General features: G+C 38.3%; 1 protein-coding gene across 6 annotated transcripts; it reads right to left on the bottom strand.

Annotated features, from left to right (window-relative positions):
• Nucleotides 1–1,139: 1,139 nt before the first annotated feature.
• On the bottom strand, nt 1,140–54,284 carry LOC106088371 (growth factor receptor-bound protein 2). Of its 6 annotated transcripts, none has more exons than XM_013253859.2 (6): nt 54,228–54,284; nt 49,921–50,565; nt 4,942–5,039; nt 4,613–4,732; nt 4,355–4,520; nt 1,140–2,525 (listed from the first exon to the last, which is right to left on the bottom strand). In XM_013253859.2, exons 2-6 carry the CDS (start codon nt 49,996–49,998, stop codon nt 2,352–2,354), a joined length of 636 nt encoding a protein of 211 aa, XP_013109313.1. In that variant the 5' UTR covers nt 49,999–50,565; nt 54,228–54,284; the 3' UTR covers nt 1,140–2,351. The 6 variants fall into 6 exon arrangements, with proteins under 6 accessions (XP_013109313.1, XP_013109318.1, XP_013109315.1 ...); XM_013253864.2 differs by having other exon boundaries at nt 49,921–50,225; nt 54,228–54,271; XM_013253861.2 differs by lacking the exon at nt 54,228–54,284 and adding an exon at nt 54,079–54,214 and having other exon boundaries at nt 49,921–50,589.
• Between the last annotated feature and the right edge of the window lie 6,664 nt (nt 54,285–60,948).

Raw genomic sequence — 60,948 nt, 5'->3', positions numbered from 1 at the left:
CCCAACAAAATTTGTACTTGTTTTTGATGAAAAAGTTAAAACTAATTTCCATATATTTTAAATTGTTCATAAGTAATAAGAAGTGGTACCATTTTTTTTTATAAAACATAAAATTCACAATTTTTTATCCTAACTCCCTTTCGTTTGTTTGGGGGAATTTTTCCAAGATTTGTCGCCTCACTCTCCCTTTTATATCGATTCAGAATAGCTACTTTTTCCCCTGGGAGAGATTTTCCTTTTCGAAGTTTTTTTAGACACTTCCATTCCTAGGATGCCAAAAACAAAGTCCGCATAGCCCAAAAACTAGAAAATGGTAAAAGTTATATGCCAAATTCCATTTGGGACAACAAAAGCGTTTCTATCCGCCACCAACTAGAGAAAAAACTCCCAGAAAATTGTTTTTCAGAATAGGGGAAAAGGGAGTAGGGAATAAACTCCCAGGGAATTGTTATTCAGAATAGGGCTGTATATGTGCAGTGATGACATGCAAAGTAGTTGTGTTGCTATGCAAATATACGTAATCTGTGATGGTGCTCAGCAAATGGTGAGTTTCTTATTTTTGTTCTTTGCGTTACTTTCTTTTTTTTTGTTGATTTTTGCTGTCTTGTACCATGCAGTCGTGAATCTTTATCAGTTTCTCTTCTACCTTTTTCAAGAGCGAACACAATAGATCTGAAAGGTCGAGCGAAGCGGCTAGAAACCTAACCTAATTTATGCGGGCTACCCACCTCAAATAATAACAGCTCTTCGCGACAGAATATGAGTCCAATGACAGGGATTGGTAGTAAGGGCAAATGTTGCCCTCAAAGTCGAAAGTACAAATGTTGTCGAAAGTCGATAACAATTACATTTAGGATTTTATTTCTGTAAACGCAAAACTACACTTAGTTTCTTATCAATTTAAATTGAATTTAGTTTTTTTTTCACCACCCTCATTCTGGGGCCTCACTTAAGTGCCATTGTATTCAATTAAATTGAATTGAATTTGAAAACTAAAAAAGGAATAGGGCCTAAAAATATCTTGTTTTTTAAAATACCAAAAGAAAAAAAAAAACAATATTAGGAAAATCATGTTTGTTTTATATTTAAAGCTGTTTTAAAACTTATACGAGGAGGACTCTTGGTAAAATAAATTTTGTTATAGTTTTATTTTTTGTTTTTGTTTTATCATTTAAACAATTCTTTATAAATTATTTTTAATAACATAAAAGACTTTGTTTTTGTTTTTGTAATATTTTTAAAGTATGCACGCATTTAGTAGTTCTTTTCTTTTTCTAAAAAATATGGCAATTTGTTGATGTTGTATAAAGAACAGCAGTTCGTTCTTAGTTGAGTTAATTTACTTTAAAATACAGTAGAAAGAAAATGGAAGCAAACGAAAATAAAATAAATTTAGAAATTTCCATTTTTCTGTTGATGTTCATTTGTTTTTTTGAAACACATTTTTGTTTTGAAATATCTTTCGGTTTTAGCAGCAAATGATGATTTGAAATCGTTATAAAATAATGTTTACGATTTATTTGTATAGTTTTTAGTTATTTATTTATATATATATATATATATGTATGTATATAAATTATTACGTTTTTGTATATCTCGGTTTTATACGTTTTCGCTTTTTTTTAAACTTTAGGTAAAAAATTTGTTTTGTTTTACTAAAAAATAGTTTTTATTACTTTTTTCGGGTTTACATTACATTTTTGTTTTTTAAGTAAAAAAAATTGTTTATGTTGCTGTTGTTGTCCTCGGTTTTTTTTCGTTTTATTTTCTCTATTTTTTCATAAAAAACAAATGCAGTTTTACGGAGTTTTCAGTTGGCTTTCTTGTCAGTGTGTGTGTGTGTGTGTTTATGAGAGTGGTAATTATTTATTTATTTATATTATAATATAATAATATTAATATGCTTTCAATCTTTTTTTATTTAAACATAAGATTATGTGGTATGTGTGTATATGTATGTGGCGTTTAATTTTTTTCTTTTCTTTTAATTAAAATAAATTGCTGTTGTTGTTTTGTTTTTAAATTACGGTGTTTACAATGTGTTTTTTTTGGGGGGGGGGGTTTGTTTTCATTTTATGGAGTTCATGAAATTCGGGAGCAGGATGGTATTTTTTCACTTTTAATATTTTTGCATTGGTTTTATTCGATAAATGTACGTATGAATGTATGCTTGTTTTGTGTGTGTATGTATAATTTATTTTCTGTTTTGTTGTTGTTGTTGTTTATAATTTAATAGGATTTAGTTTTGTATAAATTTGTTTTTGTTGTTGTGTTTTTAAGTTATTGCTGTTACTGTTGTGGGAGTTGTTGTTGTTGTTGCTGTTGTTGATGATATTATGTTTAAGCAATAATTATGAATGATATGGCGTTACATAGGTAGCTGGGAAAATGCCTTTACGATTGCCAATTTCACCATTCCACCAATTGTCATCGGAGCGATCTGTTACGGTGATAACATCACCACGTCTGAAGTCTAATTCACCGGATTCCTGTGGCACAAAATCGTACAAAGCTTGTACAAGTAACTGGAAATAGAAAAAAGAGAACATATTTTAAGAAAATCGTTCGTAATGTTTACAACCACTAACAAGAAACTTATCAAATCTTATATATCCTCCACCAGAGACCCTGATTGTCTCTCTTTCTGTGGAAGATTTACTTTTAGGTTATGTGTTTGACAAAAGGTTCTGGATTTTAAACAGCCTCATCCATACCGCTATGGGCATACATCCATGGCAGCCGGTTGTACGCACCGCATTGATCCGATGGAATCGTTCATCGGCAAGGGATGCCGCCTCAATGTACGCGTTCGTTCGTTTTACGTCGTGAGAGAGATGGGCGATAGGTAAATAATAAAAAGGTATTTACCCAGTAAATTGGGTAAACACCCGGGTATTTACCAACCCTGGGTATTTATAAGTAGATATCTTGGGTATAAAAAAATTTTCCAAACAATTTTTGATGATTTTGTATTCTTTGTATATTAAGCTGAACTTCTGATCTCATAAAATCGGATTTTAGTTATAGCCGCTATAAAGACCGATCTCTAGACTTAAAGTCTTGAGGCAATAAATTGGTTCTGGTAGATCCCTATACATTTCTGTGAAGTGCGGTTCAGATCGGACTATATTTGGATATAGCTGTCCTATATACCGACCACCCGATCTCGCGATATAGGGTATTGAGGCCATAAAAGATCCATTTATTACCCGAATTCGATGAAATTTGGTACAGTGTATTCTGGTAATAAATGGATCTTTTATGTCCTCAATACCCTATATCGGGATATCGGGTGATTATTTTATAGGGCAGCAGCACTTCACACAATAGGGAATCTGGAAATCGGTCTATATAGCGGCTATATATAACTAAAATCCGATTTTAGGAGTTTAGAAGGTCAGCTTTATATACAAAGAATACGAAATCATCAAAAATTGTTTGGAAAATGTCTTTATACCCAAGATATCTGCAAAATTATAAATACCAAAAAAATACCCAAAAAGGTATTTATTGGGTTCAATGATTCATGGAGAGCCTCCAATCCTGAACTTCATCGATTAGATTACCGAACATATTGTCACATCTAAAATCTCCTCCCTAATCCTATTAACAAAGGTAGCGGTGTTACCAATATTAAGTGTTATTAGGTCGTTAGTATTCAAGAACTTGGCCAGGGCTTGGCCCCGCTTATTAGTGTTGGTACTACCCCACGAAATGTGGTGAGAGTTCGCATCGCACCATATTAGTACCTTATTTCCTGGCTGTTATGCTTTCCTCACCAAACGTTGCAACTCCTACGTAAGTGGCAGAGTCGGAGAGTCAAAAGGCAGATAAAGTGATTGCTCCACCGTCTCTCTGTCTTGTCACTGTTGCATCCGATGTTAACAACTCTGGGGAAAATACATAATTTAAATTTTTATGACAAATAACACAGGTCCTCGGCCGAATACCAGTGTTAGCATAGAACAATTGGTAGTTGATATGGGTCAGTACAGAAACTTTGTTCCTGGTCGCCCATGACTCCTGAATTAAGGCAATATAAATCTTGCCCTTGATGATTATCTCCATCAGAGCGTAAGTAGCTGTGTCGCTCTGGTGGAGGTTTATCGGGATGACCTCCATAGGGAGTGGGTGATGGTCTCATCGTCTACTCCCTGTTCTATCTCAATGCATCCTCAAGAACAGGACGAATGATGTTGGTTCTTAAAGTTTTGGCTTTAAACATGAAAACATATCCATTTTTCTCGATATAAAACCAAGTTACAGAACTTCGGATGGTTTTTTTTTTACAAATATATGAATAATAATTCTTTCCCTTCTCTTTTACCATCTACTTCATATCATGGTTACTCACCTCTTCAGGTATCATATCTCTTAGTTTGACATCTTGTGATCTCGATACACTTGCCGTTCGATGATAATCGACCAATTCATTTAGAGAATTAAATTTAACCACCCAAAGGAAGAATTTACCTTGTGCGTCACGTAATACCTTAAAATGTTGAACACCATCGGGACACCTACAAAACAAAAAGAAATTGAATGCATATAAATAAAGATGTACCATACATTAAAATGTCACGCCAATTGGACCATCTCACAACACACTTACTTAACCGATAATGAAAAATCGCCCGGGCTGGATTCACTGATACGTATTAAGAAAGCGCCTTCATGTTTATTTGATAATAATTTCTCAGCATCGGCGCGGGTTATGCGACCATAGTACCAGCTGTCCACCACCATGAAGGCAATAAAGAAAGTAATTAATAATCATTTAATGAAAAGAAATAAAAAAAATTGATGTATGTCTGAGCAATAAAAATAAAAATTAGATAATGATGTTGCCTGTTTAAAATTAAAATGATTTTTAAAAAAGAATTCTTTTTGATCTCGAATAAAAAAATTAAAAAAATATTGTTATACGTTAAGGAAACTTACTCGTGATTTTTCATTTCTATATAATTGCTGGGAATTAAACCTTCTTTGCCATCGAGTTCTGCACGATACCAATTTGAATCATCTTCCATATTTAAAATCTGTAATAGGAAAAATTCAAATATTATAATTTTTTAATGGAAAGTATGTTAAGCTGAAACTTGGTTCATATTAATATTCCAGTTTTATATTAAAAATGATTCATAGATGTTACTACATAAAGAGAAGACTGAATTGTTAAATCGACACATGGATGCAGAAAGTGCCAGAACCCAATGAACTTTTATAAAGGGTGTTTAATAAACCGTCTTTTTCCATACCGGTTTAAGTTTATGAGGTTTTTAAAAAAACCGGCTATTTTTCTATAAAAGTAAATCCTCTTAAACCCTTAGGTGAAGTCAATACCGACAAGCATATTGTTATTTTAGTTTCTGAGACAAAATTTTCAAGAACTTAACCAGCGTGCATCAAAAATTCGTATCTGTGCCAAAGAAGGAAGGCGCAGCAGAGCGAACGGGGTCGTGTCAAATCGGACCATATTTCGATATAGCTGCAATATAGACCAATTTTCCGATTAAGGGTCTAATGCCCATAAATGCTTTATTTTTTATCCGATTTCACTGAAATTTGAAACAGTGAGTAGTTTAAGGCTTCCCGATATCTGACCCAATATGGATCAGATCGGACTATATTTAGATATAGCTGCAATATAGACCGATCTGCCGAAAAGGGTCTGATGCCCATGGAAGCTTTATTTTTTAACCGATTTCGCTGAAATTTGAAACAGTGAGTTATTTCAAGCCTCCTGACATCTGATATAAATATGGTTCAGATCGGAGTATACTTAGATATAGCTGCTATATAGACCGATCTCCCGATAATGGGTCTAATGCCCATAAATGCTTTAATTTTTATCCGATTTCACTGAAATTTGAAACAGTGAGTAGTTGAAGGCTTTCCGATATCTGACCCAATATGGTTCAAATGGGACTATATTTAGATATAGCTGCCATATAGACCGATCTGCCGAAAAAGGGTCTGATGCCCATACAAGCTTTATGTTTTTCCAATTTCGCTGAAATTTGAAACAGCGAGTAGTTTTAGGCCTCCCAACATTCGACCCAATTTATGGCCGATTTGGCTGAAATTTTGAATGAATGAATGAATTTAAAGGCCAAGTACGGTGCAAATCGTTCTATAACCTGATATAGCTCCCATATAAACCGATCTCCCGAATTGACTTCTTGAGTCCTCAATATTTGTCCGATTTGGCGTGCAGTGTTCTGTTACGACTTCCAACAACTGTACCAAATACGGTGCAAATCAGTCTATAACGTGATATAGCTCCCATGTAAACCGGTCTCTCGATCATCCCTGTCTGTTCGGATCCTAGAAGCTGTTGTTTGCAGAAGTTTGGTATGTAGAATAAAATTATGCCTTTCAACTAAATTTATTTTGAATATATTTTTAGCAGAATCCACAGTGGTGGGTTCCCAAGAATCGGCCCGGCCGAACTTAGCACGCTTTTACTTGTTTTTATTTATATTCATTCCCTAGACATTTGGCTATAAGCAATAAATAAATAATGTAATATAAATAAATGATAATATAAAACTTGTACTCTACTGTTAAAGACATAATATTTGAGTCCAATATGGTCACGATTGTTCTACATGTCGTCTTTGAGGGGGTTTTGAGTGTGAGGCTGACACCCAGATAATGGATTCCTCATATAAATATCAGATTCGAACTCTACTGTTAAAAACATTTCATTTAGTCCTATATTGTCTCAATCGGCCTACGTGTCTCATGCAGCGTAAGTGTGATCACGTCAACTATGTGGCACGCAGTGGAATAATAGATCTGTCACTTCGAACTGTCTTCGGCTGTCTCCTCAGTTCTCACGTGAACCACCTCCATCAGGAGACTAAGATCCTACCCGTGCTATATGCTGTCTAATCACCATCTTGTGGATAGGCATCTAAAGCTCACAAACCTTAAGATGGATATACATGATCTAGAGCAAAAGTTCAGCGACACAAGAGAGAACCTCTAGATCCTGCTGCATATTAAGCGGGTGTAGACAACATGCATTCAGATATGGTAGCAGATACAGTGAATAGCTACCGGGTGAATGGGCTCTTGGAGAACGACCACCAACCATTGCACCAAAAAATAGGCTTCCCCCGGCAAACCAGAGTACTTTTGGTTCAACAACGTTCCGGCAGATGCAGCTGCCTCAACACCGACAGAGCTAGGATTTATATCAACCCATTCGACTCAGACCCAGATCGCTCTGGACGCACCCCATCATTTTCGCAGAGTTCCTGGGCCTCAAAAGCAGAATTATTGCTGAAATAGCATCAAAATCAAAAACGAACAGTCAGCAGACAGTGTTTGTTACTACCAGCAGTCTTGTATGAGTGTACATGCCTATTTTAGTTTTTTATACCAACCACCATAGGATAGGATGGGGGTATACTAATCTAGTCATTCCGTTTGTAACACTTCGAAATATTGATCCAGGACCTCATAAAGTATATATACATATTCTTGATCGTCTCGAAATTCTGATTCCAACTGTCCGTCCGTCCGTCTGTCGAAATAATGATAGCGGTCGAACGCATAGAGCCAGCTGCTTGAAATTTTGCACAGATACTTTATATTGACGTAGGTCCTTGGGGATTGCAAATGGGCCATGTCGGCTCAGATTTGGATATAACTCCCATATAAACCTATATCCTGATTTGACTTCTTGAACCCATGGAAGCCACAATTTTTATCCGATTTGGCTGAAATTTTGCAAGTGGTGTTCTAACTTCCAACAACTGAGTTAAGTTCGGTTAAAATCAGCCAAGAACCTGGTATAGCTCCCATATAAACCGATCTTCCGATTTGATTTCTTGAGCTCAAAGAAGCCACAATTTTTGTCCGATTTGGCTGCAATTTTGCACATAGTGTTCTGTTATGACTTGCAACAACTGTGCCGAGTACAGTCCAAATCGGTGAAGAACATGATATAGCTCCCATATAATCCGATATCCCGATTTGACTTCTGTAGACCCTAGAAGCCTCAATTTTCATCCGATCTGGCTGAAATTGTGCACATAGTATTCTATTAAGACTCCTAACGACGGAGACAAGTACGGTCCAAATCGGTCTATAACCTGATATAGCTCCCATATAAACCGATCTCCCGATTTGACTTCTTGAGCCCCTGGAAGCCGCAATTTTGTCCGATTTGGCTGAAATTTTGCACATAGTGTTCTTTTTTGACTTGCAATAACTGTGACAAATACGGTTTAAATCTGTGTATAACCTGATATAGATCGCATATAAACCGATCTTCCGATTTGACTTCTTGAGCCCCTGGAAGCTGCAATTTTCATCCGATTTGGCTGAAATTTTGTACATAGTGTTCTGTTATAACTCCCAACAATTGTGCCAAGGACGGTTTAAATCGGTCAAGAACATGATATAGCTCCCATATAAACCGATCTCCCGGTTTGACTTCTTGAGCCCATACAACCCGCGATTTTTATCCGATTTGAAATTTTGCATATAGTGCTCTGTTATGACTCTCAACAACTGCACCAAGTACGGTCCAATTAGGTCTGTAACTAGATATAGTTACCATATTTTAGCAGAATGGTGGGTACCCAAGATTCGGCCCAGCCGAACTTAGTACTTTTTTAGTTGTTGTTTTTCTTTTTGGTTAGAGCGGCCCAGACATCATGGCCCCTTTTTTATATCAGATCTTTACTCTATTTAAAATACCTTTCATTTAATACCCATATTGCCCCAGTCGGTTGTTGTTGTTGTAGCCACATTTTCATGTTGATGTGGTGCTCCTTCCGGTCCAAAGGTCCGATCGCCGCGAGAAAAGGTTGGCCATTGGTTATTTAAAGGCGAGCATCACAGCCACTCAATATTTGTCCAAGAGCCGGAGCCGCCCGACCTTTCACTAAGACTCTCCTCTCGATAGCGCTGATTGTCCGCGATTGCCTAATGTAGCATTTCACTATCCGCAACCTGTGGACGCGCCCGGTAGCTCGCAGCTAAGCTTCTCTTGACAGCAATGAATACCACACAGATTGGATCCAATGTTGCGCGTGATGCTCACAGCTATCCCGTGTCGGGTATCGGTATACATGTTCTGTCTGCGGGTTTTGGAGGAATGGTGGCCTCCAAATGGACCAATTTTTATACCCTCCACCATAGTATGGGCGTATACTTATTTCATCATTCCGTTTGTAACACCTCGAAATATTCGTCGAAGATTCCATAAAGTACATATATTCTTGATCGTCATGACATTTTAAGGCGATCTAGCCGTGTCCGTCCGCCCGTCCGTCTGTCTGCCGAAAGTACGCTAACTTTCGAAGGAGTAAAGCTAGACGCTTAAAATTTTGCACAAATACTTCTTATAAGTGTGGGTCGGTTGGGATTGTAAATGGTACATGTTTTGATATAGCTGCCATATAAAAAGATCTTGAATCTTGACTTCTTGAGCCACTAGAGAGCGTAATTCTTATCCGATTTGGCAGAAATTTTGCATGAGGTGTTGTGATGTCGTATGTGCTAAATATGGCTCAAATCGGTCCATAACCTGATATAGCTGCCATATAAACCGATCTGGGATCTTAACTTCTTGAGCCTCTTGGGAGCACAATTTGGCTGTAATTGTGCGTTAAGTGTTTTGTTTTGTTTCATAATAACTATGCCAAGTATGGTCTAAATCGGTCCATAAACTTATATAGTTCCCATATAAACGATCTCCCGATTTTACTTCCGAAGCCTCTAAAGGGCGCAATTCTTATCCAAATTTTGTTAAACGGCTACTCCCATGACCTTCAACATGCAAGTCAAATATGGTCTCAATCGGTCTATAGCCTGATACAGCTCCAATATAAAGTGATCTCCAGATTTTACTTCTTGAGCCCCTAAAGGGCGCAATTCTTTTCCGAATTTTATACAATGACTTCTACTATGGTCTACAACATTCAATTCAATTAATTTTTCAATTATTCAACTTGTTATAGTTCCAATGGCATAGCAATTGTTTTTCCATTATCCTTTGTTTGACTAAAAGAGATACGGGGTAAAGAACTCGACAAATGCGATGGTGGAGGTTATATGAAATTTGGCACGGCTGAACTTAGCACGCTCTTACTTGTTCTTTTCTTATCAGCTTCATATACCCAGAGAGATTAGATTAGCAAACACTGTCTGTTGATTTTTTTGAGGTACAATGTCATGTAAAAACTTCTTCCCAAAAGGCGTGGCACTTTGCAATGCCGTTCGGATAGAAAGAGCTTAACCTTGAATTGGACAACACTCATTGATATGTGAAAAGTTTGCCCCTGTTTCTTAATAGAATGTTCATGGACAAAGTTACAAAACGACAGTTTAATCACTTCCTACATATTAAATCTTTCTTTTTGGAAACTTTATGCGTAAATTTTAGCAGAATATTTGTTTGGTGTCACTTGAAATCACTAAAAAATTATAAAATTTTAGAAAATTGGGTAAAATTGTAGTCCAGAACCTTAATAATTAAAAGATAAGATTTAGTAAACAATATTTGGAAGCACTACTATTAGCATTTTAACCTCTGAAAACACCAGAAAACATTTGCTGTTAGCAAAAAATTATTGCAGTCCCATTTCAGTAACCGTGTTACATGTCAATTTGGGGGTTATGTGGGTGGGGACACTCCCCAGGTTATTCGACCCCAAAGTTTTATACTATTGTAGTTTCGTGTTTTTGGATTCCTTTTCTCCAAGATAGTGTTTTTGAAAATTTGGCTATGGGGGGCACTGAAGTATTACATGTTGCTCATATGCTGAATTTCTTTTTTCATTTGATTTTATAGATACAGATAAAAGACTAAAATTATTACGGTAAACATAACCCAAATCCATATATTGTAATGTAAATACTTATATGTATCTTTTTGTTTTGCATAAAACATGCCGTCTCTATGACCACTATATTTGTTGATACGAATGTATCTATGTAATATATGAATGTATTAAGGTTGACTTTTCGTCTATTCCTCAATTGTTTCGCATTATTTATACGCTTTCCGTTTAATTAATTTATGCAAATATTTAGATTCATCCATATTCTGTCTGGCTTTTGTTTGATTCTTCCATTCATTCATAAACAAAAGGAATAAATGGAAAAGCAAATAATACTTCAATACATTTCGCAAATGTATGTGGGATTTTGATCTACATTTCGATGTAGGCCTGCTTATAAATGCCGATACAAACAATATCGTTCATGAATGAATATATATATTTAGGTTTTGAGGGTCGAAAATCATGAACAAATTTAATTACAGAAAATGTATTCTTCAAGAAACAATAATTTTAATAACAGGACTTTGAATATTTCATTTTATGCAAAAATGCAAATTTGCCCATGAATATTCCACTAAGGAACTGGGGCAAACTTCTCACATATCACTGAGTGCTGTCCGATTTAAATTTAAAGCTCAATGATAAGGAGTCTCCTTTTTATAGCCGAGTCCGAACGGCGTACCCCAGTGCGACACCTCTTTGGGGAGAAGTTTTAATATGACCTCATAAATTTCGCCAGCATTAGGAGGGGATAACCATCGCTGAACAAATTTTCTAATGTTCTCCCCCACGATTCGAGCCCAGGCGTTTAATATCATACGCGGAAATGCTAACTTCTGCGCTACGGTAGCCTCCATTCATTTCACAAATAACAGAAATAAACTTGCGATTTTTTTTAACGTATCAAAGATAGATTTTTATAGAAAGTTTGTCCAAAAATTTTCATTATTGTTTTTCATAGACATAATTAAAAAAATTATTGTAAAATGTACATTTTATAGAAGTTAGCTAGCTGAACATGACCGCTCCGCTGTTCTTCGAGTTCTTTAGAATGTTCTTCGAGTTCTTTTAGAATATGCGGAACAAAAAATGTCTTTGAATACGTATTTGTAATCTAGAATTTTCAAAAACTTATGATGAATTTTAGGATAATTTTGTTGAAGTTGCAAGGAGAATGCAAATGGTGCTCCTATTGGTCTAAATGACCTAAATGTGCTTCGGATAATGAATAAGAATTTTTATGCTATTGGAGCTACATACATCAGGTTATGGACTGATTGAGGCCAATTCAGTTTCCTTGACCTTGTCAGATATCTAAATCGTTCTATTGAGGTAACGTGGTGGCCCAAATTGGCCTGCCTTCGTCTTGCTCGTGAACAAAATGATATACAATGGTGGAAAAAATAATAGTGATAGCATTAACTAAGAAAAATATTGAACGAAAAGAGTAAGTAAATATGGTTACTTCTGTAAAAGGCTGAATCTAATTATTCGTTGACGTGTTGAATTTTGAACATAATATAATAATAAATAATAAAAATAAAAAATAAATAATAATAAATTTGATATTAATGTGTCGATTATGAATGGCAACCCAACTTCGGCTGCGTTGCCAACGGCCAAATTTGTTACAGAAATTTTTATTTTCATATTGAAATACGTACTTTTTTACAATCTTTACTGAACTTTAAAAATAATGATGTTGAATAAGATTGACAAAAATTTCCAACTTAATATGAATTTTTACTTTGTGGTTTTGTCTTCTGGCAACCCAACTGTAGTCAAGTTGCAATCCATAATGATCCATAAATCTCATTTAAATCACGGGTTCTGGTTTTGGTGATTTTCGCGGTGAATTCACTTTGAAAATATAATAGGGAAATTTATCAAAACGCTGGAATTACTTATGAATTGTCTTCTTTCTGTAACTTAACAGCTTATATAAGCGAAAAACAAATGGTTACTACTTATTCAAATGCTTTATTGCACTATTCGTTTCGTAAATTAAAGCATTAGAACCTAGACTATGTAGAAATCCGGAAGATAAAATGGACTTGGTTGGGTCACATATTACGCCGACCGCGCGATGATATGGCGAGAAATGACATGGACTGCAACCAGCAAGGACAGCGAAGGAGGGGACGCCCGAGAAATACATGGATTCGCTGTACAAAAAGAAAGCAACCCATATATCGTGGAATCAAGCCAAGGCTTTGGCAATTGTTTTAGGTTCTAATGCTTTAATTTACGAAACGAATAATGCAATAAAGCATTTGAATGAGTAGAAACCGTATGTTTTTTGCTTTTAAGTTACAGAAAGAAGACAATTCATAAGTAATTCCAGCGTTTTGATAAATGTCCCTATTGTATTTTCAAAGTGAACTCGCTGAAAAAAACGGGATTTCATACCAAATTTAAGTTCACCGTTCAAAATTCATCACTTTTAAATTCAGCCTTTTACAGAAGTAGCCATTTTTACTTACTCTTTTCGTTCAATATTATTCTTAGTAAATGCTGTCCCTATTATTTTTCCACCATTGTATATCATTGTTCACGAGCAAGACAAAGGTAGGACAATTTGACGCACCACGTTTCCTCAATAAAACGATTTCAATATCTTACGAGTCCAAATATTTAGGAGTGATCTTGGACAGGAAACTGAATTGGAAGTGTCACATTCAAGAGCGAACTTAGAAGGCTCACAGATGTTGGACACTATATACCCGGCCGTGGGCTCTACAGGAGCGTGATTAGACCAATACTTACTAACGCCTCTGTTGTTTGGTGGACTGCTATGGAGAAAAAGTGCAACATAAGGACCATACAACAGGTTCAGAGAACATGTTGTCTGGGCATAGGCGGAACGATAAGGACCACGCCTACTAGAGCACTGGAGTCTATTCTAGATGTGCGACTCATTGAAATACAGATTAAGTGTGAGGCAGCCATTGCTGCTATGAGACTTTAGGTGATGGGAGAATAGATAAAGTATGGGAGCATGTCATACCATCGCGGTATAATGGAGGCGACGATAGGAAACATGGATGAATTAGAAGTGTTTTCTGATCGGATACCTTAGATGACACTTGATGTCCAGTGCGAGATACTGCTGCCAGAGGCACAGTCTTAGATTGACGGAACTCTGGTATTGGCATCTGGGAGATCATGATATTCAGATGAATCAAAACTAGAGAACAGGGTAAGCCTGGGGGACTACATTGAGAACCCAGGGACTGAGATCTGTTTTAGACTGCTTGACCATAATATGATCATGCAGGCAGAGATCCGGGCTATCACGGAATGCGTGAAGTGGTGTGATGTTCACGCGAGGACGTCGAGTATGAACTTCTTTGCCGACAGTAAACTGGCCATCTGGGCAATAACAACCAGGATGGTAAGGTCACGAACAGTCTCCCAGTGTAAGGAGGAGTTTAACGCCTACTCTGAGAAAAGCACAATCCGCATCGTTTTGGTGCCAGGTCATAGCGAAGTAAGAGGGAATGAATTAACAGACAATTTGACAGTGAAGGCCAGAGGACTGCCATCAATAAACTTGGTTAACTTAACTCAACGGGTCGACGCTGCCCGAGTTAAGGGCGTGGACGGTAGGACGGCGAAAAATCTATGGAAAGATCCGTATCGTAAGTGGACGAGGCTATTACAGAAAGGAAGTAAGAAGAAGGTCAGTATAGTTTTTGGTGTCATAACGGGACACATAGGACTACGAGCTCACTTATGCAAAATCGGTGCGGCAAGTGATGGCATGTGTAGGTCATGTGGGGAAGATGATGAGACGTTGAAGGATACCCTAAGTCATTGCCCGACTTTCGCGGCTAACAGACACCGGTACTTAGGTGGGGACATGATAACAGACATGAACCAGACATGGTATGAAAAACAATTAAGGATTTTGTAAGTAGCACGGAATTCCTAACTTAAAATTTTCCTTTTCGAGGTTACTTTTTATCAAAGCGCACAACAAGCTGCTTACTATCCGATTAATATCTGCCCTTTTCAACCTTACCTAGCCTAAATAGCTTTAAACTTCTTTTTTCAATTTCTTAGACAATATTGAAAAAATCTTACAAAAAAACATTTGGCTTAAATTTTGCTGAGGTAAAAGTTTTTATGAATTTTTCTGAGACGAAATTTTGAACGAAATGTTCTCTCAAGAGAAACTTTCATAGAAATTGTTTATATATTCATAATTTCAATAAAATGTTCTCTTTAGAAAAAATTGTATTAGTTGAACTATTACTACTTTTTTTCAACTCTCCAAGACAAATGAAAGGCAAGGTTCAAGTATTACCCCCCACTCCCCCACTCAGACACATGGTAGCTCGGCAACACAAAATAGGAGAAGGTGAAAAACTAAATAAAACTCAATACTTCTTCATCATAAATGAAAACGAAAGTTCAAGGATTACCCCACTCAGACACATTGTTCTGAAACAGCATTAAATTCACTATTTCTTTCTTTTGGTTACTCAATATTAATTTATTAAAATTAAATTCTGAACATGAGCAGCGATCCCAAAGTGTTCTGATAAGAGCTCTTAAAAAATAGGAGATAGGGTGGCGGCGTCTGGCTCACAAATAATAACAGGAGTTTCACAAAAACTTAACAATGAATCCGAGATTGTTTAACAAACGTTGGAGCTCAAAGCTCCAAAGGAAACAAAGCGCTCAAAAAGACAAAAAGAAGAAAAAAACCTAGCATAAGCACTTTTGCCTGGCAACTGTTGAAAGTGTAGGGCAAAAAGGCTGTAAAAGAAAAAAAGGAGAATAATAAAAAAAAAAAAATAAACAATATTCTATAGATCCCCCAGACCCCTAGAAAACAAGCCAGAAAAGAAAATCCAAATCCAGACAAAATGTATTTGTTGCAACCACAATCAGGTTTTAGGTTTACATGCCACCATGCCACACGACTATGGTAGTAGTCGCGGATGGCGGTGACAAGCTAGCCGGCCGCTGGGAGCATGTGCATTTTTTTAGGCTTTTGCATTGCCAGAATGGTGTTGAGTTTTATGAGGGACACATGCTAGTCAAACTAGATTTTAATTAAAAAAAAAAAAAAACAAAAAAAAAACCAAAACACAAAAAAGTTTCAAAAGAAACCAACCAGTTTAGTTTTATTAAATCATACAATTTTGTGTATCTTCACAGAAAATGTTATTCCTACCTATCCTATATTGGGTTAATATTTTTTTCAATACAGGGGAAAAATTAAAAGGAACTTTCTCATTTTATAAAAATGTATATGATGAGCCAGCAAGATGCTTTAAACACTCTCAGTCGGGTTCTCAATCTCTAGCAAAAGCTCTTCATTTGCATGGCAATAAAGTGAAGATAGTCGCAGTTATTGTTATACCGCATAACTGCAATACGCTTTTGTTCAAAATCCCGCTTAAGTGAAACTTAATGGAAACAACCACTAATTTTTGGTGTCATTCAATGCAAATGATATCATTTAAGAGAAATATCGCTTACTTGAAAATACCCTTATATGATAAAGTTCTTACATCTCAAATTTCGTTTTTATATGGAACTTAAGTCGTATAAGTGGTAGTCATTTCTAAGGAAAACTATCTGGAATTGAAGAAACTAAATTTACGTCAAGTAAAATTTTGGGCAGCAAATACATGATGGCAAAAAAACTATGCATTCGTTCTGCCACGCATTTTTCAAAATTAAGTGTAATTTTGTAGCAATAAATCTAAAAACAAAAATATATCCATTGTCTTCAATGTCACCCTGTAACACAAAGCAAACCAAAAATTTCAATGTCAATGCTTTTCTTATGGCAAGTGCATACCGCCCTTAACGTGAAAATTTGCTTTCCTAATACCTTATCGCTTAACTGCAAACGAAATACGCTTATCCGAACTACGCTTAATTGAAAATTACGGATAAGTGAAACAAAATAGACAAATTTTTGGCGCTTCACTTACGCGGTTTTGATTGCAATAGTTACTTTATCACCTTCAACAACTTTGCTCCAAGTTTTATGCTGTTGTGCGAACATAGCATGGATCGTTTTATATCCTCCACCAAAAGTGGGGCTACCCGTCTGTCCTCCCTCCGTCCATCTATCTATTGAAAGCGCCCTCATTTTTAAACAAGTAAAGCTAGACGCTTCACATTTTCCATAAATACTTCTTGGCCAACAACAGTCAGTTGGGGTTGTAAATTCGCTAAATCAGCATATGTTTAGACATAACTCCCATATAAAGAAACTGTTGGTTTTTGAGCCAAAAATTTTTATTCCACCCTCCTTACAATATTTAATATTACAAACGTCCAACCATTGCAATCAAAAAGTGTTTTAAATTTTTCTTTCTTGTTGTTGTCCATTGCAAGGGCTGCTTTTATTACAACGATAACCACTGACTGGGCATCTGCACAGCAGCAGCAACATTGCAGTCTAGCCCCCAAGATGATGCTGTGTGTCGTATGTCGTTATGGTTAATGTTGCTATGAGAAGAACATACAAAACCTCCTCATAGCCGCTTCGCTTAACTGTAAGCCATTTAGCATTGTTAACATGATAATGATGAAGTTTTGGTTAATGATCAAAATAATGACCCTGTCAGGCACAAGGCTAAGCTGCCCGAATCTGGATGCCAATGCACTTTTGTGATGTTGCAGTTTCACAGCTGTTGCCATTGCCATTGTCGTTGTTGTTGTTGTTGTGTGGGGTTTAATTTTTGAACTAGTTGTCTGACTGGCTGGCTGAAAGACAGATTGAATGTTGGGGTTGTCTGATTTGATCACACGCTTATAATATCTAAAAGAGCAATTGGAGGAATAATCTTACGAAATATTCGAGAAAACTTTGGCGGGGTATTAGGAACCCAAATATGCCTGGTGAAGTTTTTCATTTAATGTTAATATTTATTCAGTAAGTGAAACCGTTGGGAAGTTTTGCAAAAATACGAGAGCAAATTTTCCATAGAAAAAAAATTGACAAAATTGTCTAAAGAAACAAAGTTTTAACAAAATTTTCTTTATAAATAAAATTTTGTTAAAATTTTCTATTGAAATAAAAATTTCAATAGCAATAAAATTTTGAGGAAATTTTCTGTATAAAAAAAATTGCCACAAAATTTTCTGTATAAATAAAATTACTTTATTTGGGTATTGTTGACCAGTGTTGCCAGTTAAGAAAATTATTACCTACCAAAATTTGAGAAAAATCCTACCAAATTCGATCAAAACCTACCAAATGTTCTAGAATCCAAGAATGCGGTATATGTTTTTATACCCACCACCAAAGAGTTGGCCATTTTGCGATTCCATTAGCAACACATCAATTTATACATTTGTAACCAAAGAAAGTATATATACTAGCCCGTCCTTATATTCATAGACGATCTAGACATGTCCGTCCATCTGTTTGTTGTAATTACTTATATCGATATCCTGATCCTTTATACCGATATCGCGATAAGTAACCTTAAGTTTATAAAAGTCGTTTTTTTGTCACGATTGCAATAAACAGCCGTGCCGAGTTTGGATTAAGTGATCTCCAGGTTTAAGGGGTTGAGACCAAAAAAGCACTTTTGCTACCAATTTTCGCCATTACAGTGAGATGCATGGACTCCAGAACAACTGAGTATGGACCAGATCTGACCATATTTGTATGCAGCTGCCATATAGCCCTGTTTTTCTATTGAACGCACAAAAGCCGCATTTATTACCCAGAATTTTAGTTTTTAGAGCGCACAACAAGCCGATTACTGGCATAAGTGTTTGTCCATAGTGGCATTGGGCGGATTAATATCTGCACCCTCCTTTCAACCTAACCTAACCTACCCAGAATTTGAAAGAGATCCCTTGACACTCGTACCAGTCACAGTCAATATCAGAACTTTCGTCTTTTTGATGCAATGAGAACCCTTAAAACAGTATTTTGCCCCTCGACCAGCCACGGTTTTATTCTGCACTTTTAACGAATACACGACGACTTAACGAAGAAACGGCAAGAAGTTAAATAAATGTAGGTTATCCCCGGCGAATTTTGAGGTCAACCTACCAAGAGAATAAAAACCTACCAATTTTGGTAGGAACCTACCCCTCTCCTTACCCTAATTTTGAGAAACGCCAGATCTCGGTGAGGGGTGATGCGCTTAAAGTGAAATTTTGTGTGCTCTCTTATAGTAACCTAAAAATAAAAATTTGGTATCCAAATTTCGGATGAGGTACCTAGGGGGGCCGCCTTACCCCCAAAACCTACCAAATATATATTTAGACCAATCACGACAATATGGGACTCAAATAAAAGATATTTAGGATAAGAAAACGTATCTGATATCTGTCGGACCAAGGGTTAGGGGGACCATTTCAACCCCTAAATAGGACATATTTACCGACCATGGCAATATGGGACTCAAATGAAAGGCATTTGCGAGTAGAATACGAATCTGATATCCAAATGTGGGACCAAGTCTACTCCTTCCCAAAAATATCCCCAAACAGGACTTATTTACTGACCATGCCAATATGGGGCTTAGATAAAAGGTATTTGAGTGTAGAATACGAATCTGATATCCAAATGTAGGGCCAAGTGTTTGGGGACCAACCCTCTCAAAAACACCCCCCAAAAGAGGACAAATTTTTGACCATGGCAATATGTGGCTCAAATGAAAAGTCTTTGGGAGTAAAGTACGAATTTGATATCAATATTTGGGAAAAAGTGTCTATGGGGCCATCCCACCACCATGACACCACCCATACCCCCAATCAGAATACGTATTCTGGTTTGGCCCATACCCCAAACCAGAATACAAAACTTTTGTAAAAATTTGGGATCAAGTCCCAAGGGGGTCAACCCACCCCAAAAATCACGCCCAAACGGACATGTAGAACGATCGGGAAATATGGGATTTAAACGAAAGATATTTGAGAGTAGAATATGAAAATTATATAAAAATTACGGTGAATTTCTGGGAGTCGCCCCAAATACCAAACAGGATAATATGAGATTCTAATGAAAGTTATTTGAGAGGTAAACACGATTATAAATCAATTTCAAATTTGAAACATGCCAAAAGGGAGCCGCAAACACTTATGGGTGTAGTGAAGCACACCGGGCCAGCTAGTTTTCATCAAAAATAAAATTTTACATTATTTAAACAGAAATAAATACAAGAACACCAGCACTAAACAATCAGATATTTGAAATTGCGGCAACCTGAATTTTACACAAACACCATCAAATCTTCTCAAATACATGCATATTAAAATATATACTATTTTTCAGTTACTATTTGTAAATAAATTTATTTTGACCACAAATTCGTGTCAAAATTTGCATTTTCCATAATACTTTTAAGCATTTTTTGTTTATAATGCAATTACAAACTTGCAAATATGATCATATCGTGTAATGAGACGAAAAAAAAAATAAAACAATGTAAACTTTAAAACAAGCACGTAATAGTTGTTATCCAAAGCCGAGGGTGAAATTTTTATTTCAATAACAGCAATTATTGAAATGACACGCAGTCTGCCATGGCATGGCATTCGAAGTTCTTTCAAGTTTCGAATGAAGGGTCTGAAAAATGGGCCAAATTTTAACAAAAATGGCCAATATATTGGTTTCTTTAATACTTAGGGCTCCAAATTAAATAGATTCGGAAAGAGCGAAATCCCTTTTATATTTCCTGCAAACGGTTTTAGCCCACTATTTCCCAGTTGGCCACAGTGGGCCATGGCTCATCTTATGGAAAAATTACCAAATTTTGCCAAAAATGGCCCTTAGTTTCCTTAATACATAGGCCCCCAAATTGAATAGATTCAGAAAGAGCGTAGTCCCTGTTATATTTCCTGTAAACGGTTTTAGCCCGCTATTTTCCGATTGGCCACAGTGGGCCATTTACTCTGAAAAATAGGCATCGTTAAGAAAAATTACCAAATTTTGCCACAAATGGTATCTTGGTTTCTTTAATACTTGGGGCTCCAAATTGAATCGATTTGGATGGACCGTAGTCCCTTTTATATTTCCTGTAAACGGTTTTAGCCCACTATTTCTCAGTTGACCACAGTGGGCCCATTACTCTGAAAAATGGGGCATCATAAGGAAATTTGACCAAATATTGGCCAAATATGGCAATTCCATAATGATATCTGATTATACCAATGACGATCCATCAACTATCACACTCCACATGCCCCTTCTTCCCCCTTTTTCAATAACCGCCATCGTTAAACTGTCCTTAGGAACATTAACTAAGATTATTGGAATTATAATACTATTGTTGGCCTTATTTCTCTTGGAGATGGTTTAAATCAGTGTTGCATTAGCCTCATCATATGTGTCAGAACTTTTGCTAAAAAGATTCGTTCGATCTTGTTGAAGATTCAAGACAATTGAAGTTTAGTCAACTTGTTCCTTCCCTTTTCTTTCAGTCTCATCCTATTTACCAATCGGTAGTTGAGCGATTGTGATTAGAAGGATTCCTTGGTATCCAAATGACCTTGATCAAGAAGGAATATATTTTATCTTGATTAAATGCAGTGCTTCTCCCGACTGTACATGACCAATTTATTTTTAAGAGTGCAGTAGAACTTGACTTCGAGGCCAGCCGGCACCGTTACAATCTGAATAAGTAAAAAGGCGTTAAGTTCGGCCGGGCCGAACTTTGGATACCTACCACCTTGGGTATATATGTAAACCACCTTTCGTCAAAATCCGGTGAAAAATGCATACCTTGGACCAAATTGAAGTCGGATGTCGAAGGGCCTAATACAACGCACTGTCCCAAATTTCAGCAAAATCGGAAAATAAATGTGGCTTGTGTGGGTCTAAGACCCTAAATCGGCCGATCCGTCTATATGGGGGCTATATGAAGATAAGTCCGATATAGCCCATCTTCGAACTTAACCTGCTTATGAACAAAAAAAGGATCTGTGCAAACAGACGGCCGGACAAGTCTAGATCGTCCTTGATTTTTACGCTGATCAAGAATATATATACTTTAAAGGGTCGGAAATGGATATTTCGATGTATTGCAAACGGAATGACAAAATGAACACAACCCCATCCTTCGGTGGTGGGTATAAAAAGGAAATTTCGATTCCGTAACGACTTCAGAATACACCCATGATAATCCTTCTTTTTTTTAATCTGTTCATCACTAAAATAAACGAATGACTACTGGAGCCACCGTAGCGCAGAGGTTAGCATGTCCGCCTATGACGCTAAACGCCTGGGTTCAAATCCTGGCGAGACCATCAGGAAAAAATTTTCAGCGGTGCTTTTCCCCTCCTAATGCTGGCAACATTTGTGAGGTACTATGCCATGTAAAACTTCTCTCCAAAGAGGAGTCGCACTGCGGCACGCCCCTCGGACTCGGCTTTAAAAAGGTGGCCCCTTATCATTGAGCTTAAACTTGAATCGGACGGCACTCATTGATATGTGAGAAGTTTGCCCCTGTTCCTTAGTGGAATGTTCAAGGACAAAATTTGCATTTTGCTGTGCCGTTGTCGGATTAAGAATCTGGTCATAACCTGGGCAGATACTTTAATACAAGCTCATTTAATACAGTCACTTCATTTTTGATGAAACACTACCAAACTCTCTGTAAACTAAAGAGAGAGGCACCTTTTAATGTTCCTAATCTTTGGGGACCAGGAATTTTTACCAGCAAAAGTGATATCATTGTCAAATCGGCGGCATACCAATATGAGAGGGGATCGGTCCAATCCACAAGACCGTAAAGATAAATCGTCAGAAGCCTCATCAAACCTCCGCCAATCGTTATCCGAAAAGTTTAAGATTTTTGTTGCTGCTTAAAATAAAAAAAGGTCAAAAAACTTTGGAAATACCATTCATGGTGGAAGAGATACAATATTCGAACCTAGTGAGCTTTTACTACTAAACTAGCTGCCTATGAACATACCATTTAGCGACACAGGGTACTTCTCTCAGTGCGATTAAAGTTTAAGTTTAATGATATGGGCCTCCTTTTTTATGCCTAGTTCGAAGGGAGTGCCGCATAGCGACATCACTTGTTAGAGAAGTTTTAACCTGACAGGCTATCTCACATATGTAGTCAGCATGAGTAAGAGGATAACATTATAAATTCAAGCCACCTACATTTATAAAAACTTCCCCAGAGCAATTCTAAGATATTAGGAAAATATTTCACACAATTGCCATCTGTTTATATGAAAATTTGTAAACCAAAGACTAGCTAAAATTTGAAATTGTAGGTGATTTTTAAATAGCATTATTACATCATTAACAATATTTAGTGGCAGAAGCCAATGTATTTCGTCAAGAAGGAAAATACACACATGCACAAAATTAAATATGATGGCACAATGTTTATTTCAATCGCCCATATTCTCTCTAAACAAATGGACATCAGCGCCAAATATTCGTAAAACAAAATCAAAAACAACGAGAACGAAAACTAAAACTTTTAAATGGAAAACCAAAAAAAAAAAAACGTAAAAATATCAAACATTCAATTTTGTCTATTAATATGAAATATGCGTGTGTATGATGGCATTTTAGAAAAAATAAACAGATTTTTTTGAGGGGAAAGCATTTTAAAAACGCCAACAATAATAGTTTCTAAAATCTGTACAAATCATACGATGCCAAAATCAATTTGAGTAAGGAAAATACAGAAAATATGTCCAAAATGCGTTTACGAAATTTTAAGAAATACCTTCAATTGGCTGTTGGCTTAGATTTAACAAGAACTTGCACTCACACATATGCATGTCAATACAAATTTGTATATTTATTGCATATTGCAAAAAAACGGAACGATTTCCACGTTTTTCAATTTTTTGTTTATGACAACACACATGGAAAAAGGAAAAAAATAATAAAAAAATGATATCTATAACAGTAACGTAAGGGGTGGCAACAATATAATTTGTGAGATATTTCTGGAAACTCGATGACGAAGAGTCATGCAATTTATTTTGTTTATAAGGAACACTAGCCTACAGGTAACCGTAGTGTTAAACGAGTAAGATGCAAGGCAGTACCCCCGCCATGGACTCAATTTGCATATGCAAAGTTGCCCACAAACATTCCATTAAGGAACAGGTGTCAAACTTCACACATATCAATGAATGCTGTCCGATTCAAGTTTAAGCTCAATGATAAGGGACCTGCTTTTTATGATCGAGCCCGAACGGCGTGACTCAATGCGACACATATTTGTGAAGAAGTTTCTACATGGTTGTCATACCATTTTTTCAAATGGCACAGTACCTCAAAAATGTCTGCAGCATTAGGAGGAGACAGCCAACGCAGAAAACTTTTTCGACTTGGACCTACGACGAACGCGCGATGATATAGCGAGAAATGTTCTAGACTGTAACCCGCAAGAACAGCGAAGGAGGGGACGCTCGAAAAAAACATGGATCTGCTGCACGAAAACAAAGTTTGAAATCAACCCACATATCGTGGAATCAGGCTAAGGCTTTGACCAACGATAAGCTAGATGGAGAGAGCTTGTTGGAGACCTATGTTCATACTGAACAGTTTACTATTGGTCATCTTTTGTTGTAATATATTTAATATACTCCAATTGTAAATAAAGGACATATATGCAAATTTGCCTATAAACTTTCCATTAAGGAACAGGGGCAAACTTCTCACATATCAGTTTTAAGCTCAATGATAAGAAGGGCTCCTTTTTATAGCCGAGTCCGAACGGCGTACCGCAGTGCGATACCTAATAACATACGAATGTTCAGATCCGCTAAATCAGACCGGTTCTCAAAGAAATAAGAACCTAAACTGTAACTCCTTCTGACTGCTAGTGCGGGACACACAAACTTCAGTCTGTTAGCATGTTTTCCGATTAGACAGTGACCTGTCATGACAGACACAATGACTGAGACGTATGTTCTAGCCAATGACAGCACAACAGTGAACCTCTTCTAGTCTAGATTTGGCCACATAGTTTTGGAATGCTCACAGCCCCGTCTTTGTGACCATCTATCATTCATTGTCCTTCGAGCCTGGTCCTGAAAACTTAGCTTACATGTCGCTAGAGGCATACCCACAGTTTACTGTATCCCTGGAATGTGTAGGGCAGTTCCTAGTCCCGCAAGCTCGTCCGCTTTACAATTCCCTGGGATATCTCTGTGGCCTGGCAAACAGAGCAGGTGAATTTTGAACTGTTCAGCCATCTCATTCAGAGATCTGCGACAGTCGAGGGCGGTTTTTGTGTTCAGAAATACGTTCTCCAGTGATTTAATGGCTGTATGAGAAGATATTTATGCCAATCGGTGTAATGACATTATATCTAAGCCATTCCACCACTTTCTTTATTGCAAGGATCTCCGCTTGATACATACTGTAGTGGTCGGTTAACTTCTCGGAATGACCAGTTCTAGATCCGTATAGAAGTCTATGCAACTTCTGTTACCAGGGATATCGTAGTTCCAATCGGTCCTATCAGGAATAGTGGTACAGTACTTTTTATCAAAAAGCGGCTCAGGTAAGGTGTAATCTACACTGCCTGGAACATCGGATATTGTATCAAGGAAAACACAACCACATGTCCAATGAGAAAGCTCCCTTAACCTCACAGCAGTGGTCCCTGTAATATGTCTAGCCACAATGTCCAGAGGCATGAGATCTAGCATTAAATTCAGTGCATCAGATGGTGTCGTTCTCAGTGCGGCTGTGATGCACAAACAAGCCATCCTTTGAATCCGGTTAAGTATTGGGCGCTAGGTGGACTTTTGAAGCGCCGTCCACCAGACCACAACACCATATAGCATTATAGTTCTAACAACTGCAGTATACACCCAATGCATGACACGCGGTCTAAACCCCCAACTTTTGCCAATGGGTCTCTTGCAGGTGTATAGGGCAAGAGGGAGGAGATAACCACCGCTGAAAAAAAAATTTTAATGATGGTCTGGCCAGGATTCGGACGCCATAGGCGGACATGCTAACCTCTGCGCTATATATATATATATATATATATATTTATGGGACTATCTGGGCGAAATTTTGTGTGGATGTTAGGGCACATAAACATAATTACGCGATGTACAAAAAATGTTCATTCACTTCAAGGAAAAACATTTTTTCAACCTCATACTTATAAGACCGAAGTTATTATTTTCAGCAGGAGATACAAGTTATCCACAGCGCCACCTCTTTTCTTGAGAGGATAGAATGATTCATTTCCTAAAAGCGCAAAATACCTGCCTGTTTTGCTAAAAAGGAAAGCGATTCCAGAGTTCATCACTGCAGCACTGAATTTAATGCTACACTTAATGCCTCAAGACATTGTTGTTGGACAAATTACTGCGACCACTGTTGTGAGGGAGCTTTCTCTTTGATCGTGTAGCTAACACATTGCCTAAGCAGTATTCTATTCTTGACTAATAGAAGTTAAAAAAACTTCTATACGGATGGTTGACTGAACATATGGGGGTTTAAACCGCGTGTTATGTACTGAGTGTATAATTGTCCGACTGGGTATATAATTGTCAGTTGTCAGGCCTATAATGATATATAGTTGTTGTTGTAACCACATTTCCATGTGAAGGTGGCGATCCTAGTCATGTTCCTGTAGGTTAGCAAGCTTGTTCCGATCCAAAGGACCGATCGCCGCGGGAACAAATGTTGGTATTGTGGTCTAGTGGATCTACTGTTCATTACTCAGCCGGATCTCAAGGATGGCTTATTTGTGCATCATAGCCGCACTGAGGACGGCACCATCTGATGCACTGAATTTGCTACACTTAATGACTCTAGACATTGTTGTTAGACAAATTGCTGCGAGGCTAAGGAAGCTTTCTCTTTGGCCATGCGGCGGCTACTGACACTGTGTTATCCTTGATACAATGTCCAATCTTCCAGGCAGTGTGGACAACACATTGCCTGAGCCGCTTTTTTGTAAAAACTACTATACCACAATTTCTAATAGAATCGATTGGAACTACGATATCCTAGTCATGTTCCTGTAGGTAATAGAAGTTACATAGATTTCTATACGGATGGTAGGCTGAACAGTTGGGGATTTAAACAGCTTGTCTTGTGAACGCTCCAAAATTATGTGGCCCAATCTAGACTAGAACAGACGTTGCAGTCATTATCTGTCATGACAGATCACAGTCTGATCGGTAAACTTGCTAAACCACTTTTGAAGAAGCTGTGAGGACGTCGAGGGAGAAAAGACTATATAACATCTGTTGTGAGTTTGGCCCGCATTGGCAGTCAGAAGGAGTTCCACTTTGGGTTTTTTGAGAGCTTGTCTGATTTAGCGTATGTGAACATTAGCAAGTTGTTGGCCTTTTTAAACCGATCCCGATGGTTCAACGGTAGGAACTGGAAGGCATCTTGCTTCTCTTATTCCTGTGATATCACAATGGACGTAAACGTCTGAGTGAGACTGATGGCAGACTGCCACATAAACTTAACCTTACCTACCCTCAACCGTGACTCGTGATATTATCGTGTGTCGTAGTGTGCATGAATAAAATATTTTTCTCATTGGTGGTCAACATGAAAAGTTCGTGGCCGGCATGTGTGATTAAAAGTTTTGGCTAGCTAGCGTAGGAGAAGAATTATTTCGTGCACAGTTTGTACCCGTCTGGATAAAAACATAGATTTTAATACTCCAGCCGACTGACCAAATTTCCCTTAAGAATGCAACCCCTATCCTGATAATATAGTAGTGTAATTGCTAACCATTGCCAACGCCGTGGAAAAGATAGCAAAGTCCGTACTTAAGTTAAAAAAATCCTTTCCAAGCAACCCATAGAACGAAGGAGCGTTGAAATGGCAATGTAAATGGTCAATTGAAACGCGTCAAGCAAAAAAGGGGCATCGAGAGAAAATGCGAGAGAGGAGAAACATTTAATCTGCAGGAAGAAGAGGGGAATGGAAAGACCTAGAGATGAGCGATTGAAAAAGATCGGGGGGCTGAATGAGACCCGAAAATTCTATTAAAAATAAAACAAACAAATTGACGATTTTCGTGCAGACATATCTTCCGCATAGGTAAAGAAAGAAATCTGCAACCAGATAGAGATGCTGTGCTAAGGCTACAGAAAACACATTTTTTCAGCTGTTCGTAACAGCTGGTGACCCGTCAAGGATACCTCACAATCCAGCAATGAATGACACTGCCAAGTCATAAAGTGTTTAGCATAGCAGTAACCCAGCTGGAGAATACCAAGGCAGTAAGAGCCGATCGGTTACCAGCTGAATTATTTCACCTGAAATAGACATGCTGACATGGCTAGTCTTCGTAATCTGGCTAGAAAAACGCATAACCTATGACTGGAACATCAGCATACTATGTCTCATATATATAAAAGGAGACAAAACAGTAGGTTCCAACTACAGACGAATTAGTCGCCTCCCCTTCTCATACAAGAGTCTTTCGTACTGTGTGGAAGATTAAAATCTAATGTCAATGAGATAACTGGAACCTATCAATGCGGCTTTAAAACTGGTAAATCCATCATACACCAGATACTCCCACAAATCTGGAAGAAGGCCAAAGAGAATCGACGATCACCATATTTTTGGAGATTTCAAAGCCGCCTACGACAGCCCTATACCTTACAAGGTATTTCAGGCCATGTGTGAGTTTAATACCCTGCATCCCTTAAATGAACTGATACACTTTCCTCAGTTAAAATAGGAAAAACCCTTTCAATTCCAAAAAAAGTACCAGGCAGGAAAATAGGTTTGCATTTGATCTCTTCAATATCCTGCTAGAGAATAATTTACGAGATCCAGGTATGAATGCCTATTCATGGCACAATATTTAGAAAACACATGCTGCTTGCCTATACCGACGACATCAAAATTTGAAGATTTAAGAAGTACAAAGAGACAAAACAAAGTGGAACATATCAAGGTTCGGAATGCCCTGTAACCTGGCGAGCAGAGAATGTTGTCAACTAAAACTTTGAGAAAGTAATTTTATTAACCTTGGCAACACTGTAAACGAAACGAAATACATTAGTTTTGTAATAAAAAATAGAATAATATGTGCTAATAGACGCTACTTTCGATTAACCGGGCAGTTAAGGACAAAAATTACACTATACAAGACTCTGTTACCACCCGTGTTGATGTATTGTTCCGAAGCATGGGCACTTCCAAAACGAGACGAGGGAGTACTTGGAGTTTTTCTTTCTAAAATTTATGGACTAGTCTGCGTTGATGGAGAATATCAGAAGCGTATGCCCACGAGCTGTATGACATTTTCAGGTATCAAAATACAGCAATCACTTTGGTTATGTTATCAGAATGAATGAAGAAGCCCCCCTTTTCAGAAAAGACCAGATAGTAAATACAGAGGCGAAAGAAGAAGACCAAGTGGAGAAGGACATCTCGAGGCTTGGAAATCTCTTCTGAGTTCGACTAATAGAACAGACGAGCTGTTATAACCAACTAAGTAAGTGAGAAAGTTAAAGTAGCAACAGAGGCCAAATAGGTTAACAATTTTGCGAATATAGAACAGATATCACGATCATCCGAAACCGAAAAGTAATCGTATCAACGGAGTAAAAAAAGAGTCACGTGTTAATCAAGCTAAAAAGTTATCGCAATCATCAAAAGTTGTTATAAAAGCTAATCGTAAGTAAGATTTGTTTTTGTTGCAGTGTGTTGCACACTGAGTCGGCAGCCCTTGCCGATGAAGGACTCCATCGGGTCAATCCGGTACGTACAACCGGCTGCTAGGGGATTGTAAGTAAGCCTTAAACGTCACAAGTTATCCAAGGTATAACAGTTATCGCAATAATCCAAAAACTCATAAACTTTTATAAAAATAGTCGTAAGTAAACGACAAGGTATAAAGGGAGTACAAAAATTACAAGTTAGTCAATATAAAAGTTATCTAGAAAACTGTTATAAAAATTGTCGTAAGCTATGTCACGAATTTAAATTGAATAAAGGATTTTTTTATTTCCCGTCAGGTATGAATTAATTTCAATTAAGAAGATAATAAGTAAATCAGCTGGCGGATGATAGCAACAATGAGCCAATTTATTTTATAAAAGAAATAACAATGATTCAATTTTATGTAAGAAAATAATAGGTTAGGTTAGGTAAGGTTGAAAAGAGGGTGCGGATATTAATCCGCCCCATCCACTACGGACATACAACTAAGCCCGTAATCGGCTAAGAGCATAATAAGTCACGAGTAACTTTATAGCAGTTTCAGAATGATTGCAACGATTTTTATACGATGACAAAGTTGCGAATTTGGGAAAGATTAATATTCAAAGATTAATAACAAAGTTGCGACTTTGGGAAAGATTAATATTCAAACAAAGAAAATATATACATCTAAACAGTTTTCCTAAATCGTAATAGATTATTAAGATTATTTTATTCCAGCTTCCACATCGAATATCTCGTGAAACTTAAAATAAGTCGTCAGTTTTAGAAGCCAACGATCTGCTGTCTATTTTTGCCATGGCAATAATTCTCATTCCATTTGTAATCGAGTGTTGTCATATCACAGTTTAGTGAACTCTAATAAGCCTTACCTTGCCCCAACAAAAAACAAAATGCCGTTGTTGTGGAATTTTCTTTTTTTTTACTGATCTCAACCATAAGTCTGTCCTCAAAGACAGTTATGGATTTTGTACTTGGCCCATTCCTCCGTCATTGTCTTTATGAGTCATGGGAAAAACAAAACCAAAAACTGAAACAAATTACATACATTCTTCTTGCTGTTAGTTATATAGTGGTAGTAATAAACAATTATCTTCACCATTGAATGAATGTATCTATCAGTCAGACTCTGGGTATCTGTATGTCAGTACAGCCTTCCGTCTGTATGTCGGTTGGTTGCTGGTTAGTTCATTCATCTGTTATTTTGTAGTCTTTTTTCACACATGCCTTTGTGATAGAGTTAAATAAACTCTTTACATTGAAACTTGTTTGGATTTTGGAATACAGAAATACAAAAACAAAACTAAATAAACAACCACTCCATGACAACAACAAAATTTGCGACAAAGAATCTCAAAAACACATCAATTCAGTAGTCTGAAAAAGACTCAATCATTCACATGGGGGCTACAAAAATGAATTTGTGAATGGAAATTTTTTTCGAATTTAGTTTTGTTTAAATAATTACATGCACCAAGTTATGTGTGATAATAAAGTTCGACTAAGGTAATTAGATAGATGTTTATTTATAAAACAATGGCGCTAGTCATTCCATAGTCATTGAAAAGAAACGAAATGAGTGGCAGGTAAAAATAAACCGCCATTGATTGTTGTCAATTTTAGGCTGTTAGAGAATAACTTACGAAATATTGGATCTCGATAATGGAATGATTATTTTGTCTTTAAATCTCAACATATGAAATATTTTTTATTTTTGTACAACTTTAAGATGATTCAATACTGTTACTCCTTTGTAATTGCTCCAACAATTTTTGCTGACAAAATATAATGCAGATTTTTTGTCATGTTTCACTAAATATAAGTTCGTTCTAATATTTAGTTAGCTATAAATAATTAAAAAAACAAAAAATTTAACTATTGTATAACAGTAAAAAACTTGTATAACAGTAGAGCACTTTCCTGAAAAATCTGGAAACTTTGACTTTTGAGTAATGCAAATTACTAAATTACTTAAAGGGTAATACATATAATAATTTTACCAAAATTTTGTAGTTAATGTTGACTAAAAAATCGAACTTTTAAGCCTTGACCTCAAAACTCTTTAGTGAGCGTTGAGTTTACCTATCCACATCACAGCTCAGTGTGCAAAAAGTAAATTTTCATACCATAATTCCTTAAGAAATGACAGTGAGACTTCTATCATGTCAAGTTCAATTGTTAGCTCAATGATAAGGGATCTGCTCTTAAAAGTCCGAAAGGCATTGCGACAGTTCCTACATTTGGGTTGTTTCATTTACCAATCTTGCGGATTCGCTAGGTTATTGCCAAATAAAACGCTCTTCCCGATAGATGCTTTGTACTGAACATTGATGAACACTAACACTCACCTGAAGAAATAAAATATCAAAAAAAACAAAAAATTAGTATTTTTTCTAAATCAATGTTTTTCATATTTCACAATTGTTATTTTTTAATTTCTTAGTATTTTTTTGCATTCCAGAGCGTTTAGTCATTGAATATGCTGCGTTCTTGCTCTTTTAGTATTGGCATTCCGACTGGAAGGTTACATCATATGTTTTCTATTTTACACGCTTACCAACAATGTCATTAAAAGTGGCTATAATGGACGGAGGCCACCGTAGCGCAGAGGTTAGCATGTCCGGGTCCGAATCCTGGCAGGACCATCAGTAAAATTTTCAGCGGTGGTTATCCCCTCCTAATGCTGGCGACATTTGTGAGGTACTTTACCATGTAAAAACTTCTCCCCAAAGAGGTGTCGCTCGGCGTCCGTTCGGACTCGGCTATAAAAAAGAGGTCCCTTATCATTGAGCTTAAAATTTAATCGAACAGCACTTATTGATTTGTGAGAAGTTTGCCCCAGTTCCTTAATGGAATGTTCATGAGCAAAATTTGTATTTGTATAAATGAAAAATTAAAAAAATTTAGCAATTTTCTAAGATTTCAAGTAATTTTTAATTGATCCAATAAAAAAAAAATGATTGAATTTTTTGAAATCCTGTTCAATTAACGTTATAATTTTTAATTAAATGTTTATACCCACCACCAAAGGATGGGGGTATATTCATTTTGACATTCCGTTTGCAACACATCAAAATAACCGTTTCTGACCCTATAAAGTATATATATCTCCTTGATCACCGTACAAATCTAAGACGATCTAGCCATGTCCGTCTGTCTGTTGAAATCACGCTACAGTCTTTAACAATAGAGATATTGAGCTGAAACTTTTGCACAGATTCTTTTTTGTCCGTAAGCAGGTTAAGTTCGAATATGGGCTATATCGGACTATATCTTGATATAGCCCATATATAGACCGATACGCAAATTTAGGGTCTTAGGTCCATGGAAGCCAAATTTATTATCCGATTTTGCTTAAATTTCGGACAGTGAGTTGTGTTAGGTCAGTCGACATCTTTTTTCAAATTTAACCTAGATGGGTCCAGATGTGGATATAGCTGCCATATATACAGATCTCTCGATTAAAGGTTTATGGCTCAGAAAAGGCGCATTTATTATCCGATGTCGCCGAAATTTGGGACAGTGGGTTGTGTTATGCCCCTCGACATCTTCCTGAAATATGGAACAGATCGGTTCAGATTTGGATATAGCTGCCATATAGACCGATCTCTCTATTGAAAGTCTTGGGCCCACAAAAAGCGAATTTATTGTCCGATTTCGCCGAAATTTGGGAGAGTGAGTTGTATTAGGCCCTTCAACATTCTTCTTCAATTTGGCCCAAATCGGTTAAGATTTAGATATAGCTGCCAAATAGACCGATCTCTCGATTTAAAGTCCAGGCCCAATAAAAGGCACATTTATAATCCGATTTCGCTGAAATTTGGGACAGTGACTTATGTTAGGCTTTTCGACATCTGTGTCGTATATGGTTCAAATCGATCTATATTTGGATATGGCTACCAAAAAGAACAATATTTTGTTCTACAAAATTGAATAATGATTTGTACTTATTAGACCACTTAATATCCGTGTCGAATTTGTTCCAAATCGGAACATATTTCAATATAGCTGCTATGGAAGCATACATTATGCATTTTTCACCGGATTATGACGAAAGGTGGTTTACATATATACCCGAGGTGGTGGGTATCCAAAGTTCAGCCCGATCAAACATAATGCCCTTTTACTTGTTTTTAGATATTTTTTCTGTGTACATCTGTGTACCGTCTTAAATAAAGTGTAGATTGGACTATATTTGGATACAGCTATCCAAATCGGGTGATCGGTGTAGCTTACTCATACCAAAGAGTCAATGCTATTCGTACATATCCAACAAGAAATTCAAAGTGTGGTATAAACAAAGAGAATATCAAATTACACTAAGCAACAAGTTGGCACTAGCGCGGCCGCTGAATTCTTTGTACTTACGCCGCAGTACTTTTCGGAAGAATGCAATGGAATATTTGTATGTATATTCATAGCGTTATGAACTCATATATTGTATGTAATAAGTAGATGTAAGAATTATACTTTTGTATGTATTTAGACATAAGAAATCGATAGATTTACGAATGTGAAAATAAATTCGAATTTAACTGGTCGAGACAAAAACCATCAAACGCCCCTACATGTGATATTATGAACTAATTTTCTCTAGACAAAAGAATTTTTTATTTGAAAAAGATTCCCCCCTAGCCATATGGACAAAGGTGGACTCCCAAATTCGGTCAGCAGGCAGTTTTCGGGATGCTCTTTCCAGTCATGTAAGATATTAGCCCAAAAAGATCTCCTAACGAGGTCGAATATGCCCATTTTTAGAAAAAAGTCTGCTCGTGGAGAAAAATTTTGCCACAATGGTAACATGGAAAAAGATGGTCATACCAAATTTGGACAGTAGGTAGGCCATGGGTTGCTCTATCCAGTCATATAATCTTTTAGTTCCAAAAGATATCCTAACGAGGTCGAATATGGCCATTTATAGAAAAAAAACAATGCTCCTGGAGAGAAATGTGGCCACCATGGCCACATGGTAAAAGATGACCCCTCCCAAATTTGGTCAGCAGACGGGACTCAGGATGCTCTATTCAGTCATGTAAGCTTCTAGTTCCAAAATATCTCCTAACGGGGTCGAATATGGCTAGTTATAGGAAAAAATGTTCCTGGAGAGAAATGTAGCTATCATGGCCACATAGAAAAAGATAGTTAACTACAAGCCAAGTTCTATCCAGTTAACTTCTAGCCTAGTTCTATCCAATGTAGCTATAATGGCCACATAGAAAAAGATAGCCCTTGCGAATTTGGTCAGCAGACAGATCACGAGATGCTCTATCCAGTTAACTACTAGCCTAGTTCTATCCAGTGAACTACTAGCCTAGTTTATCCAGTTAACTACTAGCCTGGCTCTATCCAGTTAACTTCTAGTCTAAGCCTCTACTAGCCTAAACAGGTCTCCTAACGAGGTCGAATATGGTCATTTATAGAAAAAAAATGCCCCTGGAGAAAAATGAGGCCACAATGCCCACAGGGAATAAGATGGCCCTTACAAATGTGCTCAGCAGACAGGTCTCAGGGTACTCTATCTAGTCATATAATTATTTATTCTATTAGCTATATATCTATTAGCCCAAACAGATCTCCCAACGAGGTCGAATATGTCCACCTTCATCCTATTTTGATAAGCTATTTGTTTTTTTTAGCAAATCACATCTGGTTAGCTAGTCTTTTAAGTATAAATAATCTATGAATGTTCTCCAATTAATCCCATTAGTTAAATATGGAATTTATCTTCACTCACATTTCCCCATATTACAAAAAAAAAAATTAAACTAGTTTATTTTCACTTTTTAATTCATCTATTTCCTAATACTTTTTCTCATCTCATTTTTTTACGCACAGAAAACTGACCCACATTCTTCGTCTATAGATTGTGTATTCGCCCCAAATTCGAACTGGCAACAATTGTCGAGAGTAACTTATATAACTTGCGAATCGGCTGGTAAATGCGGCTGCTGTGTGCGTATCGCGTACATATGTGTCCATAGAAATAACTCTATGAAGACTTTCTTAATTGAAATTGAAAGCTTTCAACTTTGTTTCTTGATTATTGGGTCTGCCGTATACCAGTCAGTCAGTCAGTCAGCCGCACACAGCACAAAACAAACCAAGGAAACAAAAATCTCTCACAAAGAAGAAAACCAGTTAAGCAATGAAAGCGAAAATGCGCGATTACAGTTCATTGCGTACGTACGCGCACTTGGTCTCTTCCAGTGTTGTGTGGCCATAAAAATGGAACATGTTCACATCAATTATGGCATCGGACATTGCTGCTAAATTGGAATTGGCGATTGGAACGAAAGCAATGCACATAATGCGACCAATGGCTTAGCGCAGAGACAGCTGAAACATCCTCAATAGCTTACAGCTGAACTTATGTTAGCATTGGCAACAAAAATTTCACACGCCGAAAAATTATGCAAAGTCTATGAGTTATGCCGTTTTAAGCAGTCATTTGGAATTCTTAACACGTTTGTTTAGTATTTTTTTTTTTAATAAAAATGGGAACAACAACATAAGAAAGGGGTCCAAAAGTCAAAATGGATTTAGGTTATGAAGTTTGACATATCTAAATAAATAAAAACATACTTTTTTTTTTAGAAAATTTTGTAAAAACTTTATTTTTAAAAAAAGGTTTTCAATTTTTTTTATTAAGAACAAATGGATGATTTTCGCAACTGCAGTTGCAGCTACTCCGCATACTTGCAGAGCATTCCAATGGCCAAAACCTGTGAAGACATTTCTTCCCACTTCGTCACAAACTTTTTTGAGTGATTGTCAAATAGTGCGGAATCCAATGAGAATAAACTTTTTTTACGGCAAGGTTTTCTGCAATATCGAATGCATGCTGGTGAAAGAAATGCCCAAGGATGCCGCAAGGTATGTTACATGCCGATCTTGCATTATAAGTTCACGCACGGCATCAATGTTCTCTGGCACGCTAGCCGTTCTTGGACGATCTTCGCGGAATTCGACTTTGAGCGAGCGTCGGCCACGGCTGAATTCTCTGAATAATCCACGTTGAAAACTGTGAAAAATGGTCGCACGAAAATCTCGAAATTGTAAATTTATTTTTTTCACGTCACTGGTCGCAAACACGCAGCCTGGTTAGGAGGCGCTACTCCTACCCAGGCTGCGTGTAACCCTTTCAGCAGATCTTAAGCAATGATTCGGTTAATCTTTACCGCCATCACGATACATATTAGCCACGGTCCTGTGAACGGACTGTTCTTGTGGCCCTTAGCCTATATACGAAGTTCGATACGGTCCATTTACCCACTTTTTTTCAATAACATCATCGGGTTTGATATTCCCATGAGAAGTTTAGAAACGTGAAGCCCCACACAGTTTAAAAAGGATTCCCCCAGGGGGGTGCCATACTTAAACTCCTGTCAACTCCAGCTGACCAGGATCGCTATCAAATTGCATCCTAAGGATGACCCTCGACAATCTCTTTTAATCGCCATCCCATACAACTGCAATCTGCAATAAGCAAACCCTGCACGATTAAGACTATGACCACCGCACGGGTGAGAACTCTGAGCTCCGATATACGAAGTTCTATTTGCGGTCCAATTACCCACTTTTCCTCAATTACGTCATCGGGTTTGATATCCCCAACTCCACGAAGATGTGGATTGTGAAGTTCGTATGGGGTCGACAGTTAAATGAGAAGTTTAGAAACGTAAAGCCCCGCAGAGTTTAAAAGGGATTCCCCCAGAGGGTGCTTAATATTTAAACTCCTGTCAATCCCTGCTGCCCAGGACCGCTATCAAATTGCATCTTAGGATGACCCTCGACAAGCTCTTTTCATCGTCAGCCCATACTACTGCAATCTGCCATTGTGATCTTCTATATAAACAACTTCTCCAGGGTTATCATAGAAGGGATCGCCCAAACTTCCAACTCACCGAGCTGCCATCTCAAGGAAAATATTTGGATGTTTAAAGACGCATTCCAACAACACTCCGATGCACTCACTACCTCCCCACACAGAACCGGCTTGCAAAATATCTAATAGGATGCCGTAATCAATGCGATTTTATCATACCAACCGAATAAATGACAAGAAAAATCGGTCGAATACCCCAAGTGCGGCCCAATTTCCCGGCGCAGGCATCGGTATTCGCAGACGAGTATGATGGAATTCATTTCACGGACGCCACTAAGCCCAGAACGAGAACGAGTTGAATCTGAAAACAAACAGGGCAGTCAACGAACACAAGGGGTATTTGTGGCTGGAACACTTGAAGTAATGTAATCGTACATGTCATCACCGCACACATTTTCCGTGGCTATAATCAGCCAAGACCATTCGATAGGGTGGTCCTCAAGGTTGGCGGATGATCGGGCTTAGAGATTGTATCATATGCGAACGATTGTAAGATCATGGCATCAGCCCCCACACATTGTTGACATCTGCCAGGTTAAACGTCTTCCTCAACGAACTTGCCGCTTATTTCATTGCAAGCGATTTGAAGATATCAGCCACCAAATCTTCAGCCACATTGTTCACTACATAAACGCATGAGGTGGGTAAGAAGCTGAATGTGATATTCGATAGAGTAACGATTCCGACCATCAAGTGTCCCAAAATACTTGGTGTCACATTAGACAACTCTTACACATTTTCCACACATGGCACTGCATTTTGCGATAAGGTCAGAAATAGAAAAGGTCCTCAAGCCATTTGCCGGCAGCACTTGGGGTGCTGACAAAAGAACCTTGTCGACCACGTACAAAACAAGTGGCCGGGCAGTGGTAAGTTAAGCAGCGCCAATGTGGTCTCGTCAGCTATGTGACATGCAATGGAATAATATTCAGATTTCTCAGAATGTTGCTCTTTGATGTGCGACGGGATGTCTTCTCAGTTCTCACGTAGACTACCTCCATCAGGAGACAAAGATCCTACCCGTGCAAAGACATAACTACATGCTGTCCAAGTTATATCTTCTGGGCTGTTATCGCAGGGACCATACTAATCATCATGTTGTTTTTAGGTATCTTCCGCCCAGAAGCCTTAGAGCGAGAGGTTCAAGTGAGAACCTCTAGATGAAGCGGCATATAAAGTGGGTCTAGACAACATCATGCAAACACGGTAGCAGATGCGGTGAATAGCTACCAGGTGAATGTGGCCCTTGGAGAACGACCGCCTCACATTGCAACTAAAGAAATTGATCTCCCTCGGCAAATCAGAGTAGTTCTTGCTTAATTACGATCAAGTAGATGCGGCCGCCTGAACTCCTATAGAGCAAGGATTGATGCCAAATTCCAGGATGTGTGTCCCGATTGTGATCTGGGATCACACATCACCTGTTAAACTTCCCAGCCAGACCCACTCGACTCTGACCCAGATCCTTCTAGACACACCCAACCTTAGTCACAGATTTCCTGGATCTGTATATTCAACTGAACCAAGCAGACAAAACATGGAACACAACAGCATCGAAATAGCATGGAACACAATAGCATGGAAATAGCATCGAAGATCCTAGGTATGACCCTGGACAAACTCTTTTTATTGTCAGCCCATACTCCTGCAATCTGCAATAAGCACAGAACGTGATAGCTGTGAGTACCCCGCGGTCTGAAACATTGAGGTCCGATCTGAGTGTAGTTCATTGCTGTCGCGAGAAGCTCAGCTGCGAACTACCGGGCGCGTCCATAGGTTGCGGATAGTGGAATGCCCCATAGGTGCAGGAGTAGCTTCAACAGTAGTCGAGGACAATCAGCGGCATCAAGCGGAGAGTCTCAATGAGAGGTCGGGCAGCACCGGCACTCGCACAAATACTGAGTGCCTCTAATGCTCGTTACGACAAGGCGAGTTATTGGCGCCTTTAAATAACCTATGGTCATCCGGTTCGCGCGGCGATAGGTCCTTTGGATCGGAACGAGCTTGCTCACCTACAGAAGCTTGACGAGGATCGCCACCTCCACATGAAAATGTGGCTCCAATAACAACAACACAAGTAAAAACCAGAAACAAGGTCATGTAGTCATTAGGGGACAGTACTTGTCTAGTTGACACATAAACCGATTGGCCGACCGCTTGTGATTTTGCATCTCGGCCTAGGTCGCAGTAGAGAAGAAAACACAATGGGGAATCCTGCAGATCTGCCAAATTGCAGACTTAAGGACCATTAGGGCATTGTTTCTCTTTTGAGACGAGCGCAATGATCGCAAAATGCAATGGAAAAGGAAAGCCAAAGATAGCAACGCACACCAACCACTATGGGACTCATTTTAGGTGTGATGGCTTCAAAGGCCGTGCGTTGGTATGTTGTATTTGAATCGTATTAATAGCGAAAACCCATCTATGATACAATTACCACATTAACCAAGCTCGACATCTGTTGGAAGTTGTATTGATGGCTTCGAACGCTAAGACAACGGCAATGGCTCTCGCCGTTGTTCAGCGCCCCCAGGTTCGAATCCTAAAGGTTACTTCATAGTTTTTAGAGGTTTTGGAGGTTACTTAATAGTTTTTAGAGCGCACAACAAGCCGATTACTGTCTTAGGTGTATGTCCATAGTGGCATGGGGCGAATTAACATCTTCGCCCTCTTTTCAACCTAACCTAACCTAACGACCATTACAAGCTGCCTCCAGTTGAGGATCATTGGGATTTTCTATCTTAACAATTTCTCCTGGGTAATCATCGAAGTTATTATCATGTCAAAGAGAATATTGTATTGGGTTGCCCAAAAAGTAATTGCGAATTTTTTAAAAGAAAGTAAATGCATTTTTAATAAAAATTAGAATGAACTTTAATCAAATATACTTTTTTTACACTTTTTTTCTAAAGCAAGCTAAAAGTAACAGCTGATAACTGACAGAAGAAAGAATGCAATTACAAAGTCACACGCTGTGAAAAAATTTGTCAACGCCGACTATATGAAAAATCCGCAATTACTTTTTGGGCAACCCAATAATTTAAAATTACGAAATTAGCCAAGTAAATAAATAAAAAATAAAATAAATATTTGGATGTTTGGAGGCGTGTTCCAACAACAGGCCGATACAGATTATCCATCAGGACGCAGTAAACTTTGTTATCATACCAAACGAATATAATCCTTAGTGAGCCCACCACCCAAGCAGATGACGAGAAAACCTACCCAGTAAAACCAGAGTTATTCTGGTCTACCGAAATCCGGATGGTGTAGCAGAGTAAACTAGTATCGCACGAGATTTGACAATACCGTCCCTCATATTGAGTGATTTTTTAACTTATGTTAGAAAAAGTACGTCTTATGCATAGTGCCATTATTTATAGGCCTGATGACTTCGCATTGCATGAAATGAAATAAATAAATAAATATATGTCCTGCCTGCACACAGGATCTCATGACACAATTCATTTATTTGCATGTACGGCAAAACAGTCCAATCCAACTGCAGTCACAATGAATCGCTCCAATTGAAACGGAACGATTAGTGGAACTTGATTTGGAGGCGATAAACATATGCATCCATTTGATTTCTGGAGCCTCTAGAAGCCTCGCTCATTCGCTGTTTAGTTCTCTTCAAATTAATACACATAATCAGTTTTAAGCAGAGTCTGTGGTGGTGGGTAATAATGATGCGGCCCGACAAAACTTGGCGCGTTTTTGTTGTTAGTATTTTTTTTATTTATTTTAATTAATTTTTTCATTTAACCATTTAACCACAAAGTATCATTTCAGTAACAAATATCATTTTTTGTGGTTGCTTTGAATAGTAAGCAAAATACTTTAATAGATGAACAACGGCAAAAAATATAAATATAAAATGTAATTTCCATTAAATTGTTTTTTTTTTTTTTTTTGTGATTTATTAAAAATTTCCTATTGAAATTGGAGCAAAAAATATATGGGTCCATAAAGACTTTAGTTTGAAAAATTAATTTGGAGTTTCTATTTATTTCCTCTTTCATTGTAAAATGTTTTAAGTCTTCCCACTTGCTAGTAGTCTAAACATAAATGATAAATCACCTTTCCCATGCAAGTCAATCATAAGCATTAGGGCCTTAGCAAGCTTTTATCTTCGCGAATAATTTTTTTCTTACCAGGCAAATCAGTAGCACAACCAAATGAATCACTTCTCTTAGCAAGTGTTATTTTGTTTTGAGCAAACAATAATGCTGTTGTTGTTTAGTTTCTTTTAGAGGTTCATAAATTAATAAGCCACCACCGATAGATAGCAGCATACGGCGACAATATCCAGGGGGAACTTTGCTTCGCTAACCATATGGGGTGTAGGAAATATGGATATTTTCTATTGTTATTATGGCTCATTTTTTAAAGTTCCTCATCATAAATCTGTCGGATTGGCAAGAAATCATAATGGCAACCAACATCAGAAAGGGAAAAGTGGGCTAAGTAATCACCGGCAAAAAAAACAAGTAAGAGCATGCTAAGTTCGGCCGAGCCGAATCGTATATACCCTCCACCATGGGTCGCATTTGTCGAGTTCTATGCGCAGTATCTCTTCTTAGGCAAAAAAAAAGAATATTGAATAAGAACTGAACTGAAAATTGTAGATGTCATTGTGTAATATTTCAGTTCATTCGGATAAGAATTGCTCCTTGTAGCGGTTCAAGCAGCAAAATCGGGAGATCGGTTTATATGGCTATTGATCGATTCAGACCATATAAGAAACGTATATTGCAGGTCATGAGAGAAGCCGTTGTACAAAAATTCTTCCAATTCGGATGAGAATTGCGCCCTTTAGAGGCCCAAGAAGTCAAGATCCCAGATCGGTTTATATGGCAGCTATATCAGGTTATGTTCCGATTTGCGCCATACTTAGCACAGTTATTGGAAGTCATAACAAAACACTTCATGCAAAATTTCAGCCAAATCGGATGAGAATTGTGCGCTCCATGGGCTCAAAAAGTCAAGATCCAAGATCGGTTTATATCACAGCTATACCAGATTATGAACCGATTTGAATCATACTTAACACAGTTGTTGGAAGTGACAACAAAACATTACGTGCAAAATTTCAGTCAAATCGGACGAGAATAGCGCCCTCTAGAGGCTCAAGAATTCAAGACCCGAGATCGGTTTATATAGCAGCTATATCAAAACATGGACCGATTTTAACCATACTTAGCGCAGTTGTTGGAAGTGATACCAAAACGCTATGTGCAAAATTTCGGTCAAATCGGACGAGAAATACGCTCTCTAGAGGAACAAGAAGTCGAGACCCAAGATCGGTCCCATTTTGCCCCATTTACAATCCCAACCGACTTGAACTAATAAAAAGTATTTGGCAAAATTTTAATCGGCTAGCTTTACTCCTTCGAAAGTTAGCATGCTTTCGACAGACAGACGGACGGGCGGACAGACGGACGGACATGGCTAGATCGACTTAAAATGACATGACGATCAAGAATATACAATAGAATGAACTTTAATCAAATATACTTTTTCTACACTTTTTTTCTAAAGCAAGCTAAAAGTAACAGCTGATAACTGACAGAAGAAAGAATGCAATTACAGAGTCACGAGCTGTGAAAAAATTTGTCAACGCCGACTATATGAAAAATCCGCAATTACTTTTTGGGCAACCCAATATATACTTTATGAGGTATTAGACGCATATTTCCAGGAGTTACAAATAGAATGAAGAAATTAGTATACCCCCATCCTATGGTGTAGGGTATAACAAGTAAGAGCGTGCTTAGTTCGGCCGGGCCGATTCTTATAAACCCTCCACCATGGTTCGCATCCGTCGAGTTCTTTGCGCAGTATCTCTTTTTAGGCAAACAAAGAATAATGAATAAGGACGGAGGAGGAGAAACTATATCAAGTTATAGTCCGATTCAGGGCTCAAGAAGCAAAATCGGGAGATCGGTTTATATGGAAGCTGTATCAAGCGGTAGATCGATTCATACTATATTGCACACGTATGTTGAAGGCCATGGGAGAAGCCGTTGTACAAAATGTGTGACAAATCGAATGAGAATTGCGCTCTCTAGAGGCTCAAGAAGTAAAGATCCCAGATCGATTTGGACCATACTTTGCACAAATGTTGGAGGTGATACCATAACACCACGTCCAAAAGTACAGCCAAATCAGATAAGAATTGCGCCTTCTAAAAGCTCAAGAAGTCAAGACCCAGGATCGGTTTATATGACAGCTATATCAAAACATGGACCGATATGGCCCATTTACAATCCCAACTGACCTACACTAATAAAAAGTATTTGTGCAAAATTTCAAGCGGCTAGTTTTACTCCTTCAAAAGTTAGCGTGCTTTCGACAGACTGACGGACGGACATGTCTAGTTCGACTTACAATGTCATGACGATCAAGAATATATTTATTTCGAGGTGTTACAAATAGAATGACGAAATTAGTATACCCCCATCCTATGGTGGAGGATATAAAAAATGCGAAAAATCATAACCATTGATAAAAAAATAGCTTAGGCCCACAACAGTGCTAGCAGCAGCAGCAGCAGCAGCTGAATTCCCGGCAAATAGATGGAGATTGAGTGTTGGAGACGAAATATTGATAAGACACGTGTGATTAACTTGAATTGACCCATATTTTATGGAAAGTGAATAAATAAACAAATACGTATAGAAAAAGATAAACCTACAAAGGGAAAATAGCAAGTGCGAAAAACCATAGGAGTTTTTTGTATAAAATTAGTCTATGCCTAAAAGCCCCTTAGAAATAATGTCTTACCAACAATTTTCAAATGTCATTCTTCATAGTGCAAATGATTTGTCATAAATTTCCCTTCTTTTTTTATCATAATAACAACACAGATGACGATTTTCATGTTGTTCTATTTATTCTCAAGTTTATTGTGCGGTATTATTAAAAAGGTTTGGTTTCACAAATAAAGATAACAACAGAGCCGTTTTAAGGTTTGGTCAGTCATCTACATATGCATGTTTGTATGTATGTATGCGCCATGAATAATTACAATACAATTCAATTCAAAAAGAGGTCATATATTTTAATATAAACTTTTTTTGCTGTCTTTTCTAGCTTTCTTCTGGTTAGTGGTGTCAGGCGAAAAATTTCTGATAGAAAAAAAAAAAACACAAATGCCATGGCCCAATGAATGAGTCATTGTGGCGTCGCTCATAATAAATTTTTTATACATTTAAATATCTATGGTTGGTTAGAAGGTGGGTTTGTTTGTTTAATAATAATAAAAATACATATAGATATCCACAAGTGCCTTTAGAATAATATACATAAATTTATATACACTAAAATATATAATTTAAAATTATTTTGGGAATGATAGAACAAGCTAATTTCAAAGACAAACTCCTCTGCATAAGTCTACAACATATCAAAGTATTCAGTGAGATATGTCATTATTTGCATGTATGCATTGATTGTACCCATAGATTATGCCCATAGGGTATGACAGTTAAACAATCAATCAGGGGTTGGAAATTAAAAATTAGGGTGCAGGTCAGTGATGACAACAAAGTGTACAAAAAGCCTAAAAAGGAGTAAATGCAAATTTTTTCATAAATTTTTCAATAAGGAACAGAGGGCAAATCTCTCACATATCAATGAGTGCTGTCCGATTCAAATTTAAGCTCAATGATAGGTTAGGTTAGTTTAGGTTAGGTTGAAAAGAGGGTGCAGATATTAATCCGCCCTAAGCTAGTAATCGGCTTGTTGTGCGCTCTTAGAACTATAAAGTAACCTCTAAAAAGAAAATTTTAAGTTAGGAATTCCGTGCAACTTATAAAGTCCTGAATTGTTTTCAATACCACTCTCCTAAGTTGGTTAATGTCTGGTATTGTGTCTCCACCTAAGTGCCGGTATTTGTTAGACGCAAAGGCCGGGCAATGACAAAGAAAATGCTCCAACGTATCATCATCTTCCCCGCATGCCCTACACATGCTATCACTCGCCGCACCGATTTTACATAAGTGAGCTCGTAGTCCTATGTGTCCCGTTATAATGCCAATAGCTATACTGACCACTTTTTGCTTCCTTTCAGTAATAGCCTGGTCTTCGCACGATTTGAATCCCCCATAGGATTTTCGCCGTCCTACCGACCGTTTCGCTGTTCCACAATGTTGCATGCGCATTGGTCGCCCACTCTCTTTTAACTCGGTCTGCGCCGACTCGAAAGGCAGTCCTCTGGCCTTCGCCGCCAAATCGTCTGCCATTTCATTTTCCCTTACTCCGTTATGGCCCGGCACCCAAACGATGCGGATTTTGCCATTCTCAGAGAAGGTGTTAGTATCCTTCTTACACTGCAAGACTGTTCGTGACCTTACCGTCCTGGTTGTTATTGCCTTTATGGCAATTTTACTGCCGGTAAAGAAGTTCACACTCGAAGTCCTCGCGTTAGCACCACACCACTTCACGCATACCATGATCGCCCGGATCTCCGCCTGCAGTACCGTATTATGGCCAGGCAGTCTAAAACAGATCTCAGTCCCTGGGTTCTCAATGTAAACCCCCAAGCCTACTCTGTCCTTTAGCTTTGATCCATCAGTGTAACATGATCTTCCAGATGGCAATACTAGGGTTCCGATGGCAGCAGTGCCTCGCACACGACATCACGGTTAAAGGTATCCGATCGGAAACCTCTTCCATTCCTTCCAGGTTTCCTATCGTCGCCTAAATTATACCGCGATAGTATGAGCTGCTCCAATCCTCAATCCATTCTCCCATCGCCTTGAGTTTCATAGCCATTTCATTATGCACTTATCGCAAATTGCTGTGGCATGTGGAAAGAATGTGTAATAGCTGTCAAATGTGATACCAGGTATTTTGGAACAATTGACGGTCGGGACCGTTTATTTTACATTCAGCTCATTATTCACCTCACGCGTATTTATAGTGAAAAATGTGGCTGAAGATTTGGTGGCAGACATGTTAAAATCTCTTGCAACGAAATAAGAGGCTACATCGTTGAGCTAGACGTTTAGGGGGTGAAATAGAGTATAGGTAGAGGTTCAGCAGTGCCGGAGATATCACCCCGCCCTATTTGACTCTACGGGATTTCTACTTCTTTTTTACTTCTACAAACGACTAGCTACCATACAGATAATTCGTGAGACAGCTTGATATGACCGGTCGCCACTCATACGCAGAATTTAAAAGCTCAACATCGAAGCCCGTAGAGTTAAAGAGGGAATTCCCCAGGATGTGTTTTATCCCCGCTCTTATTTAACCTCTACCTCTCTGTGCACTTCTAGCGTGGAGAACATAAAATATCTTCTCACGAAATCGTCTGCCACACTATTCACCACCTGGGCGAAAGATTTTGCAATAGAGCCTAGTCATATTCAATGGTCAAAGAATTCCGACAGCAAATTCTGTGGCCTTCGACAGCCTCTTCTCATCGCCAGTGCACGCTACTGCAGTCTGTGATAAAACAAGAAACAAAATCCTCAAATCATTGACAGGCATCACTTAGGTTATGGACAAACTGACATTAAAAACTCCGTAGGAAACGACCATATGGCCCCCCGGATAGCTGTGAGCACCACACAAGCTGAAACATTGAGGTCCGATCTGTGTGGTGTTCATTGTTGTCACAAGAAGCTTAGCTGCGAGCTAACGGACGCGCCCACAGGTTGCGGATAGAGGAATACTCCATACGGAGTAGCTGCAACAGCAGTCGCGGCCAACCATCGATATCGAGCGGAATCTCCGTGAGAAGCCGGGCGGCCCTCCTCTTGCACAAATACTGAGTGCCTATGATGCTCGATATGACAAGGCGGGTTAGCGGCGCCTTTATATAACCAAATAGCCCTGTTCCCGCGGCGATCAGTTCATTGGAATGGAACGAGCTTGCTTACCTTCAGGAGCTTGATGAGGATCGCCACCTCCACATGAAAATGTAGCTAAAACAACAATAACAAAAACCGCAGGAATGAGCCGTAAGCAATGAAAAAAACCTACAGACCTTCCAAAACGCAGCCCTAAGGACCATCACGGGCTGCCTACAGATGGCAAAATCGAAAATTAAAGGTAATAGTGAGCATATCTTTAACCAGTATGTACTGAGGAGCCAACAGGAGAATCACCCGAATTTCAAACATACTGAGCTAGATGTTTTTAGATGCGAATCTTTGAATGGATCAGTCCGTATACTTACGGCGACCGTGGCTACAACAACAACAACAACACCCTTCTCTGAACACTTTTAGGGTTCTTGATGAATGAAAAATGGCCAGATGGAATCCGCTTTTTAAACAACGAAATAATTGGAACCGGGGACAAAGATTTCCCTTCTCTCGCCCCAGTAGCTATGATGCCAGGGGCACTACTTTTCCCAAGACCTATGGGAACAATTCCATGAGAAGTAGCATGGATTTTTGAAGTGCGTAACACGATACTTTGCACGTCATTACCGCCCACATTAGCAAAGTCTCAAAGATCCTACCAGTGCGAAGACATAACTACATGCTTTCTAAGCAATACCTTTCGGGCTGTTATCGCAGAAACCATCCAAATCGTCATCTTGTTGATAGATACCCACCGCCCTGAAGCCTTAAAGTAAATCTACACGATCTAGAGCGAGAGGTTCAGCGCTACAAGAGAGAACCTCTAGATCAAGCGGCATATCAAGCGGGTCTGAACAACTTTCATGCAGACACGGTAACAGACGCGGTAATTGGCTACCGGGTGAATGTAGTCCTTGGAGAACGACCGCCACCCATTGCACCTGAAGAAATCGACCCCGGCAAACCAAAGTGGTTCTGGCTCAATTACGTTCCGGCAGATGCAGCCGCCTCAATTCCCACAGAGCTAGGATTCATGCCGACGTGCGAGAAGTATCTCCCGATTGTAACCAGGGACCGCACGATACACGTCACCTGTTTAACTGCCCGGCCAGACCCACTCGACTCAGACCCAGATCCCTGTGGACGCACCCCATCTTAGTCGCAGAGTTCCTGGGTCTTGACACTCAACAGAATCAAGCAGACGAAAGATAGAACACAATAAACTGCTACAACAACAACAACAACAACATTAGCGAAGTTCTCGACCAGATCCTGACGGTGCCATGCAATATTACGATTCTCTCGCCAAGAAATGCAGTGAAGATCAAATATAGTACTGCTAATTGTTTGAAATAATACAGTGGTTCAAAAGGTAACCTCTCAATCAAGGCGTTTTTAAATATCATTTACGAGGATATGGTAGTGAGTGAATGCCGATCTCGGGAATCCTTCCTTGAAAAAATTCTTTCGGTATCCAATTACATGACCATATTAAGAAGTAGGAGACAAAAAAGCGGATTATCAGAAAAGGGTAAAAAACAGGCAAGACTTCAAAAAAGGGTAAATATGCCTCTGTAGTCGCATCAACAGTAAGGCTGGGTAGCGATAAATAGCGAAGGCATGAATAGTCTTTTCGGGCAAGTCTTCAAAAAGTATAAAAATGCCCTTTTAGTTCCACCAACGGTAAGGCTGGGTGGAGGCAAATAGCAAAGGCGTGAATAGTTTTCTCGGAGATCATTCGCACATTGCACCTGGCGTAGGAGGACTATGTGGCATTGGCGACGCGACGGACTATGTGTCCGGCTCTTTCTTCGATGACAATCTGTAGGTTTTCTTCCTGGGAAGGGAGCTTTGTATACACGGATAAGTTGGATGGGGAACCGGATGTTTTTATTGATTTCCTTGGAATTAGGGGGTCACATAGACTTCTCGAAGGATGCAATATCTTTTGGGCCAAAGTTTTGCAATCGTCAGGGCCTTGGATGTGATCCAGAAGCGGCGGACCTTTCAGATTTCAATATTTATGTGGACAGTCAGGCGGGCAAAAGGCTCTGGCTGCAGGGCATGTGAAGCCGAGGCTTACCGGGAGATGCAAGAAGCGTCTTGGACGTTTGGGGCTGCTCTCAAATGGAGCCGGGCCATCCACGGGTAGAGGGAAACGAGGGGCTGACCAGGTTTGGTATAGCTCTAGTCGGTGAGAAATTTTTCAGTCGCTATGCCGATTTTTCGTTTATCTCTCTCTCTTATTTCATTTCTTTCTAAAACTTACTCAACGGATCAGAGGTCTCCAAGTGAAGCGGTACTACGGTTGCCAGGCGCGTGTCCATAACCTATCCCTATCCCAACATAATCATGCTGAAAACATTCGCTGAGTTTGCTGATAACAGACCTTATATCCCGATTGACTTTTTTGTGTTTTTAATTCCTGGTTCATTGTTTCCAATTTTTGAAGTGTATATCGGACCCACGCACAGTTTCCAAAAGCACAGACAAAGATGATATGCATACAATTAAGACACTTGTAGATATTTCCCACAAGGTGGACCGTCAAACATTTTACACGGAACCACATTCTAAACTTTGATCTTATACTCCCTCTTTTGATCATTTTTTTTTTTAATTTTACCAGATCACATTTGATTTTAAAAATTTTGTTCATTATTTCATAATTTTACTATTGTATAATTTTTAATCTCTGCACATGCATAGGTACATACATATTTAAAATTTCAATAGGTTTTAGGTTATGATGGTACCTTGGAGGAATGTACTCACCTTTAAGATTTGATTTTTACGAAAACTCAGTTCATCATCAGCCGTGGCTGAGAAATCATGTTTGGCAACTGCTTCCATTGTTCTGTGTTGTGTTTGTTTTGTTGTTGTTTTTGTTGCTTATGGTTTTGCGTGGTGGTTTCTTCTGGTGGCTATTCCTGTTCCTCGAGAACCGACGATTGCTCTTGTTGATACTGTTTTTGTGCTTTAATCCTTTGTTTACGATGATGACGATGATATTTTATTCCCTGCTCACTACAATTCCCCGGCTTTGGCAACTACAGGGGCTAGCTGGACTGGCTGGATGTCTGAATGTATAATGGATTTTTTTAGAGTACGAGTATTTGTGTAAGTAAGAGGGGGTGTATGGGTGTGTGTTTGTGTGAGTAAGTGAACAAACGAACGAATGCCAATGAAGAAGCTGCTGTTACAAGCCTGGGCAGCAGAACCTTTCTTTGTTGTTTTGTGATGTTTTATTTTTATTATTTTTTTTTATCAAAAAAATTCCCTTTTACTTATTTTAGTATTTGTTTACTTTGTTATCAACTTCGTTGTTGTTGGTATTGTTGATATATGTATGTATTTATTTAAAATATTTTAGCACTATCGTGTATTTCTTAATATCTTGCATGCACACAATTATTTCCCCTAAGAAGAAAACAAAATGAAACACTTAAGAAATTTATTAAAAAATCTTCAAGGCTTTTTGCAAAGGTTTTATTTTTTTTTTTTTTTGTACACATATCATCACACAGCACTTTCTACATAGAAGGTGTATTGTAATTTTTAAATCTTTTTTGATTTATTTTTATCAAAATTATGTGAGCACTGTGCTACTTTGGATTTTTTTTAGTATTGCTACACTTGTTGTTGTTGCTTTCTTTATATTTTTTTAACACTAGGTTGGACGGCGGGCGACACATTTGCTTTTCTTTATGGCTCGCTTTTTTCTGTGTTTAGCGGGCGAGGTGTATTTGAAGTACGGCCAACCATCGACAACGTTATTTTATCAATTGTAACGTGATGGTGGCGTTTTTTTTGTTTTTTTTTTTTGCTGCTGCTGACGGTGATGAAATGACACCAATCACTTTAGGCAACAGACATTGGGAACACCACAATTTAAAAAAATAATTTTTTTCGAATTTGTTTGTTCGACAAAATAAATAAATAAAAAAAATGAAAACGACATAAAAACCGACAAAACACCAACAATATACGTGCTCCCCTCCGCGAGTATGTGTTTTGACTATGCGAATATGAACGAAATAATCGGCATCTCGCCCTGTATGTTATGTATTGAGTCTTGGGTAGTCTGGTGTGCCGCTGCTCTTATTGCCGTTTGTTGGGCTCTTTTTACTGTTGCCAATTCCCCACAAACTCCCCTTTACTCCAACCATTGGCTCTGAGAGAGCGAACATTGACAGCAGAGCATATGACGGCGATGATTGTTTGTAAATCGCACACCAGAAATACCTGCACAGCATTGCCAGGTGGTACTAAAGAAAACGCAAAAAATGCAGTCAAAATGTCTGAGAGGACAAAGGTAGGTGTTTTACGAGTTGTAAATTAAATTGAAATAAGTGGTTTCGGTTCATGTATGAATTTTGAAGATTATTGTTATAATTCCATATCATTATAAAGTTTTAAAAGTTCTCCAAATTCTCTTCCAAAGTCAGATATAAAAACTTAGGGCAGTTTAGGATGAAGATAACCCTTGTGGGTTGAAAAGGTAATTTTTACTCCAGTTACCATAACTGGAGGTATTCTCACTCTGTTATTCCGTTTGTAACATGTAAAATTTTGGTTTTATATCCAATGTGTAAAATACGTACCTACTTATGTATGTACATATACTCTTGACTCGGCGGTCAACTCAATCTAGCCCAATCCAACAGGTGAAATCATGCTAAATTTTGAAGAAATAAAGCTATGCACTCGAAATTGGGGGTATTTTGCTGGGCGTCTTACATAAATGTTTCGCCCCTAAAGCAGCAAATCTTATCGATCGCCCTTAAAACCATAAATCTTTTTGGCTTTAAGGCTGTAGCTGTGTTCACTATTGGCGAGATAAATTTTGTTCGGTTATCGATTTTGCAGCAAAAAAATTGCTGATTTCATTCGTTAGAACATTCCCGCAAAACTTATGAAATAATTAACATAGTACCAGCCATTAGCTGGAACTTTGCACGATGACTTCTTGTATAGGTTAGAGTAATGTGGCCACTTTTACTTTTGTTTTGATTTTGCAAAAATTCTAAATGTCGAATGCTTGTTTTATAAAAGTTTAAAATAACGTCTAACTTTATCCGACATTCGGGACATAAGCAACAAAATAGTGTTATAATGATAACTGACAACAATAAAACACTTTTCAAAGAGATACTAAGTAATACAACAATGTGTATTTCTAAAACCAATATGACCTTGGAATTTTGCCATGTGTTAATCTATTCACATTTCTATGTGAAAACAAAGATCCACGACAATCTCCAAAGCTGAGCAAGGTTGTTCCGGTCCATGGGACAGATCGCCGCGGAATCGTTATGGCCATTGGTTATCTTAAGGTCCCAATAACTCGCCTTGCAATATCGAATAATACAAGCACTCAGAATTTAACCAAGAACCAAAGCCGTGTCGGCGTCTTATTGAAACTCTCCACTTGATATCTGATTGCCTGCGACTATAATTGTAGAGCTACTATACAGAAAAAAATAAAATCAATTTTTAATTGAAAAGACAAAAAATATCAATAACGATAGTAATTGAAAAATATCCGGATTCAATTAAAAAATGATTGATTCAATTAATTTCTTAATTAAAAACGTTTCTATTTTCAATTAATTTTTAAATTTCGAAATATTTTTTTTCTGTGTAAGCTCAGAGTTCCAATCAGTGTAGTGCTCATAGTCTTCTCCTGGGTACACTACATCCAGAGTAACCAATGGCTAGCACGTTCTTGCGGCGATCGGAACGGAACGAGCTTGTTCACCTATTAGAGTGTGGCGAGGATCGCCACCTCCACACGAAAATATGTGGCTACTACTACAACAACAAACGATATTAAGACGATTGGAAAAGGGGATAGTTTTGAAGATAGGCTTTTAGGTTCTCCAGACTAAACCCCAAAAACAAATGGTTTTGCCAACTGACTTCTATGGAAGACGGACTTTCGCATTTAATGTTAGCGAAAGGTGTGAAAAAAAAATCGCCAAATTAGGAAGAATTTAAGAGCCTTATTGCAATAGAGCGCTAATACGTAAATTTTTTAAGACATTAAATGAGAACATCATCACCAAGAAATAATTTGAACTTCGCGTTTTATCAACTTCTGACATATCTATTGTAAAATTTTATGTATCTGGCAATGCTGTTAGCGTGACGTCGTTGTTTGGTTTGCTCATTTTTTTTCTGATGGTGGTGTTCTCAAGTATTTTCCCCCACAACATTCGTGCCGCAATGTCGTTGTTGTTGCTGGTGCTAGTGCTGCTGCAGCTGTTTTTCTTTTGGGGTGCTGCTTGTTGTTGCTGGGTTCTTGTGTGCTGTGTGCGTTTTGTCGGCATTCGCCGAAATTGTTGTGATGATGAAGTTGTTGTTGTTGCTTCTTTCGTAGACTTTTGTTGCTGTGCGCTCGGTTACCTTGTTGTTGTTCTTTGGGTGTGTGTTGGCAGTTTCTCGCGTTTTTGTGTGTGTGTATCCAATTCTATGTTTATACTTTTGTTTTGTTGCTTCTTTTTTCCCCCATCTAGAAGCGGCCAGCAGCAGCATCTTTCACTACTCATCATCATCATCACCACCATCCCATCAAATCGACAATGATGATAATGTTAATGACGTTGGGATAGTTTCGAGTCTTTGATAATAAAAATGATAATGTGGAAATAATTCTAAAGATGTGAAAATTATACGAGTTTTGGGCGACTTTTGATCAAACAGAAATTCTCAAATCATTGGTTGTCTTATGGGGTACTCTGGGCTATACCAATGGCTGGTTGGCTGGTGTCGAGCCCCCGCAAAGCAGACATGTATGTATTTGTATTAGAATTTTCTTTTTTAATAATCTTTTCCCCGCTTTATTGCTGGAGCGCTCACATAATTTGATAAAAATAACTCAAAAATTTGTCGGCATTTAGATGTCATTTTCTGCGGGTGGGGGAGACCTACGAATTTCACTTATTTCTTTATATCTTGCGATTTTTTACAATACACAAATGAATAACTCTGTTTAACACTTTTATATCTCCCCCATGAAATTTTTATTTTGCACTGCACCACTTTGTTTATAATAAAAGAAAATATTTTTTAGTTATTACCCGACGAGTTTATAAAAATTAAAGTATAGCAGAATCACGTAGCCGAGCAATATGAATGTAGACGTTGGAATAAGAAGATTCAAAGGCGGCCAAACACCCAAAATACAAGGAGTTTGGGCGGCGTAAGGTCTCTTTCGCTATGCTAATGCTATGCGTAAACGTATCGTATATGTGGCGTAACTCCTCTTTATATAGATATATCGTTCAGATTTGTTTATTTGGCAGCAGAGTTGCTTTTAGAAACAAAAAAGAATCTAATAAGATAATCAACAAAATCATTTGAATTTAAAAACGAGGATCAGAATAAAAGAAAAATGCCTTAATTTCGAATGTGGAAATAAAATTGGGTAATTTGGTTTGTGAGATATTTAATTTAATTAATTACCAACTGTTATTATCTACCTTTTGAATTTTTATTTACCTCCGTTGTGATGAGATTTTAGACCCCGACCAACAGGGACGACATCCATTTCCAGATAGAAAATCCACATCATTAACTTTAATTGGAAATTTCCCAACAGGACAGAAGTAGGAAATCATTTCATCAGCTGATAAAATATTGCAGTTTCAGAATTGTATCCAAATACACTCTTATGTCAAATGGTTTGTTTAGATTTTAAAGTTTTTTCAACATTTTGTGTATTTTTTTACATTTTTATGTTTTAATTCATAACTTATAAGTTTGTACGTCATCACAAATCTTCCAATTTTTCGGCTGCTGTACGTGACAATGCAAATAAAAACTAGAATGTCAATTTGTTCAGTGTACAGAAGTTTGACAGATGAGTGGGAATTTCAACCCCCTCATCCGCACAGGGTTGTATCATTGATTTCGTTGTTGTTGGGCCAGTGACGCTACTTTCTATAATTGTGCAATGCTTAATACCGTCAAATCTGGCCGGCTGTTAACAGCTGCGTTAACCGTTATATAATTCAGCCATGAAGCTTGATTTTAATTTTCTATCATTCGTTTTATTTCGAGCTTGTGCAAAATGGTAGCAATGTTGATGGTTTGAAAATATGACCCCATGACGCATCAAGGCCAAATTGTTCGAAAATTAAGAGGCTATCGAATTCTTTTAATCAAACCTAGCTTTAAATATCTGAAAATGTTTAGAAATGCGGATCAAACACCCGAAAATGTTCAGAGTTTCGGATCAAACAACTGAAGATTTTCCAATTTTTCTGTTCATATTCGTATGGCTTTTTTAGAGTTTTGTCCGAAATTGATATAAAAATCTTTCAGAACATCAAAAATATCTGGCTAATTTCAAAAATGTACACCGGTTTACACCGCCAATACCACTTGTGTAAAGGTTTCGTATATAATTCGGAATCAGAATCGGAAACTTGTGCAAAGATTCTGACCGAATTCGGAAAAAACTCGGCAAACATTGTTTCCTGGGTTGACACTGCCTCTTTCAAACAGTTTTAAAAGTGGTGAAGTTCTGTTTTTTCCACTTGATGCTGCCAAACCACAAGGTGATTCCCTCTGGTTGGCTATAATCAATATTTTAATATTTAAATTTTTTAATATTTTAATTTTAAAATTATAAATGCACTGTACTTGGATGTGATTTGGTAGGTGGCGCTAGTGTGAATTGCTAACGCTGAAGGCTAGGTTTTCTTCTCAGGGAGAAGCCGCTAGCAACTAGCATAATTTGCTGTATAAAAATGTCTACTGCATTTATTTGTATATGATGGGGGTATGGTTTAATGCACGTATGTAAGGTTTCGTTGCCAATGATCTTTTTTTTTGTTTTTTTTTTGTTTGGTGTGCACATTTTATCTACCTTTTTCTTTTTATAGCATGTGCATTTTTTTAAGCAAAGTTATAAAACACAACATCTACAACTGTTACATTTGCCTACCTCTATTGTGAATTGTTGCCTTTTTATGAAGTGCTGCCAAATCACAATATAATTCACCTTGGTATTTAGTGTATCTCCATTTAGGACTGTTTTGACTATGTTGTCAATATTTTGTTGTTTTCGTAATATGGTCCACCGTTGGGCGTAGTTCTTAACTCCGTTTTCGTTTATTTTAGTGTCTGGCCATGGTTTTCCATGTACGATTATTTTTTTTTTTACTTTTTTTGTTTAGTGTGCACATTTTATTTACCTTTTTCTTTTTATAGCATGTGCAAAGTGATAAAACACGACAGCTACAACTGTTACATTTGCTTCCTATTTGCCAAGAGGAAATACTCTATTGTGAATTGTTGCTTTTTTATGAAGTGCTGCCAAATCACAATACAATTCACCTTGGTGGTAATATTTGGTGTATCTATATTTAGGACTGTTATTGACTATGTCGTCAACATGTTGTTTTATTAATATGGTTCCGAAGCCGCCGTTGGGTGTTTTCGTTTATTTTAGTGTCTTTTAAGTTTTTCATTTCAAATGTAAGCCATAAATATTTTGTGGTTAAAGTGAATTTTATGTGGTGTATTTGAGATTTCCAACATTGTATTTGCAAATGAATTATGGTGTGGTAACTTTGACGTTTCTGTCTAAGAATATATTTATGCCAATCGTTGTAATGACATTATATCTAAGCCATTCTACCACTTCTTCAATTGCAAGGATCTCCGCTTGATATACACTACAGTGGTCGGGTAACCTCCTTGATATGACCACACCTAGTTCTTCAGAGTACATCCCAAAGCCTATCTGGTCGTCTAGTATGGAATCAACCGTTTAGAAGTCTATGTAACTTCTATTACCAACGATATCGTAGTTGCAAGCGGTTCTATCAGAAATAGTGGTACAGAACTTGTATGAAAAAACGGCTCAGACAATGTGTAATCCACACCGCCTGGAACAACAGGCATTATATCAAGGATAACTGTGACCGCAGGTGCCAAAACCAAACAAAGACCAAAAACAAAGCTCCCTTAGCCTCACAGCAGTGCTCGCAGCATTTTTGTCTAGCAACAATGTCCAGAGGCATTAACATCAAATTTGGTGCCCCAGATGGTGTCGTCCACAGTACGGCTGCGATGCACAAACAAGCCATCCTTTTGATCCGGCTAAGTATTGAACAGACCACTAGGTCCACCAGACCACTAGGTTCGGCTTTCTCCTCAAGTCTTCGTCAAAAGCCTCTGCTGACCAGTTGAGGTCTCATTGGTAGACAACATGCTACGGCCTAATACCACCAACGCTGCTGTTCTTTGTCCTACTCTTTCAACTACTCCATTCTAAGACTACTCCCGTGCTCAAGATCTGCCGCTCCACTGGAAACAGACTCAGCTCATCAACCGCCTGGTGGATAACACATTGTAACTATTCTAGAGTGACTTAAAATTTTTTCCCCAAAATATCTACTGTTACGAGTTACAGACTATTCTTGCGGGACATGTAAGGCTTTAGCTTGAGCTCATTTTTAACACCTCAAATATTGATCTAGGACCCCATAAAGTATATATTCTTGATCGTCTCGACATTCTGAGTCGAACTAGCCATGTCCGTCCGTCTTTCGAAAATACGATAGTGGTCGAACCCTTAGAGCAAGCCATTTGAAATTTGGCACAGATACTCAATAGTGATGTAGGTCGTTGCAAATGGGCCATATCGGCTCAGATTTGGATATAGCTCCCATATAAACCGATCTCCCGATTTGACTTCTTGAGCCCTGGAAGCCTCAATTTTCATCCGATTTGGCTGAAATTTGGCACATCGTGTTTTGTTATGATTTCCAACAACAGTTTCAAGTGCGGCTCGAATCGGTCTATAACCTCATATAAACCGATCTCCCAATTTGGCTTCTTGCAAGCCGCATTTTTTTGTCCTATTTGGTTGATATTGAGCATGTCGTGTTTTGTTATGACTTCTAACTACCGTACCAAGTACGGTTTAAATCGGTCGAGAACCTGATATAGCTCCCATACAAAACGATTTCCCGATTTGACTTTTTGAACCCCTGAAAACCGCAATTTTAATCCGATTTGGCTGAAACTTGGCACATAGTGTTTGTTATGATTTCCAACAACAATGCCAAGTGCGGCTCGAATCGGTCTATAACCTCATATAGCTCTCATATAACACGATCTCCTGATTTGACTTCTGCAGCCCCTGGAAGCCTCAATTTTCATCCGATTTGGCTGATGTCATAATTGTGTTCTGTTATGACTCCCATCAACTGTGCTAAGTACGGTCTAAATCGGCCAAGATCCTGATATAGCGCCAATATAAACCGATCTCCCGATACGACTTCCTGAGCCCCTGGACGCCCCAACTTTCATCCGATTGTGCCAAGTACTGTCCAAATCGATCTATAACCAGATATAGCTCCCTTATTTTAGCAGAATCCATGGTGTTGGGTTCCCAAGATTCAGCACGGCCGAACTTAGCACGCTTTAACTTGTTCAATATACGTTACATTCCTTCACGGGAAATTTGCAGATCCTTGGGGAACCCCCTGTTTCGCTTTATGGTGTTTCGACTTCTCGTCCCTAAATTCTACAAATGACTGGCGACTCCACATGTAATTCGCGACACGGCGTTTCAAGCCTGGCTGGAGAGACATGTTGGCGAATAATGCCAAATAATTTGCCAGGGCTCATTTGTCGAATGCTTTCCATAGGTTCAGTGCCACGAGGCGAATAGAAATTCTACAACCACGCTCGGGAGAAGAAATCCCTTAATCGTCAAGGCTACTGATGAGAGAAGTGAGTTTGGTCTGTACGACTACAGGTAGCCAAGACGATTAAGAGATTTCTTCCCCCGAGCCTGGTTGGAGAATTTCTATTCGTCTCATAGCATTGGACCTATCGAAAGCATTCGACAAGTTCAGCCCGAGCTTCAGCAAAGCACCCGAGTAAGAGGGAGTCGGGATCACTCTGTGCATCTTCCAGACATCGAATACTATAAGAGTGTTTAAAAACAAGTTGAAGATTCGTAAGATACTCGACTCCAGCTAGATCCAGTTCCTTCAGCATCAGTGCTTCCGATACAGGTTCCGTCGGGGCCTTGGATGACTTGGCGCCACAGATGACATTCGTATCTTGGTCCACGGTAAATTATGATGGTTGTCCATCGGCTCGGAGACAACGTATGGGATGCCCAATAAATTGACGGTTGAACAACCTGGCGCATCTCTTTGGGTCATTCGGGTGTGACTTCAGAGTAGACCATAGCTTGCCAAAACCTCACCTTAGTTACATTGCACCAAGTGTTCCAGCCACACATTTCGCTACCCTGTTGAATTCCAGACTCAGTTCGCTGATTCTGTGGTTAGTGGAGTTCGTGCACCGAATCCAATCACGCTCGCCTGCTAGGACCACTACCTGCGCCGGATGTCTCGCCAACTGCTGCACATCCTAATAATCAGAGTACATGTATAATTAAAATGATTTCATTTGGTTATTGGATTTACGTTTAGCTTAGACCAATGGGGTTTTGTTTCTACTTCGAATACAAAAGCAAAACAACAAAAACCCTTTAAAAAGCCAAGGCAAAATGTGCTGTGCATTGGACAGTATATAGTGATTGCAATTTAGGCCTTACCAGGTGCATGGTCGGACCGCTTTGCCACTAGAACTAGAAAGTAGATAGGTTAGGTTAGTTTAGGTTGAAAAAATGGTGCAGATATTAATCTGCCCCATGCCACTATGGACGTACAAACTAAAAAACTAATCTCTAAAAAGAAAATTTTAAGTTAGGAATTCCTTACAAAATCCTTACTTGTTTTTAATACCACTCTCCTAAGTTGGTTCATGTCTGATATTGTGTCTCCACCTAAGTGCCGGTATCTGTTAAACGAGAAAGACGGGCAATGAAAAAGGAAATGCTCCAACGTCTCATCATCTTCCCCGCATGCTCTACACATGCTATCACTTGCCGCACCGATTTTACATAAGTGAACTCGTAGTCCTATGTGTCTCGTTATGATACCAATAGCTATACTGACCTCCTTCTTGCTTTCTTTCAGTAATACTCTCGTCTTCTCACGATTTGGATCCCCCATAGGATTTTTGCCGTCCTACCGACCATTTCGCATGCGCAATGTTGCATGCGCATTCGTCGCCCACTCCCTTAACTCGGACTGCGTCGACCCGAAAGACTTCGGGTTAACCAAGTTTATTGACGGTAATCCTCTGGCCTTCACCGCCAAATCGTCTGGCCTTCACCGTCAAACAATGCGGGTTTTGCCATCCTCAGAGAAGGCGTTAATCTCCTTTTTACACTGCAAGACTGTTCGTGATCCTACCGTTCTGGTTGTTATTGCTTTTAAGGCAATTTTACTGTCGGTAAAGATGTTCACCTTTGACGTCCTCGCGTAAGCACCACACCACTTCACGCATTCCGTGATCGCCCAGATCTCCGCCTGCAGGACCGTATTATGGTCAGGCAGTCTAAAACAGATTTCAGTCCTTGGGTTCTCAATGTAAACCCCCAGGCCCACTCTGTCCTCTAGCTTTGATCCATCCGTGTAACATGATCTTCCAGATGGCAATACTGGGGTCGCGTCAATCCAAGACTGTACCGATGGCAGCAGTGCCTCGCACTCGCCTTCAAGGTTCATCTCAGGTATCCGATCGGACAACTCTTCCCTTGCTTCCGGGTTTCCTATCGTCGCCTCGACGAAGTATGGTATGGGAGCAGCTCGCTCCCATCCTCAATCCATTCTCCCATCGTCTTAAACTTTATAGCCACAGTGGCTGCCTCACACTTAACCTGTATGTCAATGGGTCGGATATCTAGAATAGTCTCCAGTG

The sequence above is a fragment of the Stomoxys calcitrans genome, chromosome 5 (genome assembly GCF_963082655.1).
Source record: "Stomoxys calcitrans chromosome 5, idStoCalc2.1, whole genome shotgun sequence".
Classification (NCBI taxonomy): Eukaryota; Metazoa; Arthropoda; class Insecta; order Diptera; family Muscidae; genus Stomoxys; species Stomoxys calcitrans.
This window is presented reverse-complemented; position numbering and strand designations above follow the sequence as displayed.

Bases quoted from the DNA above. Each gene is read 5' to 3' on its own strand.
- LOC106088371 (XM_013253859.2), bottom strand. From the start codon at position 49,998: ATGGAAGCAGTTGCCAAACATGATTTCTCAGCCACGGCTGATGATGAA. The intron at 4,733-4,941 runs GTAAGTTTCCTT...GGTGGTGGACAG, and splicing joins ATAGAAATGAAAAATCACGA to CTGGTACTATGGTCGCATAA. The intron at 2,526-4,354 runs GTGAGTAACCAT...TTCTATTTCCAG, and splicing joins GAGATATGATACCTGAAGAG to TTACTTGTACAAGCTTTGTA.